Below are 72,089 nucleotides of genomic sequence, written 5' to 3'. Positions count from 1 at the left end.
CTTACCTCACAAAAATCTTCGTTACTCGAACTACTGCAATACAGCGAGCGCCACTACTGCCAGCTAAATAAAAGATTCAAACTAAGGAAGGCACTAACTAGTGATAGGCATAGTTAACAAATGAAAGATTTTAATAGAGAACAAACACTGTATTTAACTTAATAGTCATATTATATATAGCAGTTAATGACAGTCTTACAAATTTCAAAATTCTGCCATCTCTCTCCCCACATCCATCACTGCCGGCGGCTCACCTCCAACTGTGCAACGCTACGTGCTGTTAACATCCAGCTGCCGCTGCCCAACACCACAATGGCAGACAACAATGCAAACTAGCCACAGACTGCACACAGCACAGCCAGTGATTTTTCATATAGAGCGCTATGTGGCGTTACCAATAAGAAAACATAAACAGCCTACTTACATAGCCCCCATGCTCCCCACAAAAAAATTTACAAATTGTTTTGGGTAGTGGCCAATAATGATTTGATAAAATTTTTCATAACTACAATACCAAAGATATCAAATGCACAAACTTATTGATACACTGGTGGTCAAAAACTAAAATTTTCTCACAGTCCATAAAGACAGTCCTGATCGTTCATCACAGTAAAATAGCAGTGTTTTTCTCAAAGTCTGAGCAGTAAAAGAAAATGCACACAGAAGTAGTGGATTTCCATGCTGTCTTGAAGAAGTAGTGTTGTCCTTCCAACGGAAAGACAGTGCTGACTCTTGACATGCAGGCAAGTAATGGGCCACAACAGAGCAAACCCACAGCAGAGTCAATCGAAGTTCTGAAGAGTATTGGTAGGTCATCACAGAGCAGACCCACTGTAGTCCTGGTAGAGATTACGGTATTGGTGGGCCATCAGAGGTGCAGACCCACTGCAGTCCTTGTAGAAATAATGGTACTGGTGAGTCAGCAAAGACGCAGACCCACTGTAGTCCTTGTAGAGACGGACAGCAGCCATCTGTTGCAAATGTGCAGGTGCACAATCACCATCGAAGAGTCTTGCGGACAATATAGCAAGTCCATAAACCACCACTTGTGCACTCACAAAGTTTCTGGAATTGTCCTTAGAACCAGCAATGCTGTTATCCAGTCCCTTGCTGAATCATTGACACATGTGCAAACACTATCAGTCCCTACTTCTCACATATTGTCCATATACTATGACCAACAGAAACGTGTGCAGTGAAATGGAACTTACAAGTTAATAATATGATGAACTGTTGTCAATTACAATTTTATAACATAAGAATACAATTACAAAGGTACCAAATACATCATTAAAGAACATAACAATACAGATAACATTTGTAGTACAGGCTTTACAAAAGAATGAAAATAACATATACATCAGTGTTACAGGAATTATGACATGAGTACATATATAAAAGATCAGAATAATTATTGAAACATCGACTTCACACATGAGCATTAAAACAGAACAGAATTAATAATGTCTAACATCTTTACAAAGTAAATAACATATTATTAATGCAAATTATATTTGAGGATAACAGTATTCCTCATCATAGTTCATGTAGCTGAGTATTAGAAACATTCTACAACAAAAGTCTTATCAGATAAACATGTTAAGACAGGAAGAACATAAATACACAAGGGTCCACAAACACTTTCTTTACTTCTCGGAGATCTCCCTTCGTTCTTCATTATTCCCAAAAGGTCCTATCTATACCTGCTTTCTGTACTTTTTTCGTATAACTTCTCAATGCGTTTCTTCCAATTCATCGCAACTCATTCTCTTATATAGTCTACCCCCTCTTGTGCTAACTTAAATCTACTGAGCTCAGATGCTAAACTACGGGGCGAGGCAATGCACCAGCACAAAACAATTAACACAAACAGCAATGACAAAAAAATGCAGATTTGCAAAGGAAGCAGCATTACAGAAATTAGCAAAGCAATTGCAATATTACAACTAATATAAGGCAATGTGCAGCAAACAAGAAAAATAAATCTGGCTTATCAGAGTAACACAAATTAAAATTCAGTAGCACTATGCCTGGCAAACAGCAGCAGAAAATGAAATAACTTATACCTAAACATGACATAGCTCAAGCAGAAAAAATAGTACACTAAAGATAACATTGCAGATAAGGGAAATGTGTAATCACATCTTAATGTCTAAGTAATTAAAGTGGAGCACCACAAGAAGTTATTCTACCAAAAAAGTTACCAAGTACTTGAAAAGAAAATTATGAATGCAGTTCCTGTGAAGGTAAATGTCTTTTTGTGCTCCCTCATTTTTTTGAAAAAATTATTATTTACTCGATCAGTAGACAGAAAATATTTATATTAGTACATCTATAAAATTTTATTTTAACCAATGCTGCAGTGCCGCTAGAAACTAGATATTAAACAAAATGAGTAATGCAAGGCGTCAAACGTCATTCACTAGCCATATGGCATTTCATAATGCAGTAAACAATCTTTCAACTAGCAAGACAATAGACATAAAATGTTTCTCATCATTTCATTTCAGTAAATATCATAAATTAAGAACTCTACAGTGTAATCATGTTTTCAAGTTTGAGGGTGTCGTATTTACGATGCTTTCTACAAAGGAATGGCAATAGCGAGGATAATGGGCTCCCTTTTTTTTCTACCACATAATGGCTTTTTCTCAAGGCGGCTGGCACACCTGGTCGCTCACAACGAATTACGTCACGGTCACTTACCTTTCTTACCGAAATATTTATGACAGCAGTTTTCGCCACAGTGACAGTCTCATATAAAAATTTCACGGATGGAAAACTTGCGTAACAAATGTGTAGAAACAAAATCCTGTAAATATAACAGTGTCCAAAAAATTTTCGCCAGCATTGTGATACATTCACGCATTTACACACATTTCATAACTCTTAAAGTACGATTCTTGGTTCCCAACATCTTTTTTCACAAACCAGAGTCCCTAACCACTACTCATTATTCCTTACCTTATTCGTCGACACTTCTTCAATATTTCATCATTACAGATATGTAGCATAATCAAATAACTCATATAGCATCAGCTTACTGATCATAAACGTACCGCAACAGCATAATACACATAGTCATCGTAATAATAACATCATAACACCTCAGTCAACTCTCAAAATCGTCGTAGCTTCCTCCAATAATTTCAAAACCCAAAAAAAATTCTCTGCTCATGTCAAAAGTGTCATCTGCCTCAAACGCACTTCAAAAATCGTGATCCCATACGAAATACATCATTCAACGCTCTCATAGTATCAAAATGGTTCCGGAAAAATATGAGCATTTCACAAAGTACACACAAAATACAATTTCATAAGTGTGAAGTTATCCAACTGTGTAATTGCGTGAACATCTGTCACTGATGTAATAAAAAAATGTTTGTTTCTCTGTTAAATAATCAGATAGCTGTGTAATTTATGTGTTAGAGAAATATGGTACCGATGTGTAAAGTTGTATAAGCAAATACCATATTAGCTAGGGCTCCTTGTGCTTGCCAAACACATGGTACACAAAGTAAGCGTGTACCCCCCTGAGGATTAATGGAATTATACCCTCAGGTATTACACATTACAGCAATGGAATGAAATGTATCACGGAAAACCTTTGTATCATTGTACTTGAAATATCTTTAAAAATAAATGTTTTAAGTACAAAATTAATTACTCAAATACGTGTACTGTAGCGCTAAACTGTGTGTCTTGTTGTAAGATAATCTCTGTGGAAGTGTCATAGTTATCGTCCTCCGAAAGCTAAGTTCTGCAGAAGTCAATGTACTTACCTCATGATACACAAAAGTGAAATGCTTTGCGTATAGATATCTTAGATATTACGCCTATTGCCGTGATGAAGAAAGTACTATGCTGTAATGTAATGTTGTCCTACGGAAAAGGCTGTCTCCTTGTAGCTATACCACAAAAGTTACTACTAAAACATGTTTTACTTTACAGAAGAATTCAAAAAAACTGTGCAGATATAAAACAGATACACCGCAAACGCAACATTGTAAATTGTCACTCATTAGTAGCGTCGTGATAAAATCGTGTAGCTGTCACATAAACTAACCACTGTGTCATCTGGTATTTCACAGAATGTACTTTAAATCCAGAATGGATTTTCAAGTAAACCAAAATGATACATTAAAATCTCATTAGCAGTACTGTTAAATGTTCTAAGTATGTGAGCCAGATAGTTGTTACGTATTCGTGCAACTAACAAGCAAGAATGTGCAAATACAACACTGTGTCATCAGTTCACTATAACAATGCAATCGTAATTTCTGTTTAAAAATGTTCCCTAGGCTCTAGACTGGATATTTAACTTATTGCATGTTAACAGTTTCTTAAGTCTGACAAAGCATACTAGAAATGTGAAGTGAAAAGTTTTATGGCAAAGACAAAGTTAAAAAGCAGATTATCTTTCAATAAATGGTTTTACATGTGAAATGTGGCGTAAACCTTTACTCTTCCTAGTACGCAGAGTTTCAATTTCGACGCAATTATCATGTGGTATACGTCGGTAAAGAATACTGGAATTTTTCTCAAGGTAGCGTCTATGTTATTTTTTCTCTGAGCCAGCCGACGCACGCGGCTGCCTGAGGTGCGAGTCATTGTCTGTCTCTTTGTTGGCGCGCGCCGTTATTGGGATTAGGAGACCGAACTTCTACAAATTCACCTTGCCGAGAAGGCCCTGCCCTGTTTGAAGCTTGCCAGTTCTGATGCAGTTCAGCTCTGTCGTTACGATCACATAATCTGTCGTCATGTCGGTAGTTCCTGTAGTTTCTTTCTTGTCGGTTAAGTGGTGGAGAATTTCTCCCGGAATTATCACTGCACGGTGGACCGTTGCGTCTGAAGTTATTCTGTCTCCCGTGGTAATAATAGTTCTGGTTGCCATATTGTCTGTTTCTATGATTGTCTCTGTCATAGTCATTACCGCGGAGAGGTGATCTTTCCCTGTAATTATTACTATTCTGCCAACGGTTGTCATATGGGTGATGTCTGTTTTGGTCACGATATGTGTTGTGAGAATAGCCTTGTCGTGTACAGTTATTATTTCTTTCATCGCGGAATTGTGACAGATGTGACCTGTAATTGTTGTGTTCCTGTTTTCGCATTCCGCTATTGTCAGTGTCAATTTCCAGTTCTTGTAACAGTCCCTGAAAAGCTTCAGTGTCGTCTTTGCAACGTCCTGCTAAAATAATACGTCGTAAATGTTCAGGCAATTTGAGTAAGCAAATGCGGATGAGTTCTGAGGGGCTGTATGGGTTTGAAAGATACTGATTCTTATGCAACATGTCTTCAAAGTATTTGACAAGACTGGAAAATTCGGATTGTTCAATGTGTTTCATCATCATGATGCTACGTTTTCCTTGGTCTTGTGTAGCTTGAGACCAATATGCTGAGAGGAAGGGATGGTAAAATTCTCCTTCACGGTGACAATCTTGAATGACCGATCGCATTCTTACAGCTGGTTCATTCTCAAAGTAGCCACACATAAATTCTAATCTGTGTTCTAACGACCAGTTGGGAGGAAAACAATGAGAGAATTGATGGAGCCATGCTTGTGGATTAATGTCGTTGCCAGAATTCTTAAATGTTTTGAATTTACGTGTAGTAATGAACAGCTTATAGTCAAAATCATCATGTCGGCGAGTCGCATATCGGTCATTGTTAGGTCGTGTCGGCCGTTCCATCTCAAAATTCGGTGCACATTGCCAATTTCTTTCATAACTTCCGAAATGCCCTGTGTTATTATTTTGCGGCTTTTCCGTATTTCTAAGTTCCTCTTCCCGTGTTGGAGCGCGAGTGTCCTCTGAAATTTGTAATTTTTGTATTACTTGTGCCAACTGATCTTGTTCTTCCCGGATTTCTCTTTTGTACTGTATATTGATTGGATTTTAATTGAATTTCCTAATTTGTTCGCACTCTTCTGTGTCATTAAAGACTACCGGTTTTGTGTCATTCAGATTATCATCTACCTTCGTAGATAAATTAGTGAACTGATCCGAAAGTTCGGCTACTTTCTCCGATAGTGTACTTTTTTCCTCAGTGTGTTTTTCTGAACCAAGTTCCAGAGTATCTACTGTGTCCTTTAAGTTTTCCTGAGTTTTTGCAAGTTGCGTAACCGAATCGGTAGATGCAACTGAGTCAAATTTAGCTTGCAAGGTCTCATGATTTTCATGAACAATAGTTTGCAGTTCTTTTATGGCTGTTTCGTGATTCTGTAATGCATTTTCATGCCGCGAAAAAATAGGTTGAAAATGCTCACAAATTTGTGTTTTTATGTCATTACAGACTTTTTGACATTTCAATTCAATGTTATGTAACTCAGTAGTTAAATCTCCACGTGTTTGTTCAACAGTTTGTTCCAATGAGTCTAACTTTTGAAGCTGTTGCTGTGTTTGTCTCAGATTTTGTTCCATCGTGTCTAACTTTTGAAGCTTTCGCTGTGTTTGTCCCATTTGTTGTATTAATTGTAATAACAATGCATTGGTGTCTGAAACATGTTCCTCAGTGCTTTTCGGCAGCGAATTTGCACCGGCAACATTCACATTTTGACAAGCGGAAAATGTGTCTTGACTCATTTGAGAAAACGGTGAGAACCCAAAACCCGAGTCTACAGTATTTGCAATATTGTGTTCTGTCATTCCCGATTCCTGAGGCGAGCTGTTGCCGACCGATCGATCGATAATGCTTCCCTGTTCACTACCTGTTTCACTGTCTACACCATTATTTAACGCCCGCTCCATTTCCCTATGCACAGTTACCAAATTACTACTTTGAACATTAGTAAATTCATTACTCGGCGGTGCTCATAAGCTACGCTCGTCGTCACTATTATTTCTCAGTTTACTTTGGAGCCTAGTGTTACGTTTTTCACACGCCATTATTGTCACAATATGTCACACGATAACACAGAAAAGCACAATTTCAAGAGCAAAATAAGATAACACATTAACATAGAAATTGAAATAATGTCTACTTAAATACTTGGTGCAAATCTACATGCATGTCACAACTGTTTTACTGTACAACAATGAAAGACTGCAACTACAAAGGAGATTTTCTCTACAATTACGCGCTAGCAATAAACAAAATCAACGCTAATTACACAAACTACAAGGAAAAAATCAGAAGATTCCAGTGAGGTATCCTCGGCTAAGGGTCGACATATGAAACGTCCCCTTTTTGAAGAATTATACAAGACTGTGCTTTAACTGACAAACAATATTTTTTAGCGCAACGCAATCTGACTTTCAATAATTCCTACAAAAGAATGGCCCTGTCTAATATTAACCTATACGTTTCACAAATCACTTACCTCACAAAAATCTTCGTTACTCGAACTACTGCAATACAGCGAGCGCCACTACTGCCAGCTAAATAAAAGATTCAAACTAAGGAAGGCACTAACTAGTGATAGGCATAGTTAGCAAATGAAAGATTTTAATAGAGAACAAACACTGTATTTAACTTAATGGTCATATTATATATAGCAGTTAATGACAGTCTTACAAATTTCAAAATTCCACCATCTCTCTCCCCACATCCATCACTGCCGGCGGCTCACCTCCAACTGCGTAACGCTACGCGCTGTTAACATCCAGCTGCCGCTGCCCAACACTACAATGGCAGACAACAATGCAAACTAGCCACAGACTGCACACAGCACAGCCAGTGATTTTTCATATAGAGCGCTACGTGGCGTGATCAATAAGAAAACATAAACAGCCTACTTACACATTTACTTCATACAACTATTCATAGTATAGAGTTTCTTATTTATAGCATATTTCATCACTAAAACTAAGACGTGTAGTTCGGTCTGACATCCTGCATCAATCGCCTCGTATTCAGAAAGAATAATAATTAGTTAAGACTGCTATCATACCATGTGTATAGTATAATCTTGTTATGCTTGTTAATTCTGATCCATTTACTCTTGATGACATGGTATTGCATTTTCTTTCGTTCATTCCGAAGGTGAAATTCCCATTTCATAGTAAGCCACTGTGGTTTCTTTAATTTATATCTTTTAAACATCATTTCTGAAAATGATGAATAAGGGTTAATATCTTGGATTTAAATCATATACTCATTAAATAAAAACTTGTTTCTAGTGATATAATTAAGCATACAGCCTATCATGACAGAAAACGCATTGTCAAAAACATTGACAGTTTTCAAGTGCAAAAAAAAAAAAAAAGTACACAGAGTATCATAATGTAGTAGCAAAAAAAAAATTGTAAATTAGTCAAGATACTGAGATATCATAATGAAAAATGTCAAAGTCAACTGCTTTTGTTACATCTTAAATATTTCTTAGTGCATACAGACAAAACAGGAAAACAATCATACATACACGAAAAATGGAAAATGTTAACATTCTGATATATAACGACAAGAAAAGCGACCTGCTAACCTTACATTGCTGGGCACTTGGCAAGAAAAAATATGATAATCATCAGTAAGTAATCACATAGTTAGAATTGCATAATTGGTCACAAAATATGTAAGTTTATCTGGAAAAATGTGCAGTGTCTGATGTGTAACGACAAGAAAAGCGACCTGCTAACCTTACCTTGCTGGTCACTTGCCAAGAAAAAATTTGATAATCATCAGTAAGTGTTCATATAATTATAATTGCATAAGTGGTCATATAAAAATCAGGAAATGGCATTACAGTGTGATAAATCATAAAGTATGTTCATTCAGTGAAAGGGTTTAATATTGGAGACATGGTGATTGCCTGTGCTTTTTTCTGGTTCTCAAAGTTTCGACATGTACTACATTGGGGTGAGGAATGCTGCGAATTCGATATGGACCTGCGTGTAGAAGCTCAAATTATTACATCTACTCTTTCCTCTGTTGGATAAATAATGTGTGCATACTAATATCTTCTGTCCAATGTGAAAGTCACGGCGTGTACAAACCTGTTTTTGCTGTCTTCTTCGGCGCTCTGCAGCACGCTTGATGTTGTCGAGTGCAATGTCAATTATTTCATGCTGTCGCAGTCGACGAGAGGTAGGAAAGGATACTAATTCTTTAATTTTGTTAGGTGATTCAACATTTTTCAGTATAACAGTCGGAGATAGCATAGTAGATTCATTTGGTATGGAGTTAATTACATCCTGGAATGAGAGTGTATGTGCGTCCCAATCAATATGTTTTTTATGGCAGTATATTCTCCATAGTTTACCAATTTCTTTCATTAGACGTTCACAAGTGTTCGAAGAAGCGTGGTACCTGGGTATATAGATTGGAGAAATGTTTCTTGCACGTAACATGCATGTCCATATAGCAGATCGAAACTGTGGTCCATTGTCGGAAATTACTTTCAATACATGCCCTACATGAAATAAAAAATGTTTTACAAATACATTCGAAATCGATTTAGCAGTAGCTTTGCGTAACGGAGTGAAGGTTACAAATTTTGAAGTGAGTTCAACAGCGACAAAGATGTAGCAAAAAACCTCTATTAGTTCTGGGAATCGGACCAAAAATGTCTACAGCGGCCATGTGTCTCAATTAAACAGGTACAATGGGATGTAAGGAAGGAATATGTGAAGTCGTGTCTGACTTAGCTTTCTGGCAGATTTTACATGACGCTAAAACTCGTCGAATACGTTTCTCCATGTTGGCAAAATAACAGTTCTGTCTCAGTATAAGAAAACATTTTCTGGCTCCGTAATGTGCGTAACTTAAACGAGTATACCAAATTCATTTGTTAATAAGCTCGTCAGGAACACATAATAACCAGTTGTTGCTGTCGGGGTGAGAGAGGCGAATCAGAATATTATTGCGTACAGTGTAATGGTTTCTGATGGTAACATTATTCCTATCTTGCCAAAGGTGTTTAATTTCTTTCCACACGTTGTCTTTACTCTGCTCTTGTGCTATATCTCGTAATGATGCCGAAATAAAATTTTCGAATGCAACTTGATGAATATACATGACGCTAGAATTTGCTTGGCAGAAGTTGGTTGCGATGTCTTGCTGATTGTTGCTGAGAGAACGCGATAGTGCATCTGCTACAATATTTTGTGTACCGGGAATATGAACAATTGTAAAATTAAATTCCCGTAAATAAAGTTTCCATCTGCTTAACCTGTCATGTGTAAATTTTAATGAAAGTAAAAACTGTATCGCTCTATGATCTGTGTAAACGGTCGTATGTCTTCCATAAAGAAAGTTCCTAAATCTCGTAAATGCCCATACAACACATAATCTTTCAAGTTCTGTAACAGAATAACTGCGTTCAGCAGGTGACAGAATGCGACTCGCCAAGGGGATATTTTTAATTACTGTATTACTGTCTTCTTCAGTTTCCTGAAAAAACTGTGTTTGAACTGTCGGTGGCAATGGAAAAATTTCTAGTAAGATCTGGATGTGATAAAAGTGGTGCATTCAACAAAGCTTGTTTCAGATTGACAAATTAGGACTGTGTTTGGCTATCCCACGACCCAATAGTGTTTTTACCTGTCAATTGACATAACCTAGGCGTGTCTAAAGCAGAGTAATGAATAAATTTACGGAAAAAGTTAATTAATCCCAGAAAGCTGCGTAATTGTTTCTTCGTCGTAGGAACAGTAATGTCACGTCTGCTGCTGGTAATACCGACTGTTATCAAACGTACGCTGAAAATTGTGCTCATTACTTTTACGTCTGTCGTGATAGTCATTTCTATACGGCGCGTTGCAATAGGAATTGAAATGATGTGTTTTCTGTACGTAGTGATTTCCTTGTTGCTGTGCGATACTATTTGGCGGAGCCGACGCTATACGTGTAGGCGGCGAAACATTAAAGCTTGGTTGACCTTCCACATTACATTGTTGGTTAGGTATGCTAACCGGCTGGTTTTGTTGCTGTTGTTGGGAGAAACCTCTATTGTTACCAAAATGTGGTTGCTGATAATTTTGACGATTGCTCAAAATGTTGTACATACTGATGATTGCAATTTTGTCTGTTATTAAAATTACGCCAATAGTTGTCATTTCGAAAGTATCTAAAGAAAACTGTCACTTTCGGTAAAACTTGTCGTATCAGGTTTTCTTTACTCATCCTTAATCCTAGATAGATCGATAGTTGAAGAGCTGTTTTGATAGATATAAAGGATAGTAAAAGAGAGGGCAGCAGTGCAGAAAACTAAAGACGAAATAGCACTACTACGGCTCAGGGCCCTGTGCACGCTACGGCACATATTCATCGAAGTGTAATGAATCCCCTGAGGTCTCTTACGCGCTAAAAATAAATTTTAGTTTCTGCGTTGCAGGCAATGCCGGTGAAAATTCAAAAGCAAGTTATTGTATCCAATCCAATTCTAGTTTCAGCGTTACAGGCCAAGCTGATGAAAATACAAAAGCAAATTATCATATCCAGTCCAAAGCGTGAATCTGTGTTCCGTCATTATTAAGCACTTTAAATATCCTAACAGATAGAAAGTGTTTGTAATAAAAATTATCGACTCTGTATGTCTGAACAGGTTCAGGATTGTATGAGAATCTATTTGTCTGTGACTGTTTGGAATCTAACTCACGTACTCTCTGTAAATTACCTAAATTATATTGGCTGTGTGAGTCTGACAAATGTTCAGAAATTGGCGTATGCTGTGATGTGTTAATGGCTGAAATATTTTTCATCTCCGTCACTTCCTGCTGTAAAGATGACAATTTTCTACGTAATGTATCACTGGACGAACCTATCTCACTGATCGTCTGCTGTAAATTTTGGAATTCGGGTGTTTGATTAAACGAAACACGTGACGTATCGTCTGATTTGGTGTCATTATTACTTTCGATAACATCAATACGACAGGCCAATTCATCATATTTTTCAGTCAGTGCTTTTACGTGATCGTCGTTTTTAGTGTCACAAGCATTAATTTGTTTTTGTATTTTACGTGTGGTTTTGTTCAATTTCTTAAGATCAGCTTTGATGGCATCGGGATCCTGTATTAGTTCCAACTTTTCAAGTCTGTTGGTCATTCTCTGAAAGTCTAATGTATGTGTGTCTGTTTTTGTTTTAAGAACGGAGATTTCATAATGCAATTCGGTGTTCAACTGTTTGATTTCGTACGATACTGTATCAATATTGTTGTCTACGTATGTGTTTGCTTTCGTAAACAATTTACGCTTATCTTCCTGTCTTTGTGCAGTAATTGTTTCCATGACTTGTCGCTTTACTTTATTCTGTTCCTGTATAAATTTACGGTAAGGCGTTTCACTGCTTTGTAAGTGGGATTAAAACGTTCGCCAATTTGTCTGTTCTGTTGGTCAAATTTCGCGTCTACTTTCGCATCCAGCGTGTGTGAAAGTTCTGCTGACATTAATTTAAACTCGTCGTCTAACTGTGTTGCGTTTTCGGAACATTGTTTAGCGACTGCACTAATTTCGTCTCTATGTAATTTAGTTGTGTCTGAATGTGTATTACTTAATTCTTGTGCCACAGATCTAATTTCTTCACTGCTATTCCTAGCACAAGCCTTAATTTCCTCACGTAATTGTTCTTTAGTATCGTGACATTGCGTGGCAACGGCTGCAATCTGTTCACTAAGCTGTTTGTGCTGTTCATTAAGGTTGTTTTGTTTTTCATTAAGTTGTTTGAAATTGTCGTCTTGTTCTTTCTTAAACTGTTTGAGATTTTCATTGATTTGTTTGTAATTGTTGTCTTGTTTTTCATTATTTTCATTAATTTGTTGTTTGAGAATTTCATTAAGTTGTAGCATTAATGCTATAACTCGATCCATGCCAAAATTAGCTACTGTATTCTCTGTGCTGTGTGATGATGTATCTGTATGTGTCACGTTTTGTATAACCATTTGGTCATTCTGTGATTCTTGAAAAGGTTTGCCAATCGGATGTGCACTGTTGGCCACTACATCGGAATCAAACAAATCTGACGTACTTTGAGTACATTGTTCACCTTCGTTAGAAACAATTATCTGTTCACAATTCAAATTTTGCAAACCGGGTGTGTCAAACTGAGCAGCGTTCATTCTAACGGAACGTGCAGCGTCATCAATTGTATTTACTGTGGACATAATTGAATTTGTTTGCTCATCATTAGAATTAAAATCATTACTAGTGATCGGTACGCACTGATTATCAGTAATTAGAGGATTATCGCTATTACACTGAGTGTCGCAAGTATTATCGGTCAAATTATTCGAGTCGGCTATTCCACTCATTGCACATCGCGATGTACTGTTAACAGTTCTTCGCGGCATTTTTCACAAATCAAAATTAAGCACAAAAGACAAAGCAAAAATGGATCAACACAATTACAACAAAGAGCAATAAATTGCCGATGATCTGTGATAGAAAGAATAACAAATTAGTAAATGCGTTGCGCCAGATGCAAACTACAGTTACGTAAATAAGAGCAGATATATGACTACTTCTCAGAAATTCACAAAGAAATACGATCCTGGCCGGTTGTCGCCAAGTGTGACCTCCCCACAAAATAATTCGTCGCAACCTCTCAACAGAAGATATTAACATAAATAATATTCACGTTTAGTGGAACCTCAAAACAGAAAAATTCCTAAACCACTCAACAGTAGAAAATTATAATTATGCCGTTCACATTCAGTGAAACGTCCCAAAAAAAAAAAAAAAAAAAAAAATTCAGTAATCTGGTGATAATACAATGTAACTAACCTCTCAATTAAATTGTCACTCACTTACAACTTTTCAATAATTGACTGTGAATTTAACCTGATAAATTTTGGGCGTCAGCAGTGCTGCGTCATGGCCATGAAAGATCATTCTGAATAAAAAAGAGAAAACTTGTTACCTCAATGAAGTCGCTGGATAACGCATATATATATCTGCTCTTAAAATAATGTTTTCAGACACAGCGCTGTGCAATGCTGGCCGATAGATTTGCCATTTATGAAAGGAAGCAACTGATTTTTCTTTTACAACAATCGGGATGATTATGGATGGGATAAATTATTAAATTCTTTAAATTGATATGAATGGTTGTTAAAAGTTACTTTTTATGAGAAAGATTATTATTACGAGATTGTTAAAACATGTACATGGGACTTCAGATGACATTACTACATATGCACAAGGCTGCTTTTTACCTTATACAGTAATACTCAGGCTCCGGCATCGCTGTGCCGCGACCGGCCCAGCCAACACGATACACCAGACCAGACCAGAGCAGACTGCAGACTAGCAACAACTTACTGCTACAGCTGCACAGTTCGTACTGCAGTCAACACTGCTCTCTGGTCAGAGATTCTCTTATACCTTACATATCGCAGGCAGCGCATGAGCAATACATCGAAATTACATCTGCTCGGACCTCTTACAATATCAACAAAAGTAAAACGATGGTAACGGAATGTAGTCGATTAAATCAGGTGACTCTGACGAAATAAGATTAAGAAATGTGGCACTTAAAGTAATAGACGAGTTTTGTTACTCGGGCAGCAAAGTAGCGGATTACGGCCGAAATAGTTGGCACCAATTATAGACTTAGGTGTTAGGAACTTTTCTGAAGGTATTTGTATGGAGTGTAACCGTATATGGAAGTGAAAAGGTTTAGACAAGAAGAGAACGGAAGCTACAGATGATTGCCAAAGATCGGGTAGGCGGATCACAGACGAGGAAGTACTGAACAGAATTTGGGAAACAAGAAATTTGTGGCGTAACTTGACGAAAGGAAGAGATCGCTTGACAGGACACAATCTGAGACATCAAGGAATCAGCAGTTTAGCATTGGAGGGAAATGTGCAAGGTAAAATTGTAGAGGGGGAACAAGAAATCAGTGCAGTAAACAAATCTGGAAGGATGTTGTTTGCAGTAGTCATTCGGAAATGAAGTAGCTTGTACAGCTTGGAATAGCATGGATAGCTGCAACAAACCAGTCTTCGTACTGAAGACCACAACAACAACAACTCCCATATGAAGGTTCAGATACCGTAGAAGCTTCGCTAGAATGGAAAATCAGGAACTAATTTTTAAACAAACATCATATTGATGGACCCCTTACTGATATTTTGGTTTCCCCCTGTCTTAAGTGTACTGCATGTTGGAACAGTTATTCATTACACACATTTCGCTTTCACTGACAAAGGAATGTCATCGATTGTATTGTAATCACTAAAAGTATGTGATACCATTCGGTACTTTGATTACTGCGCACATAATGGCTGTTTCTTATAATGAAGACGTATTTCAGACAATACAGAAAATACTGTCAGCGTTTAATCTTCCTTTTTTTACTTGTACCAACGGCAGCTGCTTCTCTCTTCATGTTAGCAGAATCTCCAGTCGGATTTGCTCTGCACACACTCACCAGATCCATTCCCTTTCGAGTTATTTTAGTTTACTTCATATCCTTAATTTGAAACCTTTTATCACACCTATGAAAGCGTTCGTATGAAGCTACTGTTTATAAATTCATAGTGGTCAAAAGAATAGACAAATGTCAACTTCTCGTGGTGATTACAGAATAACCGATGGTGACGCTGTAAAATAACAAGAAGGGAATGTTGTCTGAAAAATAAGTTTCTCAGTTTTACGAGAAAAAGCAGTATCATAGTTATTGAAGGGTGTTTGGCTGCCATTGATGAAGATTTTTTTTTCCTTCTTACATAAGAAGTCACCCTCATACAGCCAACGGCCTTGTCAAAATAGTCGTGGGAGCGGACAGACACTCGCTTACCGTTAGGGTGGGAAACTGTCCATAAAGGCGAAAGAATATGCAATGATCAACGGTATGAAGATTCAGATGGCAATGTAAACTACTGCAATAAAGACATATAGTTTGTACCCACAGGACATGTGAGCTATAATTGAAAAAGTGACATGATGATCTCTCCATTGGCAAAAGATTCCTCACTAGTCCTCCATTCGGATCTCCGGGAGGGGACTGCCAAGTGGGAGGTAACCATTGAAACACGATTGAATGTCCAACGAAAGGATAACGTTGTACGTGTCGGGGCGAGGAACGTCAAAAGTTTTAAAGTGATAGGGAAGTTAGAAAGGGAAATTCTAAGTATCTATCTATACATAGGTCGGGTTTATGAAGTGAAACAGAAAGAGGAGAAGAATTTATGGTCAGATGACTGTAAAATAATATCAGCAGCAGTAGAGAATTTGAAAGTGGGAGTTGGATTCCTTATGAATAGGAAGGCAAGGCAGAGAATGTGTTACTGTAGATGGTCCAGTGACAGGGTTTTTCTCATCGCAATCGACAGCAAACCAACACGGATAATGATAGTTTAGGTATACCAGCCTGTGTCGCAAGCCGAAGATGAAGAGACAGAGAAAGTATAAGAGGATATTGAACGGGTAATTCAGTACCTAAAGGGAGATGAAAACCAAATAGTCGTGGGGAATTGGAATGCCGTTGTAGCGGAAGGAGTAGAAGAATATAGGCTTGGAACTAGGAATGAGAGAGGAGAAAGACTGCCTGATTTCTGTAATAAAATTCAGCTACTAATGGCGAATACTCTGTTCAAGAATCACAAGAAGAGGAGGTACAATCGGAAAGTGCCGAGAGATACAAATGGATTTCAGTTAGATTACGTCATGGTCAGGCAGAGACTCCGAAATCAGATACTGGGTAGTACGACGTTCGCAGGAGCTGATATAGACTCAGACCACAGTTTAATTTGGATGAAGAGTAGGCTGAAGATTAAGAGACTAGTCACTAAGAATCAATGCGCAAAGCAGTGCGATACGGAAGTACTAAGGAATGAAGAGAAAAGTTAGAATTTCTCTTAAGGCCATAGTTAATGCGATAATAAATATCTCAGTACAAAGTTCAGTTGACGAGGAATGGACAATTGTAAAAAGGGCAGTCGCAGAAGTTGGTAAGAAAAACATAGGTTCAAAAGAGGTAACTGCGAAGAAACCACGGGTAACAGGAGAATATTTCACTTGATCGATAATGGAAGGAAGTACAAAAACGTTCAGAGAAATTCAGGACTACAGAAGTACGCGTCAACTAAGAATGAAATAAATCGGAATTCCCGGCCGTTGGTGGCTGAGCGGTTCTAGGCGCTTCAGTCTGGAACCGCGCGACCGCTACGGTCGCAGGTTCGAATCCTGCCTCGGCCATGGATGTGTGTGATGACCTTAGGTTAGTTAGATTTAAGTAGTTCTAAGTTCTAGGGGACTGATGACCTGAGATGTTAAATCCCATACTGCTCAGAGACATTAGAACCATTTTTTTAAAATCGGAATTCGAAGGAAGCTAAGTTGAAACTACTGAATAAAAAATGTAAAGAAATCGAAAACGGCTTTTGGGGGAGACACTCAGCAAACAGAAAACTGAAAACGACCTTCGGCGAAATTAAAATCACTGTTGGTAAAGTTCACAGTGCAATGAAAATTCAACTGTTGAAGTCAGAGGAGAAAGCGGATAGGTTGAAAGAGTATACTGAAGACCTGTTTAACGGCAGGACATATCAGACGAAGTGGTATAAGATGAAACAGGTGTCGGAATAGATAAGATAGGGGATCCAGTATTAGAATCAGAATTTGAAAAAGCTCTGGTACACTAAAAATCAGATAAGGCAGGAGAGATAGGTAATATTCCACCAGAATTTCTAAAATCATTGAAGGAAGTTTCAACAAAGCAACTACTCACTTTGGTGAGTAGATTGTATGAGTCTGGCGATATACCATCGCCCTTTCGGAATAAGGTCACCCACACAATTCCGAAGAGTGTAAGAGCCGATAGGTGCGAGAATTATCGCAGAATCAGCTCAACGGCACCTGGGTCCAAGTTAGTAGCAGGTTTAATAAACAAAATAATGGGAAAGAGAACTGAGGTTGTGTTAGATGACGATCAGATTGGCTTTAGGAAAGGTAGAAGCAAAAGAGAGGCACTTCTGACGTTGTGGTTAATAATGGAAGCAAGACGAAAGAAAAATCGAGATACGCTAATAGGATTTGTCGACCTGGAAAAAGCGTTCGACAATGTAAAATCTCTCAAGATGTTCGCAATTCTAAGAAAAATAAGGGTAAGCTATAAGGAAAGACGGGCAATAACAATATATACAAGAACCAAGAGGGAAAAATAAGAGCGTAAACCCAAGATCGAAGTGCTCGGATTAAAAAGGACGCAACACCGAGATGTAATCTTTAGCCCGTATTACTCAGTTTATAAATTGAAGACGCAATGATGGAAAGAAAAGAAAGGTTCTGGAGTGGGATCAGTGATAAGAATTGCTGAGGACTTTCCTATCCTCAGTGACAGTGAAGGAGAAACGCAGGATATGTTGAAAGGAGTGGACAGTCTAATGAGTACAGAATATGGACTGAGAGTAAACAGATGAAGAACGAAAGGAATGAGAAGGAGCAGAAAAGAGAACAGCGAGAAATTTAACACCAGGATCAGGGATCACGAAGCAGATAAGAGAAGGAACGCTGCTACCTAGGGAGCAAAATAATACAAAATGGACGGAGCAAGGAGGACTAGAAAAGCAGACCATCTCTGACAAAAAGAACTTTCCTGGTCAAGAGAAGTCTGCTAGTACTAAATGTAGACCTTACTTTGAGGAAGAAGTTTCTGAGAATGTATGTATTGTGCACAGCGTCGCATGGTTATGAAACATTGATTTTGGGAAAATCGGAACAGAAGAGGATCTAAGTATCTGACATACGGTACTATATAAGACTGAAAGAAATTAGGAGATTTTCTGAAGAATTGGCGAGGAAAGGAACGTATGGAAAACACTGACAAGGAGAAGGAACAGGATGGTAGGGCATCTGTTAAGACGTGAGGGAATAACTTCCATAGTCCTAGAGGAAGCTATAGAGGTTAAGAAATGTAGAGGAAGACAGAGATTGAAAGACATCCAGCAAACGATGGAAGACGAAGATTGCAGGTGCTAATCTGAGCTGAAGAAGTTGGCACAGGAGAGGAATTCGTGACGTACAACATCAAACAAATCAGAAGACTGATGACCTCCCCTTCCTGAAAAAGTAAAAAAAATTGGAAGATTAGGGAAGTCTAAATAATTCTCAAGTTCTTTATTGATGATGTCTGATTTACAATGGGTGAGTCTGGATAGTATTCATAATTATGCTGGAGATCAAAATCGTTGGTCTATACTTATTAGACTGCGGCTGCCAGTGAAAGCAGAAGCAGACGGCGCTTCTCCCAAAGGCGAACATCCCAGCTGCTAGCCAGCTCAGCATGTCACGTGAGTGAACGCCTTCCTCCAGTTACGAGTATAATGGAGATCTGACAACATCGTATAATATGTTTCCCAACTACGTGACCATCAATTTGCGTCCTGGTATGGTTCAGTATTATCCTACGAAACTGACGTGATATATTCTTGCCAGTTCTAATAAATAATCTGATTGTTTCTCATTTAGGTTGCAACGGTAGGTTGTGAAATGTATTTTTTGATTCCAGGCCGGTCATATCATACCGAATCTATAACTAATCACATATTTAACATTAATAATTATCTCTGTCAATAATCCAAGCAGTACCGGCTCGCTGGCTAGGTGGTAAAGTGGCCATTTTGTGCAGAGAACGCAGCATTGGCTCTAGGCTCTAGAGTCGCTAGAACACTAAAATTTTGTATGCTTTATATGGGTTCTCGTACAGAGCTGTAAGTTGCCATATGGAAAATCACTTAGGAAATCAAAATTTTTCACCATCGTATTATCGTAATTTCGATTTAGTATCCTCCACATCTAAGGATGATATATTTGAGAAAATGTGACCTTCTTCACTTGTTACAACGAAAATTTGTTTTCTTACACTGACTAACATCTTAGTATTTTATGAATACACAATTCAATTGAGTGTATGTTAACTCATTTTCTTTTTGGGTCTGTTCTCCTTTAAAGATTTACATATTTGCGTTGTAATACCAAAATGCTTCTTGGGTAGGATAAAGGTCTTCACTAGGCACAGACTATATCGGCCTCAAAAGTGAGTAATGTCTTGTATATGGGCGAAGAGTTGCATAAGCTCGTGTTCAGATGATGTTTGCTTTGTTAGATTACAATTTTGTTGTAAGGGAATTACGGTAAATGATTTGTATTACAACAGTGCATTTTTTTTACAGCGTTTCTTTTCGGTTTGTTGAATATGACTGAAAAACATAAGAGACAAAATAATCATCATCGATATATTCTATCTTCCCCCTCCCTCCTCCCCCTTTGCATTAATTACAAGTCTGCGATGGTCAGGCAGTTTTTAGTTTTCAGGCCTGTAGGTAAGGATGTCATAAATCGATAAAAAAATTTTATTAATGGTGATTTGATAGCAAGATTAACATCTGAGAGCACTAGATTACAAAAAATGTGATATGCTGATTGATTTACAATCAAGCTCATGGAAAGTTTCTTTCGAGAAATCAGCTGAGTGTGGACGAGCGTTCACGTATAGCAGCAACACTAGCTACAGTTTATTTGCTCGCTTTTCGTATGTTGTGACCACAAAGCGCACTGGTTATTGCCGCCAATGCCAACTGTAATAGACTCATTCCTAGGACGCAGTTCTTATCTTCTTTGTGCTACTAGATCCATAGCGCTACGTTTTGAGCACTCACACTGGCCGGTGAACTTCTTCCAAATAATAAAAAAGATCAAAGCAGAATCAACCATTATTTTCTGTTTATGGATTTTCCAAGAATTGGTGGAGGCGTTAGGTTGTGATTTGTGACAAATTCTATGATCTATGGTCCCTTCGCGACGTAAATAATTTAAGTTTCTAAGTCAATGCAGCCAAAGGTATGGCCAAGTATGTCACATATTTTGATACTCGGAAATTCACTTATCAAATGCTATAAATGAACAATCTGTATGCATGCAGGTCTCAGCGCTCTAGCCGCGCCAACACGGTAGCACATTCCCTTTGGTCAGAGGGCTGCCCTCTCTAATAGGAAAAAACTGAGTGAAGAATTGAACGATCAGCTTGGAGGGATGTGATGTGACGTCCGGACGGCCCAAATGTCGAGAATAACGACGGACAAAATGAAGAGAAAAAAGGCGTCCAGGTGCGTGCATGGCAATCGAGAAGCAGCGGAATTCGTTTCACCGACTTTTCAGCCTTCGTTTTAACCCAGCCTTCATCTCTAAACAATCTGAGGAGTTGCCAGAAACATCACGTGTTTCGGATTCATTGTTAAACCGTAGGTCCCCTTCTCCCTCACCTGGAGTGGGTTAGGGACACAAGTTTTCGAAGTAGCGTCCAACTGAAAGACTTTTACCGGGCCATTCAGCCACACGAAATTGTTATAATTGTCATTATTATTATTTTTGTTGTGGCTATTACTTTAAATAAAAACGTTCGCTTGTTCAAAATCTTGTATATCCGTGAGTTCTTCATCGACTGCCTTGATAGTTTGACACAACGTTGCATTACGTGACAGACGTGTGTTTAGATAACTTTTTTCTTTCATACAATATGTATGTTGCAATAACGTTTGCCTATTATTTAACTTACATCAATTTATGTATTATATACGAGGGCCGTTCAGAAAGTAACCTCCGGTTGATTCGAAAAAATACACCAAGTAAAATAAAAATATTTTAATATATACATCTTACAACTACATCTTTGCACTACTTTTCTACATAGTCTCCATAGCGATTGAGGCACTTATCGTATCTTTTCACAAGCTTTCAAATTCCTTCTGCATAAAAATCACCCGCTTGTGCCTGGAGCCAGCCTGTGACCGCATCTTTGAGCTCTTCGTCGTCATCAAACCGCTGTGACCCGAGCCATTTGGCTCTGAGCACTATGGGACTTAACATCTATGGTCATCAGTCCCCTAGAACTTAGAACTACTTAAACCTAACTAACCTAAGGACAGCACACAACACCCAGCCATCACGAGGCAGAGAAAATCCCTGACCCCGCCGGGAATCGAACCCGGGAACCCGGGCGTGGGAAGCGAGAACGCTACCGCACGACCACGAGATGCGGGCGCCCGAGCCATTTCTTCAGATGCATGAAGAGGTGATAATCACTTGGCGCCAGGTCTGGGCTGTAAGGTGGATGGTTGATAACGTCCCACTTGGAGGACTCAAGAAGGGCCGTTGTTCTGCGAGCAGAGTGAGGACGGGCGTTATCGTGCAAAAAAACGATACCGGAAGTCAGCATACCACGGCGTTTGTTCTGTATAGCCCGTCGTAACTTTTTTATTGTTTCACAGTACACGTCTTGATTAATGGTCGTACCACGTTCCATGAATTCAACCAACAACACCCCTTTGGAATCCCAAAACACCGTTGCCATTAGTTTTCTGGCAGAAAAATCTTGCGAGGCTTTTCTTGGTTTGGTAGGCGAATTTGAATGTGCCCACATCTTTGATTGTTCTTTTGTCTCAGGGTTCACGTACTTAATCCAGGTTTCGTCACTGGTCACGATTCTGTTTAACAATGGTTCTCCTTCGTCCTCATAACGTGACAGAAAGTCTAATGCAGAGGCCATTCTTTGAGTTTTGTGGTGGTCGGTAAGAATTTTGGGCACCCATCGTGCACAGAACTTACGGTAACCCAATCTTGCTGTCACTATCTCGTACAAGAGAGTCTTAGAAATCTGTGGAAAACCAGTAGACAACTCCGACATTGAGAAACGTCGATTTTCACGAACTTTTGCATCAACTGTCTGAACGAGTTCGTCAGTCACCAATGATGGTCTACCACTCCTCTCTTAATCATGAACGTTTTCTCGTCCACTTTTAAATAAACGTACCCATTCACGGACAACTCCTTCACTCATAACTCTTGGTCCGTACACGGCACAAAGCTCACGATGAATAGCTGCTGCAGAATATCCTTTGGCTGTAAAAAAACCTTATGACAGCACGCACTTCACATTTGGCGGGGTTTTCTATTGCAGCACACATTTCAAACTGCCACAAAAACTAAACTAGGTACGACGTTCGCTCGACCACGGCTTGATGCCGACTGACCTGTTGAGTGCGTGAACGCACAGATGGCGTCGCTACTCCCCCCACAACCCGCACTGTGACCAATCGGAGGTTACTTTCTGAACCGCCCTCGTAGATTTAAAAAGTAGTCAAATAAAAACAGATGTGTATACGAGTTGAAAACTGTGTCAAAATCTCTGAGCAGTAGGTCGGAGACTTTCGACGATTTGCGATTAGGAACATCTGCATTTTCTGTGTAAGTACAACGTAGACATTCCTTTCTTCGAAATCTCACATCTGCGAAAGTTATATGATGGTTGGTTTGAAATTTTGACGCTACTTTCCTTTCGAATACACAGGTATTTTGATACGCACCATCTTGTGCTTTTGTAATAAAAGAGGCGACATTATAAAAATGTAAATGTTGGTTTGTTCAAAAGCGTTAATCTCCGAATGTTCTTGAATGACAGCTTAGAAAATTTGGACACAACGTTGAACTGTTGAACTGCAATACGACCGTGTTTTTAGGTACCTAATCCTGTAATCTGTAATATATGTGTATTTTAACACACACACACACACACACACACACACACACACACACACACACACATATATATATATATATATATATATATATATATATATATATATATATATACTACAATACCTTACTACCTTACTACAATAAACATTTGGACACATATAGGATGTATACTTTTTATTATATAAATATGTATATACAATGGTAGAGAAATGTTATAGATCAACAGCGATGTTGTATTTATGGTTTATTGGTTTGTGATTCGAACTTTGCTACCGAATGTGAATGAGCAATAAAAATATACATCGCTCTAGATCAGTGTGGGATGGGGTAGGGGGGGAGGTGAACTGGACAGAGGGCCGGGAGCAAATTGACTTTGAAAACGGGAAAGAGGAGATGGATAGAAAGAGTGGGCAGGAGGAGATGGAGAGAGAGAGATTTGTGAGGAGACAATAGACACAGAAAGGGGTGAGAAAGTGATGGACTGAGTGAAGCGGAAATAGAGGGTCAGGAGGAGATGCTGAGAGAGAGAGAGAGAGAGCGAGGAGACGATGGACGGATAAGGGGAGGAGATGATAGTGTGGGAAGGAGGAGGAGGTGGAATTGGAGAGGGGGAGATGGACAGAAAATGGGGAGGAAATGAGATTATGACGTATACAATATTACTGTACGCATGAGAAACGTGTGCTTCCTCTTTCCTACCTCTTCCATTTAAGCAGACTGAACCACGGCAAAGCGTATCCGGTTACAGCTAGATAAGTATGAAGAAGTTTGTGCGGAATCCTCAGAGCGCGGGTCCTGCTCGCGTATGTCCGTCTTTTTGAGTAAATTTTACTAAGGAGGATTACAAACGTCTCTCGTTTTCGCAAAATATTCTCCATGAGAAAAGAAGGTCACTACGCCATTACCTACGTAGTTATTTGAAACGAAATGCGGTTTAAAAACGTAATAATGGGAGTGTGCTCCACATCTGGCGTTAGCGTTTATAATGCGCCATATTTATGAGTAGAGCATATATACATACATCAGCAAGTGGAAAGCGGCATTTTCAACGGAATTTTCACATTGTTCCATATGTCCAGTCGTGCAGCTAGCTGTTATGTGACTTTTTTTTAGTGATTACAACATCAAGTCAAAAACTTACATTTTGCAGCCAAGGCAGCTAATGAATAGCGATGTGGACGAATAAGGATATGATTGTTTCTGACTGGTTGTAACCAACCCCAGTGAATCATAATTCTATTTCATTGTGAAGCATACTTCTTTACGACATAATCAAGAACCTGTGCAATGTGTAGGTTGATGGCCCGTTTTATTGATTCTAGCTATGTAGACATAAAGTCTGCGTTCAATTCACGGACTAGGTAACCACTTTCAACAAGCACACAAAGACCCTATACACCTCTGGTAATGCCGGATGAACAATATAGCACTGCACCGTGGGTACACACCCACATTAAAGATGATGTCCCTTCAGTACCATGTTTAGCAGAGTCTCTGTAGGGCCATGGGCCATTACAGAGACGGAATTCAGACAGGCCAGGAAGAAACTCGGTTACCAACAATTTGATTTCTTATTCGAGAATATTCTTATATTAAGGAGCCAGTCATCATGTAACGTCACAGGGCACTCATTTTTTCTTGTATCTGATCTTGATGCACTGAAATTATTTATGCTACACTCGGATTCGAACTCATATCTGTGCTCTCGCCGGGTTTTCCCGTTTGAGACCATGGAGATCCATCGTTTCATAGTTTCGCCAAAATTCTAAACGCCTCAAGATCTTCGCGAAAGGGATATGTCTTGGTTCGAAACCTGGTCTGACACAAACAATTTTCTGTCACTTAATTTTAAGTTGCAGCATGCGCACACCGAACTACAGGTGGAATACGGTTATGATTTTCAACGTCTCTCCGTGCTTTCCAACAGTAACTTTTAGTGCCAGTTTCGACTCCCAGTCAGATACAGAACATTTCTTAAAACTATATCAGGTTCAAAAATAATACTTTTAGTTACTCGTGAAAAAGAAGTCGATAATCAGCTTCTTTTCATGTCTAATCAATAAAAATAATATGAGCACAGTTCAACTCCCAACTAACACAAGATTTTTTATCAGGATATTTCATGTTTAGTCATGTGCACACTTCGCTACTGGTGAAATAAACCGATTGTTAACGTCTGTTCGTAGCAAGAAAACAACGACGACAGTAGCTGTGTTGAAACCTTGGTAAGGCAAAACTTATCGTCTGGGCCTTTTACTTTCAGTCATATCGCTACACATGAAAATTACGGGTAGCTAACATCTGATTGCGTTAGGTTAACAGTCGGATTACGGGCCACATTCGTTCTCTCCTCCAACAGCAAACTTTATTACATGTCATTTCAGATAGTTCAAAAATGGTTCAAATGGCTCTTAGCACTATGGGACTTAACATCTTAGGTCATCAGTCCCCTAGATCTTAGAACTGATTAAACCTAACTAACCTAAGGACATCACACACATCCAGGCCGAAGGCAGGATTCGAACCTGCGACCGTAGCGGTCGTTTAGGTTCCAGACTGTAGCGCCTAGAACCGCTCGGCCACACTGGCCGGCCATGTCATTTAAACCAGCACACTTTGTTATTTCTGACTGAAACAATATTTAAGATATTTCGTGGTTATTTCACAAGAACCATAGACGCTGGACTGGAGTCCCGGATCCCAGTCCAGCACAAAATTATTCGTAATGTAATTTCAAGTTGAAATTTGCTTTATGATATGTCATTTACAGAAATAAATTACAGTTTACAGCTGTAATGGCTGATTCACCTCTAATAACGTGCTTTCGGATATTAATTTGTGTCTGGGTTTATAGCCATGTAGGGTATTTACTTCTTGTGACCTCTTGCAGTAACTTTTTGTATAGTCAAAACACTGCACCGAAAAGAGAGCGGAGGAGCTGTGAGTCACTTCGTTCAGATACTTTTGAGCGGTATAGTACCTCGTTATTTAACACCAAATGCGCCATTAACCAACTATGACTATTTTGACCTGATTTTAATTTTAATTCAAGATAGTAAATCAAATGAACTTTCTTTCATTCTAACTGAAAAGTAAGCAATAATAACAATGATTTCAGTTATAAATGTGAATAACGCCACCTTCCCTTTTCTTACTGCCTTTGACATAGATCCCTTTGTTTGACAGTTTGATAGAGATTAACAGAAAACAGAAACAGCTCATATAAAAAGGAAACACTTCAAATGATTACCATTCTTCAGAACTTAAATTTAATTATGTTGAGTTTCCTGTCCTAGTAAATTTTGTTGTCACATAATTGCGAGTTTTTTCTTCTTTTCGTTGATCATATATGTACACAATCAGACAGCCTGATGTGGACAAAAGGAAGTAAATAAACAAAAAGTAATAAAAATCCAGGAACCAAAAAGAATTAATAAAATTCTCAGAAAAAATTTTCAGACAGATTTTTTCCCGATAACCTAAAATATGGTGCCATATGTAAGGTAACGACATCGTGGTTTATTCTTCTGTCTAAACATGTTGTAAGATTTTTCCAGTCAGATAGATAGTTCATGGGATACAATCTGTCACAAACAAATTGCTCAAATTTGTTAATTACTGCTGTTATTCAGGAACATTTCATCACCAAATTCTTGACTTCGTGCACAGTGTGAAGGCCATGGAATATCACTACTATACTGCTTCTTCAGGTCGGTAATTTCTTGTTGACAGTTCATGCTTTGAGCCAGTATTACCTGTGTTCTGCTGTTTAAAATGGATATACAAAATTTATTAAAAGATTTTCAGTCATTTGTGGCACGGTAAAAATGTCTAAGAATATGATTACGGAATTTCTAAAAGACAGTGATCAGGAATCACTTATCGATGGTAGCGAATTTGGTAATCTAGAAAATGTTTATATAGAACCTTCATCTGGAGACATGCAAATCCAAGCTGAAGATGAGGAGTTAATTTTCTAACTAGCCACACTGTAGACCGTTTAGTTTCATTGTATAAAATAATATCAGCATTGGTGTGTAAAAGTTTTGAGCTTGTGTCGTCCACAAAGGAATCAGAAAGGAACCTTCAAGTCAGCAATCAATGATGAAGACAAATTTCGTTTGTATTTCAATCAAACAGCAGAGTTTTGAAACCAAAATGATGCTTTCAATCCGGTCACAATGTACTAATATCCTCAATTTTGAAATTACGTGGTGCATACCAGTGAATTCCTGATGGTAAGAAATTAACAAACGAAGGAAATTCAGTACAATTACAGCAGTGCAATCTAAAAGGAAGTATTCAGCAGCTAACAAAAGAATAAATAACTTACCTGATGAACAGAATGCTAAATTAAAAGAATAATTTGATGTACATAGCCAGAGGTTTTCTCATGAGGACGATACCTCAGAAAGACGCAGAGATTAAAGGCAAGTTGGACTATGAATTAAGACTTTACTAAGGCATAGACAGTTAGTTTGAAGTCTTATCGTTTGTTAAAAAGAGTACATAAGCTGTTGTTTTTGTAAAATGGTTTAAATGAGTTTTTAGTAAGACATGGACTAATTAAAAAAAATACTCTGCACTTCAGGACCTGTCGAGGATGAGGCAGAACTTCTTTTAATTATTCTACAGAACCAGTAACAAAAATGACAAGCTTACAATGAAATGACATAAAAGATGGCAGCTAATTTCAGTCATAAATTACAGGATTCATAGAACGAGGAATGATATTCAGTCTCTAACAGTACCACACATTTAGCATCTTCACTGTCACGTTCAACTCGTGGCAGTTCAACACGCACATTTTTTTCTTCTCTATCCTGAGGTTCCTCTTCATCAATCCCAGACCCAACTTAATCACTCTGAGAATCCTTGACGTAAGCTCCAGGGTAAATTATGTGGACAAAACAGCAGTCGTGGACAGCAAAATCGCAAAGTTCTTCACTGCCTTGTTATTTTTGTCAGTTTCAGCCCTCTAACTGCATCCTTAGCGAGTTCACGGTTTTCCTTTGTACCAGATGTTTGTCGTCAAATTATTGTAACTGCTGTACTACTGATTTATTTTTCATGTGTGACTTGTGGGGGAGATTACGGTCGAGAACTCGCAGCAGTAGTAGCGGGGCCTCTCCGAGTATGTTCATTACTCCTAGTATTGTTAAAAGTGGAGATTGTATATTTGCCCATTAACCAGATGACTTCGTTGTTTTCCGCCTGAGTGTAATAACTTCCTTCTGGGCTGAAGAAAATAGCAGTTGGTACATTGTTTGCTGAAGTTCTTGTTATTTGAGCAATTTTGTCCCTGGCCGACCTCCAGGTGATATTCCGATACCCACATGTGTACCGACGAGGCACAGTATCAACAAGGTTGGATTTACTGCAGAGGTTAGTGTCAGTTAAACCGAGTTCATTAGTGCTGATGATGTTATTGACTACCTTGTAACTCGCTGATCTCACGTCAGACGAAAGAACATCACTACTGATGTTTCTTCATACTATATTCCACGCTGTTCCACCACATTTAGATGGTATGTCATTTTTACTTTCATGTTTCCTTCTTTCTGCTAAATCCAAATATATAACACGTTGAGATTTGATCCCTGCTAGTCCCGTTCCGCCATTGTTTGGAGCCAACACTGCTGTCTTCACCGGCACTCGAAACAATTTCCCTATCCATAAGAACTTTGCTATGGTGGACATGATCGTCTTCACCACCAATGATGGAATGAGAAGAACCTTGGATAAAATATACATGTTGAAAAGATGTATTCTCTGGAACTGGTCTACGCTACGTTTACTGTTTTCTATCAAAGCTCCCTTATTTTTCCATGCCACCTCCCGCCAATTTATTGCTATCATTTTTAAAAAGGAGATTGTTAATGCTATCTCAAGAATCTCGTCTTCACTAATATGGTTCCCCCACACAGTGCTCAAGTTAGCAAGCCTCTTTATATTCAGAACTTTACTTTTTTTCATTTACCTTCACACCTGAATCGCAGAAATATTTGGCAAGTACCGTCTCTAGTTGTAACACAACTGCGTGGTTTCCGATGATTAAGCATGCATCGTCCGTGTAGGCACCAACCACGGTCTTTGCTCATTGTAATGCCTATTAGTCTAAGCTGTAGCTGTCTCAGGAAATGTTCCAGAGATATAACGAACAAAATTATTGATGAGGGGCATCCTTGAGGAGCTGCCCTTCTTTCAATTTGTTTTGTCAATTGACAATTAACGAAGGTTTGTGTAGAAACACCCATTGCTATGTTATTGAGCCGGCCGCGGTGGTCTAGCGGTTCTCGGCGCTCAGTCCGGAACCGCGCGACTGCTACGATCGCAGGTTCGAATCCTGCCTCGGGCATGGATGTGTGTGATGTCCTTAGGTTGGTTAGGTCTAAGTAGTTCTAAGTTCTAGGGGACTGATGACCACAGATGTTAAGTCCCATAGTGCTCAGAGCCATTTTTTTGCAATATTATTGATGATGTCGATGGTTTTTGGCAGGAGTCCATTCGGCGCATTGTCTCTATCGGGCATTCGTGATTAACTTTATCAAATGCTGTACGGAAGTCTATCAAAACAGTCCACATTTTATGTTACTTGTCTGTGTTAGCGCAATGACACCGGGGTACGAGGCCACAGTTTGTAAAAGACATATGGCTGCTGTTGGCCTGTGATGTCAGGGGTGCACGGTAGAAAGCGCTTGTTAATTACACGAGCTGTAATATTATAATCCGAATTTAAAAGAGAGATGAACTTTAGGTTATTTATTTTTTGCAGCCCCTGTTCTTCGGGATCAACAGAATTTTGTATGTGTGATCTCTGTAGCACTGGCTTTCCCCGTAAGACTTCCTTGACAATTTTGGTGAACTTTTCTCCTATTAGGGTCCAAAATCGTTTATAGAATTCAATGGACAGTCTATCAGCTCCTAGATATATCCTAGCGGGAGAGCTATGCAAGATTTACAATACATCTTCCTTGGTCATATCCGAAGAAATGTTCTTATCGTTTAATGAAATAAAAAAAAGGAAATATTTATTTATTTATTATGTAAAAAAATGAAAATAAAATGAATCGAAAATGGATTTGCAAATGTGGGGATGGAAATGTTGCTTTATATAGTTTTTTTATTTTTTCTTTCAGTACGAACTTTGTTGTAGAGCCCCTTATTTACGTGTGGTAATAAAAATTCATTTAGACAGAATTAAGCACATTTAAAATTACGTGAACCTTCAACCCTCCCATGCTGATAAATTCATACAAACTGATTAAGAACATTTAGTTGAAAATTGTATAAATTAAATTTTTTTTACGTATTTCGGCCTTGGCACACATTTTCTAAATGCAGTGGTCTTTTTTTTTTTTTTATATTTACTGAATTCTTTCCCGGCATCAGCTATGGAACACAGGACCGTCTCTGTTAGCATAAAATGGTTAAATATTGCCAAGCCGACCTGAACGTTTAATTATCATTGACAAAACACACTTCACTATACGTTTAAGTTATTTGCTTTAGAAATTGAAAGAACCAACAGATTGTTAAACTTCAACGTTAACTATCCGCCTATGAATCCACAAATGTGAAACCAGTTATAAATTCCGTCAGTCTCAGGATTGCTATAAAAGAAAAATATTTTCGTAATTCACTGCTAATTTTATCTGCTCCCGATTTACGGGTTTGATTAATTTTTCTTAGCGGAACAATTTTTTAAATGTGCCGCCGCTGCAAATCGTTCGGTCGCGGCACAGCCCAGCAACACCAACGATAATTGCTAAAAATGCTGAAAATTCTTTAAAGAAATATTATAGATGACATGGGCAAGCTAATTTACATTAGTAATACACAATTTTGATAAATTATAATGTATTTAGACCACCACAATAATTCAACTTACATTGCTTTGTAATTTCTCCTCTAAGGGCGGCTAAAGATAGATACAGACAAAAGAAGTCTACTCATTCATAAAATGCTACGTCACAGGTTCCTCTCACTCTCAGCTCTCGAGGAAGACGACAAGGAATGCACATTACGTATTCCTATTTATACCACTGCCGACCGTTAATGTCTCTTTGCAATCTTACAACATTACTCCCCTCTGTGGCTGTATTTTACAATTTTCTTATCGCAGATATTAACATATTTCATAATAGCATTATGAGTATAGAAATATTACAATCATAAATACATCGGGAATATTATTACAGAAAATATTACAATAATAACGAATGTCCTTTATACAAAATTAAATAATATTTTTTTAAAACAATTACAGTACATAGGAATTGCTTCATAGCGTACATAGTACAATTAAATGTCATTTCCTTTGTTTAATAGTGTGTGTGCTTCCAGGAAACGCTACAATCGTCATCTACTGATATTCATGAAAGATATGTACCAAAGAGCTCGTTATATTCTTCTTAGTTTTCACGGATGCATAATGCGATCATAGTACGTTGACATTTCTTTAATTATTCCCTTCTGGGTAGTGATTATTGTACCCTCATCGATTTGAAGTTCATCTATGAAAATTCTTCTATTCTCGGCGTGTCTGACAAGATGGTACAATGCAGCAGTCTATTCCTCAATGACTATCTTTTGCTTTAGATTTTACCTTAAGTCCCTCCAGTTTCTTGCCTCTCAAACTTATTAACTTTACTTTTATTTTCTGCATGTCTTTCAATCTTGTATAAATTGCATGTGGCTCATCGTAGAGGTCCCTTAGCACACTACATTAGAATTCTAAAGCCTGTTTCCTTTCTCTTTGGCTATACTAAAAACTATTAAACATTCATTACCTTCGGTTTCACCCTTCGAGTCAACCATTCTAGCGCACTTGGAAAGTTGCTCAGTGCACGGTGACACATTTCTAAACCTCTGTGAGCCGCAGGGGAGTCGCTGACGCCAGTGATTCTCTTTTATAGTTGGTGCAGTAATCCCGTTCGTTCTGTCACGCGCGTTTTCTCTTTGGCTTTCCTCTTCTGGACGCTATATAAGCGTGGCGCTTCCGGCTATGGTTCTCTTGGTGTTCCGCTCCAGGGCTTTAGCGCCTGCCAGATGCTTGGGCATTGTTGTGTTGGCGAGTCTTGGAGTGTCCGTTACGGAGGAGGGTTGGTTGCTAGCGACGTGTTATGATTTGAAGAGTGTGTCGGCGGCGGGCTGGTGGTGATGGCCTCCAGTGCCCAAGCAAGTGTGTGTATTGCATTACCTGATGCTGGCTGCCTATGTATGCTATGGGGATTCTCGTCGTTTGCTGCTACAAACGGTGGGCATCAGCTATTTCTTTGAGGTTGTGTTTTGTGATTAGTCTGATATTAATTTGTGTTCTCAGCCTGAAACAGTGTTTTGTATGTGATTATCCCCGCCTTGCCAGGAATAAGGAATTCACCCTTGGTTCCGGCACATGTTGAGTAGTGGTTTTGAGAGTGTAAAACACTGTTCAACGTAGGGAGCACTAAGCGTGAATTGTGTGAAGTCTGCATCAGTCATTCTAGGATAGTGCGCAGGCCACGTTTAGAGTTAAGACAGTGTGCTTGTAATGTTACTTGAGTATATTATGGTTTATTCTGTGGTCTCAGTTTGAAGGGGCCGTGACTTTGGTATCTACACTACTGGCCATTAAAATTGCTACACAAGGAAGATGACGTGTTACAGACGTGAAATTTAACCGACAGGAAGAAGATGCTGTAATATGCAAATTATTAGCTTTTCAGGTCATTCACACAAGGTTAGCGCCGGTGACAACACCTACAACGTGCTGACATGAGGAAAGTTTCCAACCGATTTCTCATACACAAACAGCGGTTGACCGGCGTTGCCTGGTGAAACGTTGTTGTGATGCCTCGTGTAAGGAGGAGAAATAAGTGTAATAAGTCACATAATTGATGGAATATCGTTGTTTTATGATCTGTCTATGGTCTAAGGTTTCCGTTGGGGAATTTGCTCTTTTACTTAAAATTTGTTGTTTAATAGCCTGTACTGTTGCTTGCTTCACCAGTGGGGATTTAGTTCCGGTAAATTTCTGCCAAATTTATGGGCAATTATGCATCTGGGGCTATTTGTTATTTAATTAAAAGAAATGATATTTACTTAACGTGTTTCATTCCATATACTCTTGTAAAGACTGTATACGGTTTTTAATTATATTTGTTATTGGTGGCCATTGGAAGGCCAGTTTTGTAAAAGATTTTGTAAAACTGTTTTTGAGGATATGTGTAATAAATCTTTGTGAACTAAAAGCCTGTGTTTGCGTTTCCTTGTGATTGCCCTTTGTGACTGGCTTGAGGATTGTAAATTTCGCGTCGCACTTTGGCTAGGTCATCTTCTAAGTCTTCTTCTCATAATAACTATATATTTGTATTCCACTGTCTTCTTACTGTTCGGGTAGGTTGTGGTGTTAAATTTACGCAGGTTACCAAGGAACTGTGGTCCGAAAAACTAACTGGAATAGTTTCTGTTTTCAACACTTCGTTTGCTACATTTTTCGATACGTAAATCATGTCAGTTCTAGTACAGGAATTCGCCACAATATGAAAGAAGTTCACCAATCTTAGATATTTTATTTCCCACACATCTTTTAGTTTTAAATCAACAAAAAGACCTCTCAAGTCAGTTGAGTAATTGATGTTGGGAACTGACCCTTACGACACAATGCAAAATTAAAATCTCCCACGATTAAAAGTTGCCGGGGGATCTTTCCTCAGTAAATAAATTAAGCTTTGTTTACAGAATGCGGCTTTTGCAGCTCTATTACTGGTGCCGGAAGTCTCATATAAACTGTCAGTAATAACTCGTGCAATATTTATTGAAATACAGCGCCCCAATTTTAATTTATCAACGTTACGTACGGAAATCCCATCTGTAACTAAAATGGCTGTGTTAACACTCGTGTCAATGGATATATTGTAGAAACCAAAGTAATTGGGTAAAATTTAATTGTGCTGGCGCCACCTCCTGTAAGAGAGCAATGTCCGTCACTGACTCGTATAGAAATTGTTTTCAGAGCAGCTATTTTTACATACGATTGTATCGTATTACTGTTCAAAATGATAATCGTATATGAATGTAACACTAGAGTGTGACTTTTCTTTCCTAGTCTGTCATTTCATGCTATTCCATGCCGGATCCTTCCTGAGTATGTGACGGGAGGCTACCGTCCCGATTTGCATTTGAACCTTTCTTTTTTACTTTTCTTACGGTTTGCATTGACACTGGCCTTCACAGAATGTCTGCTCCACCCTCTCCCTGACTAGCATTTCATCGAGGGCGGCGTTGGTGAATCTGAGGGGGAATCGTGTGCCATCATCTCGTGTACCAAGCGCGACGCATACGCAGTTTGCAACCGTTCTCCCACTGTGCGGTCACCTCAGTGATCGCTTTCGTTTGCTCTTTGTTTGTTATTGCTGTCAAACCCCGCTTGCTCGATGTAGGATTTGGGCGGTGGCGTCACCTGTCGTTCACAATCACTGCTACCGCCCTATGTTTGCTTTCAGTTGCTACCACGGCTGAGATTGTTTGCAATGGCAGGCATACCGGTACTGCCGCGCAGGACTGTGGCATCAACCCTGGCCGCGCATTGGCAGCTACTCTCGGGTCCTGGACTACAGAATGGTGCTGTGACGTCACCTCGACCCCTTCCGTTAACAGTGGAGTACTCGATTTTTCTACGGGTACACTTGACTAAGAGTTTGAAACTATGCTAACAGTATTGTCTGAAATTGCAGTTTCCAATATTGTTTTCTGAATGTCATCCACAGAATTCAGCGATGGGTTGATTCCCTCTTCATCTGTGCTATTGCAGTCACAAGTTTGACAACCCTTGTTAGTGACTGTACTACTTTTCTCAAACGGCTTGTTTACAGTGTCTTTACCAAGTAAAGGTGGAGTCCTTCAAGAGTATATTGTGACCTCTCCCCCACAGTTCCTGTAATGCTGGAGCCATCACCCCCAGTCGTCTGATTTTCAGTCACAAGATCAGCTTACGTTAACCATTTACGCTGTTGTGAATCGTTCTCCAACATAATTACCTATCCTGGACAGTTTTGCTGGAGATGCCCACTTTCACTACAAATGCGACAAGACAAAATCCGTCCACTGTAAATAACGTGCGCCTCATAACCACAAACCAAGACATGAGATGGGATACTTTGTTTGACATGCATCTTGACAGAACGAAAACCACTAAATCATTGCCATCTATGTTGGCTTGGCAATCGTTCATTATGAATTTGCTTGCTGTCTCCATACTTAGATTACACGTCTTTTATGTAGCAATTTTCTACCTCAGGGGCAAATAAAATACTCTGACTTGTTTATAATCATCGTCAGCATCTGAAATGGTAACTATACTAACCGAATTGTGACGATGGCGGAATTCAGCTCTCCCTTCATGTCTGATTAATTTATTACGAAGTAATTACTTTTGGCTGAACGTTAACTACAAATATGGTTAAACGTCACCAAGTGCCTCATTAACCAACAACGACCATTTGGGACTTATGTTCATTTTTATTCGATCCAGTTTTAATTCAAATTCTAAGATAATCTTTTTGTCGAGGTGGAATCGCACAGCTTTAATGAAGGTTAAAAACTGCTTTATGAAACACACATCCGTCACAGTATTCTATATTATAGACGACAGATATCGGTCTATGCTGAGAATGCCATCAGATCCAAATCACTTCAGCTATGTATTCACAGAACTGGAGTACGAGTTATAAGTTGTAGACTGTTACATTACTGTTATTCCCTGTATGGATGTCACATACATATTCTGTCAATCGGAGAGACGCTTATCAGTGTTATCAGAGGAAGCACTACCGAATTACACTGTAAGACCTTCCACCCAATCCCTCACCGTTCCCATTAGCTTCAAGCAACGATATTCTACAGACGGACATATCTGCCAACCTCACAGAGAACGAGTGCATCATGGTCGGATGTATCTGTCATACCCACTTAAAGGGTTGATACGTCAACCCGCCTACTGAACTGTCTTTGTGAAGGGGAAGTCGAATGATTTATATATTGGGTGAGGAATTCGAGGTTGCAGGCACTATCAGGTGTTTTAGGAGGCTAGTATGTGCTCATTTCCAAGCGAGTCTGCCAAGAACGTCGTTTCATCTTTTCACGATCAGAAGGCAATAGAGATCAGAAAATAGTTGTGTATAGTGGCTCTAAGTACGCCAGCGGTCCTGTGATTTCATCTCCAAACTTGCCTGTATATTTGTAGAGACTCAACTCGGCAGTCCTCGCCGCAACACACGTACCTCAAAACTCGTCGCTTGAGTCTGTTTCCGGTACAAGCGGACTAAAGGAATGTCGAAAGTAGAGCATATACACTAGTCCACAAGTATTACCGAGGACTCACAGATGGTCCACTACGTACAAAAGTGTGGCATATGACCGACCGGTTAGCAATGTGTGTGTGTTTGTGTGTGTGTGTGTGTGTGTGTGTGTGTGTGTGTGCATGTACAACATCTGTCTTCGAAATTATAAAATTTTTGAATACAACTGTAAAGTTATTAAATAACAATACTGGATTAACTTTATAGATTTTCTGCATGAATTGTGGCGTAAAGTACCGAAAGTTTTCAACACATGACAGAGCAAATTTGCGACGAAATGCAGTGCATTACTTAATTTTCGACTTACACATTTCACAGTCCCATAAAGCACACATTTGTTATATGACATTAAATCCTGACACTCGGTCATTTTCCGCCAACACTGCAACAGCAAGATAGTGCACCATCTAAATCCCGTGCTACGTTACGGCTTTTTAGCTCCTGAAGGCTTCAGTTAGAAGAAACCAGTCGACGAGTCTGAGGCGAAAGCACAAACTCGTCATGCACGAGTAACTGCAGTTTGTGGACGTGGTGAGGAGGCGGGGGGGGGGGGGGGGGGCGGGGGGAGGAGGTGTTGGGAAGGAAGGCAAAATACGGGGCTCCCGAGAAATACAGGCACCGCAACGAACTTATGACGTCACACTAGTCCTCCACACTTCGCGAACCCTCGGCTTCGGACAGCACCAACGAGAAATATGTCACTGAAAAGGTTGTTTCGTGCGCTATCGACAGGTTGCGTGGATTTGAACTCGCAGTTAAGGATTATGAAACTCGTCTCCAATAGTTACTCGCCCTCCGCCGGAGACGTTGCTAGCACTCGTAAGACCTGTTGTAATATTTCTCGCTTAGTCAGCCATCATATTAGGCTCCAAGAAGCTGGTCCCAGAGCAGTGGAGCTGCAAGAAGTATATAGATGACGAAATGTGGCGTGATGTACCTGTGACAGATGTTAGATTCGGTACCATTCCCGTGAGAAAGACCGACCGCATAATGCTGATGCTCTGTGATTGGCTGCTGTGTTCGGAGCAAGGGCGCCAAAACGTTAAAGTATAGTTATTATTATTAGCTAAACTACTCATTGGAACGACTTCACTTTTTAATATAAACATCTCTCAACAGCTGACTATCAATCAGTCATTTTAGAATTATTAAAAACAATTTAAATCAAAAACAAAAGACTGACGAAATTGCTGACGAAGCACTTCGGAAGCGTTCGGGTCACGCCATTTCTGGTATGGTACGCAAAGTATTTTGGGCTGTTCGTCACTCTGGAGTATGCAGTCGAGAAGAACAGACATGTTGTCTGTCTCAGGACGTGTTTGCCAGTATTCAGTATTAAAAGATTCACTCCGGTAGGCATGAGGCACAGACACGTGCCACAAATAGTTTAAAGATACAGATTCGTAAACATTGTGTTTGATCATGTACTCTGTTGTATCAGAGGGTGTTCTTAATACAACACCCTCTGATACAGCAGAGTGGCGATATTAAAATACGCAAGTGGCATCCCAAAGAAGTGATGCATTATTTCAGAGCAGAACCCCGCTAAAAGTCAGTTTCAGCCTCAAGATACAGAACCTACGACCTGCATGCTGTTTTCTGTGCTGGGGACATCAATTTGGAGACAGCAGGTTAGTGCTGAACCTTCGTATTCCACATAGTGCAGTGGAAACAACTGGGCACCTCACGTGTACTGCACGCACAGAACAAATGTTCTCAGTGACACGTCATCTGCAGTAATGCACAGGAGGTAAAGGAGGATGATCGTTACTAACACCAACAATCAATTCATTCTTCCTTTCTTGCCGTGCTGTGTACCACTTACTGTGACATACGCGCTGTGGCGTAGCTCCGTGGCGGGCTACGTACAATATGACGCCGACTAAAATAGAGCGTGTTGATTTCTGATGTGTCCAACCTGCAACACTGTTTTCGCACTAACTCCGTTTCTGATCCTTAGAATGTACATGCAGGCTTTCATCACACATCTCGCACACGAGGATACGATGTGATAAAAACATATCACGTCGGTCGCGGTATTGTGGCACACAGGTCGCAGCAGCAGAGCGGACGGACACATCAGCACCGTGGCCAAGAGCGCCTGCAGGTTGCCAGTCGGCTGTCTCGCCGGCTCATCCGCCACCGCGGGCTGCCCCAGCGCCCGCACATCCGCGTGCAAACACGGCCGCGCGCGATCCCACGATGTGGCCGCTGATCCCTCGGCGACAGTCGCTAATCCTCAATCCCTCCCCCCTCCCCCCCACCTTCGCTCCCCACACCCAGCCGCTGCCCACTTGCTCTTCACCCCAACTCGCTCCTCTGCCCGCCCTCGCCCTGCGACGACTCTGGACTCAAACTTTGGCCGGCTGCCGCCTCGCGCCCGGCCGGGCCGACCCCTTTTTCTTGTGCGGAGGCGGAGGCTGCGCCGTGGGGGCTCCTCAAAAGACTCCGCTGCCGCCTCCCTGCACTCCGGCAAGAACTTAGCGCCGGAAAGAGGCGGCGCAGCAGCGGCCGACTAACTCTTGGGCGCCGTTTAAATCTGCTAACGGGCTCATCTCGATTCCGAGGCCCGCCTCCGCTGTTCCCGCATTAGTTTCGCTTCTTTTCCTCTATGGCTGCTTCGCACTTCTCCACTTCTCGGCATAATTTCTGCGACGGAATCGCAGTGTTCCGGCTACATTAGAAACGAAATTCACTCTTTCAGATAAAACTTTTACTAAGTCCACCCTAGTGGTCCTTTATGTAATATTTTACATCCTCTTTCGTTCAGAGAGCCCCGGAGACTATTAATTCTCAATATGCAAGTACAGTGACAGATTTATGCACTGTGAGGCTGACTGTTAAACAGCGTACACTCACATTTTTATCATGTACTTATTATTCGTATTGATTTGCATAAAACTTCGCATATCTATTGGCATGCGCAAGTAGAGGGGGAAAGAGAGAGAGAGAGATAGATTTTCACTTCTCGCACCTAGTTTTTCGTTACTAGCACGTATTCTTTCTATCCTGCCGGTCAAAGCTACCACGTTAACTGTGGCTCACAAATAAAAGTGAATGTCGAGCTGAGCAGGATCTGCGACTATGTGGTTGACATACTCAGGTACATGATTACGTAAACTGAAGGTGGATGGGAAAGAAAGGAAAGGAAATGGAAGAAACAAGCCTCCCGTCTAACCAGGTGCGGTTAATGATACGCAAATCTGTGCGGATTATACGTTACAGTGACTCTGTCTCATATTGCGTAGGAATTTCTTGTTGTTTCACTCGATGTCGATATACTTCTATTTCTTTAACTTTGGGAAAGTGAAATCCTTGTGTTTCACATGTCTGTAGAATGTGACACAGTGACTGGACCGAGCGTGGTGGCGCAGTGGTTAGCACACTGGACTCGCATTCGGGAGGACGACGGTTCACGTGTCCGAGCAACCTGATTTAGGTTTTCCGTGATTTCCCTAAATCGCTCTAGGCAAATGCCGGGATGGTTCCTTTGAAAGGGCACGGCCGACTTCTTTCCCCATCCTTCCCTAATCTGATGAGATCGATGACCGCACAGTTCGGTCTCCTCCCCCCAAATAATCCCCGACAAAGTGTTCAAATGGCTCAAATGGCTCTAAGCACTACACGACTTAACATCTGCGATCATCATTCCCCTAGACTTAGAACTACTTAAACCTGACTAACCTAAGGATATCACACACATCAATGCCCGAGACAGGATTCGAACCTGCGACCGTAGCAGCAGCGCGGTTCCGCACGAAAGCGCCTAGAACCACTCGGTCACAGCGGCTGGGCAACAAATTGTCTGGAGGCTCATTTTGTACAGTTGTTTGTTAGTTACATGCTACGTCATTTCTTCTGTAATCCACACAATTTCCGCGTATGAAAGGAAAAATAAATCTCGTGGGTTGCCCTTAAAGCTTCGGAATTCCCTTGTCACTGAATACTGCTGCCCTACCGTGCACTAGATGTGAAGTGTGGTGGACATGAGTATATTTAGTTAAACAGACTTCAAGTCTACATATGGCACGTGAGAATAATAATGGGTTCATGTTTTCCCTTTCTGAATTTATTATTCTTTATTGAAATCGACATAGTTTGCACTTGGTTTCTCACATGCCATCTATTCTGTAGCTTCGATCCTCTTTGTTAAAACGGACGTTCTGTCTTCAGATTAAATTAATGTTTTTGGTAAACGGATCAGAAATGGAATATTTAGATTAAGGGATTCGAAGTCTAAGAAACCACTTGTTCAGGAGTAAGCTAGCGAAATAAACTGACACCTGTTATCAGATATAGCACTGTTTCGAAGTTCTGTGAACCTCTGTTCCAGTGTGGTGCAGTCTATGAACGAGATTATAGGCCGGTGGCAAATTGTCTCTTCAACCCGTTGGGCTGCTAGGATGTTCCGGATGTGAAGAGATACAAAATGCTAGAACAGACAGTGCTGGTTGCTCTTTACGCGGTCACAAACGTTATATGTGAAATACTTAGTGATCTAGTTGCTTCCAGATTCGTAGAGCTAGGCCGTACATCATGCGCACAATAACAAATTTATTATAACAAACCCGCACGGCACTCATTAAGTAACGAAATACAACGGTTGTCCAAAAGCTCACAGCGTTATTATAAACGCCAACAAGTGTCCAGTTAGCTTAATTTTATAATCAATTGAGTGTGGACAGGACTGAAACCAGGCACATGTTCAAATTACTGGACATTCCGCTCTACAGGACGCTGACCAGATAGTGCAGTCATTAATACTTCTAAAACATATAAACAGAGGACCTTTAGCAAACGCACAATTACGAGTTTACAATAGACGGTGGCTGTTCTAAATTTCACTCGACTACCAATCCACTGCCCGAGCCCAGAAACATTTCCAAGGTAACCTTTCACAGTACTAATAAATAATGTAACCCCATAATAAGAATAATAAAAAGTTAAACCTGTAGTGCTTGTATCCTAGTGCCTCTTCTATAATAAACCAACAACGAATAGTTCTCGAAAAGCTGTTTGAAACTTGGAGGCAATAGGGCTGATGACGGAAGCCGAATCCAATAGTAATAGGCAAAAGGTACAGTGTCAACAAGGACAAATTAAAATATTCACGTATATAAATCTTAAAACCAGGGGCACTCACTAAGCAAGTTCCTACCAAATGTATCACGAAATGTATTTCCGTCGTACCGCCTAGAACACAAACGAATAGATGGCTAATTTTAACCTAGGGCAAGTAACATTTAGTTCCGAGCTACTGCAGGAAGAACAAATTAACAGATAGAAACAATTTGATACTAAACAATAAACAATCAACTCTATTCAAGTCTGTCGGCACCAGTAACAAACATCAAATAAGAAAACGGATGCAAAACAATAGGGAGGGAATTTCCAGCAAATAGCAAAAAGTTAGACTGGACTGTATGTTAAAGTCAGCTTAATTATGCAAGTGCACAGAAACAGGAGATGTTCTGAAATCGACTCACCAAGTTCAGTTGTTTTTGGTTGAAATGGGCCGTTCCCAGTGACAATAGACCACCAATCTTCCCTCGAGCCACATAAATCGAAGATTCTTTAGCCTGATGTATAGCCACCCACTTCGTACAGTCCTGGGAAGGAGTGGACGTCGCCGCGTATGCTCTGTCGGAAGACGCATACTAAGTCACTGTGGGTAAAAGCCAAAGAGCGTAATTATACATAATATCAACAAGAGCCAGCTAGACTCAATTCCACGCCCCCCCCCACCCCCCCTCTCGTTAAACTAAAATTTTAAGCATCATGACCATAATTAATGTGGCTTAGGTGCACTTCGTGTATCTTACTTGGGAATGGTGGTGGTGGTGGTTAGTGTTTAACGTCCCGTCGACAACGAGGTCATTAGAGACGGAGCGCAAGCTCGGGTTAGGGAAGGATTGGGAAGGAAATCGGCCGTGCCCTTTCAAAGGAACCATCCCGGCATTTGCCTGAAACGATTTAGGGAAATCACGGAAAACCTAAATCAGGATGGCCGGAGACGGGATTGAACCGTCGTCCTCCCGAATGTGAGTCCAGTGTGCTAACCACTGCGCCACCTCGCTCGGTTGGGAATGGTTGTCAACAGCGAGAATAACCGGGTGATCAGTGTTACAATACTGCAGCGTCCCACAAGATAGGGTAGCAACTTATCTGAGATATTCTTATCGGCTTTGAGGTGGGCACCGTTATTATTCACGAAAACTACGTCTCTGGTAATCAATTTAGTAGCACGCCCTCCCCGGTTGTACCGCTTCATCTCCGTACGATATGCATGGATAATATTACATTTTGCTCACCTTCATTATCGTGCGTGACTCCAGGGCTCATCTGCTTTGGGAGGAAGGCTTTCACTGACAACATATTTGACAAGAGAGAACATTGAAGTTGCTGTGGTGGTCTTAAGGGCCTCATGAATGTCAATGCTAAACGCAACATTAAAACAAGGAGATAACCTGTCCCATTTTGTCTTAATTCGAGAAAGGTAAAGTGTTATAGCAGACTTTACATAACAAGTTAGCTTCTCATAAAAAGAAATCTGAAGGTGACATGGAATGATGTTACATGAGATATACCCACTTGACAGCAAATTCTGTCAAATTCCTCATACAGACGTAGAAGGCCCAAGTATAGAAAGTAATTAGGTAGAATGTGTACTCGTTAGTCCAGTTGTTAATCTTATACCTGTGATCACCAACAAGAAACGCGAAAAGGCATCAATGACGGTAAGTGTATGTGTATTACTCTCCTCTGTACGAGGTAGCAGCCTACATAATCAACAAAGACCTTGCCCATCGGTTTCCTAGCCAGTGTGGCGTGGAGAAAACAATTGTGTTTGGTGAAATTCGGTTCGGTAAACTTGCAAACTTCACACTTTTTCAATCACTCCTTACCTCGTGGTAAACTGAGACATTCGTTAATTATCTGAAACGTCTTACATATTCCTAGGAGCCTACCGGTCACAGACGCAAAAAATTTGAACATTTCTGCCACCGACTCTCACACACGGCAGATTTTCAATCGGTTACCCACTTCAGTAAGATTGCTGAGCAAGCGAATTTGTAGGTGTAACCATGCACTTTCTCCCTACTTTGCAATTATTAATATTGTTCTTATATCATGCACACATCAAAAAAGTTCTGCGTCATCCCGGTTCCCAGAACTCCTGAAGGTAGACGTTGACTGTGGATATTGTATCACAGACAGATTCCCTTTGTTGTTCAGAGATGTCACTAAATCCGGCCAAAGATGTAAACGACCATGCATTAGCAACGCCTATTACACAGAGGGGGTCCGAAAGCCGATCAGATCCAGTCATTCGACCAGGAAGGAGGTACACGGCTCGTGTTGTCTGTAGTTCAACCATGCCTAGATGGTCAATACCACGGTTCGATCGTATCCGCATTGTAAATTTGTGCCAGGAAGGGCTCTCAACAAAGGAAGTATCCATGCGTCTTGGAGTCAACCAAAGCGATGTTGTTGGGACATGGGGGAGAAACAGAGAGACAGGAACTGTCGATGACATGTCTTGCTGAGGCCGCCCAAGGGCTACTACTGCAGCGACTGACCGCTACCTACAGATTATGGCTTGAAGGAAACCTGACAGCAACGCTACCGTGTTGAATAATGCTTTTCGTTCAGGCACAGGACATCGTGTTACGACTCAAACTGTGGGCAATAGGCTGCATGATGAGCAACTTCACTCCCGACGTCCTTGGCGAGGTCCATCTTTGCAACCACGACACCATGCAGCGCGGTGCAGATGGGCCCAACAATATTTTGAATGGACCGCTCAGGATGGCATAACGTTTTCTTCACTGATGAGTGTCGCATACTCCTCCAACCAGACACATGGGAGACGTGTTTGGAGACAACCTGGTTAGGCTGAACGCCATAGACACATTGTCCAGCGAGTGCATCAAGGTGGAGATTCCCTACTGTTTTGGGGTGGCATTATGTGGGGCCGGCGTACGCCACTGGTGGTCATGGAAGACGCCATAAAGGATGTAAGTTACGTGAATGCCATTCTCCGACCGATAGTGCAACCATATCGGCAACATACTGGCGAGGCATTAGTCTTTATGGACGACAATCTGTGCCCCAATCATCCACATCTTGTGAAATACTTTCTTCAGGATAACGACATCTCTCGACTAGAGTGGCCAGCATGTTCTCCATACATAGGACAAGCCTGGGACAAGCCTGGGATAGATTGAAAAGGACTGTTTATGGACGACGTGACCCATCTACCACTCTGAGAGATCTACGCCAAATCGCCGTTGAGGAGTTGGTCAATCTGGACCAACAGTGCCTTGATGAACTTGTGGAGAGTATGCCACAACGAATACAGGCATGCATCGGTACAAGAAGACGTACTGTCCAGACCACAATTTTTGTTCCACGGCGTGGTGTAAGCAAAAAGGCCTGAAGAGCAAGGAACCAATCACCACTTACGAAATAAAATTGCGAGATGTTTAGAACAAAATGCGTAAGATCCTGAAGTGTTAAAACAATGTCAGACAGCTAGATGAGAAGCAAATTAATACTTCAAAAATTTTCTTCATTATCGACTTCCAAAAGTGGTTTAGTTGACAACTAGAAAGTCAGTGTGAGATTGCATAATGATGTCACTACAATAAATTACTGAAATCAAGCTTCAACAAAAAAATGTGCTACATCTAGGAGGAGAGGTAGACTTGAATGTGGAAGCACTTACCGTAAAGTACAAATCACTCATTTCTTATAGATAACCAAATAGTCCTTTGTAAAATCGACGGACTACTTGTCTTAATCGAAACTGGCAGTAATGTCAAATTCTTCTCGTAAGAACTAATGATAATACAACAAAGTAAGTGTCTGCAAGCTACTAGCTACACCTATATAAATCTGGCAGCTTTGACAAACAGCTAATAGCGAGAGCAGAGGTACAAACACAGTCGTTGAGTAAGTATGTCTGAAGGGGGGAATACAAGATGTAATTATCACAGAAGACATATATCATATTGGCCAACGTCTTTGCTTATGGTAAGATCGGTTCCCGTGGGATCACTGAAGTTAGGCCCTGTCGAGCTAGGCTAGCGCCTCGATGGGTGGGCGCCCGTCCGTCTGCCGAGCGTCGTTGGCTAGTGGGGTGCCCTGAACCCTTGTAAAACCAACTGAGGAGCTACTTGAGTGGGAAGTAGCGGCTCCAGTCACGAAAACTGACGACGGTCGGGAGAGTGGTGAGCTGACTACATGCCCCTCAATATCCGCATCCATTGACGCCTGTGGACTGAGCATTACACGATGGTCTGTCGGTACCTCTGGAAGTTCAGGACCTGTTCGAATGGAGATTAGTTACATATAATACTGTCAAGCGTAATTAATTTATTCTTTCTAGTTTTTATTTTTTTTATTTTTCAGTTGCTCTTTCTGGAAAACTATATTTTTGAGGTAAATTAATCGTTTTCCAGATAACAGTTCGAGAGGGATATTTCAAACTTTACCATACTCCTGCAACATAAATATAACAGTATTGAACTACATGAGTTAATGTATTTTTTGTAATTCTCTTGTAAGTAACCAAAACGCCCCAGAATGTAGGGAAGGCTTACAACTTTGCATTCAGATATATTGTCTTAACAAACGCTAAAAAGTGAAAATAAGAAACTTATTATGTAACTTGTAAAATATCCACCTAATTGGTTGGTTGGTTGTTTCGGGGAAGGAGACCAGACAGCGAGGTCATCGGTCTCATCGGATTAGGGAAGGACGGGGAAGGAAGTCGGCCGTGCCCTTTGAAAGGAACCACCCCGGCATTTGCCTGGGGCGATTTAGGGAAATCACGGAAAACCTAAATCAGGATGGCCGGACGCGGGAGTGAACCGTCGTCCTCCCGAATGCGAGTCCAGTGTCTAACCACTGCGCCACCTCGCTCGGTATTCCACCTAATTAACATGAAATAACTGGTCAGTAGTATTATCTTTATTAACATTGTAAACAGAACCACACCAAACTCCACCCAAACAGGCCATGAAGGCCCAACGGTATCGAACGGCCGCCATGTCATCCTCGGCCCATAGGCGTCACTAAATTCATATTTGGAGGGGCATGTGGTCAGCACGCCGCTCTCCCGGCCGTATGTAACTTTACGAGAGAGGAGCCTCTACTTCTCAGTCAAGTAGCTCCTCAGTTTGCCTCACAAGGACTGAGTGCACCCCCCCTTACCAACAGCGCTCGCAAGACCGGATGATCACCCATCCGAGTGCTAGCCCAAAAAAAAAAAAAAAAAAAAAAAAAAAAAAACTAATCTCCTCCCGAACAGGCCATGTAGGCTTAACGGTACTGACCGACCTCCGTGACATTCTCAGCCCATAGGCATCACTGGATGCGGATATGGAGCGGCATGCAGTCAACACACCACTCTCCCGGCCTTATGTCAGTTTCCGAGACCGGAGACGCTACTTCTCAATCAATCAGCACCTCAGTATGCCTCACAAGGGCTGAGTGCACCCCGCTTACTAACAGCGCTCCGCAGACCCATCCAAGTGCTAGCCCAGCTGACAGCTCTTAACTTCGGTGATCTGAAGGGAACCGGTATTACCACTGCGGACAGGCTGTTGGCCTTAAATAATTGCTTAGGGCTGTATAATTCTTGGACAATCCTTACGTGAAATAATAGGAAACTGGGATCAATCATGCCGCTAGAGTAAGGAATCAAAGAAGTGAAGTGTAATTATCTCCAGAGCACATGTAGCGCTGGAAATGCAGTTGGAATCACATTGGCTGTTGCTGTATTAGGGAACACTCCGGAAATCTCTCTTAGCTCGAATCAGAAAAGGAAAGGACTCTATAAATAACTAATGAACTTCTCGAGATTTGATGACATATGCTTCACCATTAGTTCTAATACCTAAACTGTATCTCTTTTTCAGCAGACCGTGATGTTACAGCGTGGTAGCTGCTGTGAAATACAATTACGTAAATGTAGAATGTCGTACATGCACTATCATATTCTCTTGCTACCACACTCAAGTCCAAATTCTTGATAATTTAACATCTGCATTTTGATGCTGTTACAGGTAAGCTGATACATTTCAGACGTATTATAGATAATATGACATGTGGTATAGATTAAGTCACCCTCAAAACACTGCTTTTCACCTTCATTGTGTCTCAGATGCTTTTACCCTATTGTATTCAGATTAGCAATAATCTTTAATTAGAAATAAGCGTTACACAAACAGAAGTTAGTGACGAACCGTTATTTAACCATGTGAGACATTCCAGTATGCGTCTCAGACAATAAAAGACGCTGGTTATTTGGCGCGGAACGCAGCTGAAGCCAATCAGAACTGAAATTGGAGCGTAATATTTCCATTCGTGCCAATGACAGCCTTTTATACGGTTTTTCGTAGCAAATTGTGTGGACGCCGGTCGCATCCTTCCTTTTTTTCAGCGCACACGTGCGTACACAGCCATGGTTACAGCTGCCAATAAATCAGAGCCGGCTTACTCCGCGACAGGTGTTCTGCGAATTATCCTGCGCTACGCGGCACACACAACGGCACAGCGACAGATGGACAACGCACTGCAGTGCGCCGCAGAGACAGCGCCGCCGGTTACAGTCTTCCGGATGGAAATTTCCGGGGGGGTGTCGGCTGTGTCGGCTGCCCTCTTTCTGACACCCGAATTGTACCTTTGGCACTAAAAATATGTCGTACTTAGTCCAGCGATCATATGTCTTCATCTATGTCAATTATTTGGTACTAAATTTCACAAATGGTCAGGACAATGTCTTATTTCCAAATGAAACGTGTGTGTTTGTGAAAGACGTGGAATGCTTTGCTAATTAGGAAATGCGATACTGAACAATAACAGCCCGTGATATGCATGGAATAGATTGGAACTTAACTGCAACATATCATTGTGCCTTTGCTTGACAGACAAATACAATGAACAGTCAAAGCATCTCGTGCACCTGCCTAATATCGTGTAGGGCCAGCGCGAGCATGAAGAAGTGCCGCAACACGACGTAGCATGTCTAATGTCTGAAGTAGTGCAGGATAGAAGTGACACGATGAATCCCGCAGGGCCGTCCATAAATCTCTAAGGGTAACAGAGGGGTGGAGATCTCTTCTGAACGGAACATTACAACGCATCCCAGATATGCTCAATAACGTTCATGCCTGGAGAGTTTGGTGGCCAACGGATGTGTTTTTCAAACTCAGAAGTGTGTTCCTGTAGCCATTCTGTAGCAATTCTGGACGTTTGAGGTGCGGCATTGTCCTGCTGGAATTTCCCAAGTCTGCCAGAATGCACAATGGACATAAATGGATGCAGGTGATCAAACAGGATGCCCGGCCGCTGTGGCCGAGAGGTTCTATTCGCTTCAGCTTGGAACCGCGCTGCTGCTACGGTCGCAGTTTCGAATCCTGCTTCGGGCATGGATGTGTGTGATGTCCAGGTCAGTCAGGTTTAAGTAGTTCTTAAGTCCAGGGGCTGATGACCTCAGATGTTAAGTGATATTGTGCTTAGAGCCATTTGAACCATTTGAAACAGGATCCTTAAGTACGATGTCACCAGTCAGAGTCGTATCTAAGCGCACCAGGTTCCCATATCGCTCTAACTGCACACGCCCCACACCATCACAGAACCACCACCAGCTTGAACAGTTCTCTGTGACATGCAGGGTCCGTGGATCCATGAGCTTGCCTCCATATCCATACAAGTTCGTCCGCTCGATACAATTTGAAACGAGAGTCGTCCGACCAAGCACCATGTTTCAAGTAATGAACAGTCCAGTGTCGGTGTTGACGGGCCCTGGCGAGGCGCAAAGCCTTGTGTCCTGCAGTCATTGGGCGTTCGGCTCCGAAAGCCCACATCAAAGATGTTTCCTGGAATGCACGCTGACACTTGTTGACGGCTCATAAATGAAATCTACAGCAATTTGGGGAATGGCTACACATATGTCAGGTTAAACGATTCTCTTCAGTCGTCGTTGGTCCTGTCCTCACAGAATCTTTTTCCAGCCGCAGTGAAGTCGGAGATTTGATGTTTTACCGTATTACTGATATTCACGGTACACTCGTGAAATGGTCGTAAGAGAAAGCCCCCACTTCATCGCTGCCTCGGAGATGCTGTGTCCCATCTCTCCTGCATCGACTATAACATGTTCAAACTCAATTAAATCTTGATAACCTGCCATTGTAGCAGCATCAGTCGATCTAACAACTGCGGCAGACACTTGTGTTATATTGGCGTTGCCGACCGCAGCGCTGTATTCTGCCTGTTTACATAACTATTTGAATAGGCATGCTTATACCAGTTTCTTTGGCACTTCAGCGTAGAAATAAAGCGGTCCCATTTCACTTCCTTGGGGTACTCCTGTCATTTCCCTTGCCTCAGACGCACACTTGCTGTCGAGGGCACTTACATATGCGGGAACCGATTCCCTATGTTCGTACTGCTTACTTTCCGGAAAGTCAGCGTTCTACAGTTTTTCCTTAGCCGAGATTATTTCCCCTGGTGTTTTGCCTTCCCTCACATTTCCGTGGTTTCTGCCAATTCCATCTATGGTCTCCTGAACCGTGTCAGACTTGTTATTGCCAGCGGGTATTGTCATCCTGGGGATGGGTGCGCTTCCATGACTGGAATGTTCTCCACAGTCCTTCACACCAAAAATCAATAGATGCAACGATGGCAGGCAATGGAAACCTCGTGACTCTATTTTGCTAAATTATGCAGGTGAAACAAAAACGATTTCTTAAAACAATAATATAAAGTGACACAGAAAGTTCCTACCTGTGTAACAGTGTAGTAGAAGCGTAGTTACCGATTAAAGAAATCCACGCACTTTCAAATCTGTCTTTGATTATGAAGTTACTGGTTACGGGAATTAGGAGTTTTCACAGACTTGCAGTTAGGAGTATTCATTGCCTCCCATCCATAAAGATGTTTGAGGAAGGTGATTAGTGGGTACTATGACCCACCTCACTTCGATCTCTCAGACACCACATCCATTTGAACCTGCTTACTGTAATCAAGCGTCTCCTGCTAGAATGTTTGTCCCTATTCACCCTCTTCACAGCCCACCATTAGTAAACAGGGTGATTGCTTGATGCACCAAGATGTGTTTCATAAACTGTTTCGTTATTTTAATTAATCTGTGCCATGAATTAATTTCTTACCAATTAGACTGAGTAAGTCTTCATATCCTGTCTACCCACCTAATATTCCGCATTCTTCTGGAACCGCAAATTTAAAAACTTTGTTTTTGTTTGAAATGTTTGAAAGCTCAGGTTTCATTTCCGTAAAAGGCTATGTTGAAGACAAATACCTTCAGAAAAGACTTCCTAACACCAGTTTTGTATACGATTCAGACTGATTTATATTTTTCACGAACGCCCTTCTTGCTGCTGAAAGTCTTCAGTTTATATCCTCTTTCTTCTCACAACATCAGTAATTTTGGTGCCTAAATTCGAAAACCTATTTACCATTTTCAGTGACCTGTTCGTTAACCTAATTTCTTCAGCACCGCTAGATTTAATTCGACTACATTCGCCACCCTTATTTTAGTTTGAGCACCAGAGACTTTGGGAAAAAAATGAGTCCTAAGATAATAGACGAACAGTGTAGACTGTAAGGAAGAGAAGGGTTGTAAAGGGACAAAGAAAGGCTGAGTGAGTCAGGAAAGGACGACTTAAGTATTCATTTTAGGGTTTCGCATTCTCTTCATACAACAACATCATCTGTGACCAGCCTTACGGAGAATCAGACGCTAATGGAGCATTTGAAGCCATCCACTACTTCATTTATATATATCATTAACAGTAACAGCAACGGTTCTATAATATTCGCTTCTGGCGCCTTCGGATTTGCTTCTACGTCTGGAGATTGATCTGTGTTTAGAGTGACGTGGTGTGTTGTAATTGCTACTAACTCTTCCATGTAGTCACAAAGCTTGTTTGATATCCCGTGTGACCGTATTTTGTTCCCTAGGGAAGTGTAGGAGGGTCTCGAACGTCTTCCGAAAAACAATGAAGATCAGATAGCGCAGAAAACGTAAAAATAAAAGTGTGGGGAATAAACTCGGCACCGTTGGAAGTCATATAAAATTATTGAGGTTTAGTTAAAGGGTATTATAGGTATGACGATGGCAACTTTGTCGCTGTAGAGCCGTATTCAGAAAAAGCTAAGTAACAGCCTAAGGCATATGGACAGACTGCCAACAGTAAATATGCCACGGACGTGGAATGGGTTCGACAGCTACCCTACCAGTATGTGCTGGTGGCGAAAAATGATGAGGACCTGTACCACAGAGTGCACTCAAAACCGGCACACACTGACTGATACACGCAGACACTTCCGAATCACCACTCGAACCAGAAAAGTATACTATTAATATACTCTAAACGCGCGCAAGACGAAAATGTCAGCCGCTGCATGAATTCGTTCTCAGGTACTTCAGGATTTATATAAGAAGTGTCTTAAAACACCCAGAGAAGTGCCACTTCGAAGAAGAAAAGTCGTTCGTGGCCTTTCCGTCATACATATACATCCTGGCGGGCAGAATCTGATGTATTTGCGCAAATACGGCATACAGGGATACAAACTGTCCAAATAGACCAGAGTGTGTCTCAGATAGGCCATGGACAAAGTGGAATTATTAGCAATGTCGTGAGTATACTGCAGACCGTGTACGTGAGGAGAAGTCTCTGTTGAAATGACCGAGGAGCGGTAAAAATGAGGAATATCGAGAATAATCGGCATTACGGGTTGAGAGAGGTGGAGAAATAGGCCTTCGTAGAATACTCGCTGTGGGGAAGAGCTATCCCGAAAACGACGAACGTAGTAATAGTTTTAACTAGGAAGAATAAAGTCTCAAAGTAAACGTATTGTGCATTCCCGTGCAAACGGGCGTCCCATGTAACAAGGGGAGAACAGCAGTCGTAATTACCAGATGAAGAACATTATATGTTGGCTTGACAGATATATACGACCTCCGACTACGGGTTCGCCTCCAGCACGCCACCAGCAACTGAGGCTGAACCACTGACAATACCGGCCACTCGTGCCGGCCAAGTGTCAGAAAAGTCCTGAAACAAACTACACCCGAAGATCCAGAGACGACAGTCAACAGGCAAAACGTCGACAGTGCTTGTACTGTTAACTGCGGAGAACCTAGTCTGCAGAGGAGCCCTGAAGCTAATCCGCGTCGGTGCCTGACGCCGCCCCCGCCGCGGTCGTCCGCCCTTGTATCGGTGTCAGGTGGCGGCACCGCCATTTGTCTCGGGCAGGTGATGAACTGCGCGCCGACAACGGGTCGCCGGCAAACACGGCCGCCGCCACATTCCGATCCCTCGCACTCGTTTGTCATCCCTGCGCCCTGCGGGGAGCCGTACTCTGAGCGAGCTCTTAGTTCTGAATGTATTCAGTAACTTCCCGCCATTCCTACGACAGTGACAAAGAGCCGATGAGAGCACCGAAGACTCCCCTTCTCAACGGTACAGTGGGTGGGGGGTGGCCAGAAGGGGAGGGAGATTTTACGCTGAAGGCTGTTTTCTAGGATGATTTTGCGTTGGCAGAAGAACCAAAAAGTTCATTTTATCTTATCGTTTCTTTATATTTCTGTGTTCGGTATGTAAATATTTGAGGCAATGGTCACTAATTTCAACATATTTGTTCATTTGCAAACCATTACATACGTTAGAAATATCATAGGGGTCAGGTCCACAGTATCCTGTAGTCGTCAGGATTGTGCCCAGCAGAATTCGTTCACGAGGGACTGTATACGCTCCAGAGCGCCAAGAAAACATATATTACAGTGACGTATTTCTTGTTCATGAACACAGAATTGTCTTCCTGGGGCGCTGGTTGCTAGGTGTGCGGACCCCGTTAGCAGTAGCAGGAACGCTTCTTGATGACATCAGTGCACATTAGTGGACGGCTCTGTGACAGCCGTTACGTCACGGCCGGTCGGTTCCCCCTGGTGCCGTAGCCTGTGTGGCCCACTCTGGAGCTCTGCGAGTGGATCTCCGAAGTAACCTCGCTCAAGTCTTTACACATGCCCTCGGGAGACTCGCCCTCCAGCCCAGTCTGAAGAACTTGTTTCCGTGCTGAGCTCGACCTGCGGCCTCCATTTAGAAGACAAAGGCCGGCAGTATCAGTGTTCGCTCTATGAATGTGGTGGACAGCTGCAAGAGACGTTCTCCTTCATGATGACAGGTGGTGAACAACTACTTGGCCCTTCTGGTCAAGCCTTCAGTAAGCCAGCACGTTGATGGCGGACTACACAGCTGATCAGCGATGACCTGTTAAGTTGCCAATGCAGTGTGTAGTGACAGTCTCTCCAGGGTGATTTGCGGCTCCAGACATAGTTGTTCGTGATTAGACGTACTCACATACCCATACCAACATACCCAATCCCCTCAACAGAACACCTGTAACTGACATCGTTGGAAAAAAAATGGGTAATATTTATGATGACATTTCCGTGCTTCCTGCTGTGGTTGTACTAGCAATGACGTCGTGTGTACTGGTTTTCCAATTTGGCCAGCACTCCTGGTGGCTTCCACTTTCGTAAATTCATTTTTCAAGCGATCTTTTATGCTGTCTCAGTGGCTGAAGAGATACTACACCGTTGCAACTGGGCCTTTGTGTGACATTCTCCTTTGTCATCTACATGACAGAATCTTTCTGTTGCTATGATATCATCGCGTTTCATTCCCAGGCACGGCCGGCCGATGTGGCCGAGCGGTTCTAGGCACTTCCGTCTGGAAACGCGTGACCGCTACAGTCACAGGTTCGAATCCCGCCTCGGACATGGATGTGTGTGATGTCCTTAGCGTAGTTAGGTTTAAGTAGTTCTAAGCTCTAGGGGACTGATGACCTCAGATGTTAAGTCCTATAGTGCTCAGAGCCATTTGAACCATTTTTTTCGCAGACATGGATGCTCGGTCAGTAAAGTTCCCCGTGACACTTTCGTTTTATCGTTTCCACGTTCACCTCGACCTGTTCAGCCATCGCCCCCTCCCCCCCCCCCCCCTCCCCCAATACCACTCTGGGAGTGTCTGAGGCTGCCGGTCGTTCACTCAGGCAAGTTCGCTTCTGGCATCGCCAGTGAAGTAGTGAAGAACTTCAAAGAGTTTTTTTGCTTTCACCTCGGAAACCTTTCTGGGGTGCAGCAGTACATCATCATTTAAAAAGTAAACTACAAATATTACATGCTATCCAAAAAAATGTCACATATTTCCACAGGAGGTAAAATTGGTCAAAAGAAGAAAAAAAGTTCCCACAATATTACGTCTGGAAAGCAGTACTGTAAAATGGGGTGAACAGAAACGAAACTTATAAGAATGTTCTATTCTGTCACGTCAGAAGATAAATGGCAATGTCATTCAAAGATTTGTTTGTCTAGGTTGGTAGTAAACCAACCTAACAAAAATTATGAATATCGAAATTGGTGACACTGAGAATTCACGTTTTGTTCGCTCTATGACAAACATTAGATGTGGTGTTGAATGTGCTTACTGCAAATTTTATTTGTAGGTACTAACCCAAACTGTGTTTTAATTTTCAATTTTAAGTACGTAGCAAGCAAATGTGCAATCCCTTTTCATCAATATTAAGCTCAGTTTTAAAGTGCATTTTATTATGACTCATATTTCTGCTAATTCAAAGTGTACGGTTACGTTTCTGAATTTCAGGGGTGGATAGAAGCTGTAACCGCCCATGTTTCTTCAGGAGAAGACAAAAAAGACTTGACAGAAATGAAGAACCACCTGATGGTCTTCGCAGGCCACGAGATTGTGCCAAGTTGGTAGTACAAGGCATAAGTAAACATTCATTTAGATTGTATACACGTAAGATTTGTGGTTTAGAAGGTAAATTTTACGTTGAGCTTTTTCTTAATAAAACAAGAACTATTATAAACACGTACATTTCAAGACATGAGGAGCAATTTTTTGGTCATGGGGGTGTTTTGAAACGGTTTATTGCTTCTGGGATTACGACTTGTAAGTGCAACGATATAATTTTTAAACATGATGTCAGTGACTTAGTGTATTAACAAACAAACCATGTTCTTCAATTTAATGTTATCCTAAAGTAATTAGAAACATAACAAATTATAGTTTGAAAACAAAATAAGAAACCACATTTCATGTATTATTTTTGGTTTTTGTTCCTCTCCTCTCTGTGGCGTGAATAAAATATCAAGTTTTATTTTCTTTATGTTATAGAAGTACGATCTATGTCCGAAATGAAATTCTAAGTTTAAAGTTAGGTACTAGTTCTAGACTCATACGTAACCTTAATTTTGGTAGTTCTGTTTGAAATTATACATTTCTTTGTCTTAAAGTTTGTTCCTTATACCGCACGACTGGAAGACTGGATTCGTAAGTGTTGAGGCTGGAATGGAATACAACTTTTAAATTTCCTTAAGTGAGTTTCAAGAATGAAGGAACAATGACAGGAAACAAACGCTGTCTTGGTCCTGAGGGAACTCTGGATCTTGGCGGTCCACTCCAGGAAGACCTCCCGTAAGATCAGATGCTGAGACTTGAACCTTGGTCAAAGACGCAACAAGCTGCGTCAGAATGAGACTAAGACTACAATCACCACCTTCCTCTTGGAAGTAACACAGCGTAAACTTAGCATCGTTCCTAAAACCTTAAGTCTGTAGAGAAAAACTACATATCAGAGATCAACTACTTAGCCCCATGTTAAGTGTAAACATCACAGAACAAGAAAGCAGCTGTAGTGCTATGGTAAGGCTTTAACCATTAAACACATAAGTGGCAGGCAAAATAGAGTCAAGCTTTAGCAACAAGGTTCTTACAACTTAAACTTAGTAATGGCCAAGCGCACGGTTATTAATTTAAGCTAATAGGGCTCAGCTTTGGCAACAAGACTTTAGAAACTTTCAAGGCTGAAAAAAATCTGAATGACCGCTACATCCAAACAATACGCTGTTGTTACCAAGACGCGGTGCACGCTCACAGGGCCACAACCGCAGTGCGATAGCATAACGTCAAAGGGGTCGTAGCCACGCGAGCGAGGCCGAATACTGGCCAGGCCGTAGCCGTAAGGAGACTAAGGCGCTGCACAAAACAAATAAGCCCGTGTGACCGTACTCAGCTCGTCAGTTGTGGTCAAGCCCTCTGGCTTCGTTTACCATTTTACAATACTACAGAAGCGAAACACTCTACTTCAGGAACGCACTCTGCGGCACAGCCGCCCCAAAGGGCAACATACAAACTTTATAATAAAAGCTTTAGAGCCAGCTCGAAGGAACAACACGATAACGCCCTGCACAGCCAGGGACGTCCAACGCTTCATAGTCGAAGCTTCAGTTTACCGTCCGCAGCTCGTGGTCGGGTTCCCGGCGGGGTCAGGGATTTTCTCTGCCTCGTGATGAGTGGGTGTTGTGTGCTGTCCTTAGGTTAGTTAGGTTTACGTAGTTCTAAGTTCTAGAGGACTGATGACCATAGATGTTAAGTCCCATAGTGCTCAGAGCCATTTGAGTCATTTTTTAGTTTACTTTTCATAAATACGACATACACAAGCGGCAAATGACCAGTACATCCCCCTTGGGATTACATCACTAACAACACCCTGATACGTACAATCCAGAATCGCCAGCCGACCGTGGTGGCCGTGCGGTTCTAGGCGCTCCGTCCGGAGCCCCGCTGCTGCTACGGTCGCAGATTCGAATCCTGCCTCGGGCATGGGTGTGTGTGTGATGTCCTTAGGTTAGTTAGGTTTAAGTAGTTCTACGTTCTACGGGACTGATGACCACAGCATTTAAGTCCCATAGTGCTCAGAGCCATTTGAACCAGAATCGCCAGAGCCAAGAATGGTGTGACTGATGATTAGCGATCCATACCCTCTGTCAACTACGACGTGTCCGCGTGCTAACACTCCGCTGCAACTAATCAATCTTTTGCCACCAACGCTGCCTCTGGAGGCAACCCTTACAACATTTCACACCGGCCTCACCACGCCACAACAGCATCTCCACAATGGTAACAGCTACTCCGTAACGATCGTTTCCATCACATAACTACGGTGGCGTGTTTTTGTATTTCTCCTTAGCAACGAGAAGATTATTATGCACAGCTGTTGCCGGATCAAGTACTCAAAAAAACTCACAACAATCCCACCACAAAACAAGAAAAGGAAATCTCACGTCGCATACAGTTAAGGAAAAGCGCTAACAGTTTCCAGTCGTTACCGGCACTTCAAAACGATGGAAGCTAAGGAATCAACGCGGTTGTCTTATAGAATTGTCATAGTTAACCACCGTGGTAGCAACACACAGCTTCTTATCGTCAGCGTGGTCTATCAGCGTTATCTTCGTAAGGTAGAAATAAACGTTGCAAAGACGCTATTTACCACTTAACCGAATCAGGCCGTTGACGTTGAAGAAAGGCAACGGGTACGTTCAGCCAAACGTAACCACAAAGTTTGACTATGAATTACTCTCTGCAGTATCATGAATAAATCCAATTAACAACCATAACTATGAAGAATAAACCACCACAGACGTACTTCACTACTTTCGCAGAGCTTAACGCCAACGGACACACCTGCTATCGGTAGACACGACGCTGACCAACACAATTCTGCCTCGACGCTGCGGTACCTCTACGCAACGCTGCGGCAGTAAACACCTGCAGAGAAGAACTTAGCCCCCAGCCTAGCTTACGCTAATCCAAGATGTAACTGTGACGACGCCAGCGCCACCCACCGTCATTTGCGCAGCCAAGCTCAACCAGCACTCCGTAGAATGCAGAGAAACTGTGGCAGAACTGCAACAGCGTTAAATGAAAATTGCCGAGGATGGAAACAAACCGGCACAAGCTACTACAAGGTACTATTGAAGAAATAGCGGACACATACAGGTATTGTGCTATCATGAAAGCAACAGAACACATAATGAAAGCAGGCGGTACCGGTCTAGTATTACTAACCACGTTTTTCTAAAATATAGGGTAGTGTACAGTTGGCACTAGCATAAGGAACGCAAATGTCAAAATATGTACAGCCCCAAAAATATGGTTCTTACACTATGAAATAATTTCATTAATCACATTATGGCATGTAATTATCGACCTAAATTTTAACATACAGAATGCAAGAAACATGTTTATAAAGGCCTACATTAAAATTTGGGCATCCAATTTTGACTAATAATGTACTTTTACGGTAAATGAGTTTTGCTATTTTGGGAGCAAAAAACTGATGATGGCCAAAGTAGAGAGGATATAAAATGTAAACTGGCAATGACAAGGAAAGCGTTTCAGAAGAAGAGAAAATTGTTAACATCGAGTATAGATTAAAATGTCAGGAGGTCATTTCTGAAAGTATTTGTGTTGAGTGTGGCCATGTAGGGAAGTGAAACATGGACGATAAATGGTTTAGACAAGAACAGAATAGAAGCTTTCGAAATGTGGTCTACAGAACAATGCTGGAGATCAGATGGGCACACCACATGACTAATGAGGAGGTATCGAATAGAATTGGGGAGAAGAGAAATTTGTGGAACAAATTGCCTAGAAGAAGGGATCGGATGGTAGGACATGTTCTGAGGAATCAAGGGGTCACCAATTTAGAATTGGAGGGCAGCGTGGAGGGTAGAAATCGTGGAGGGAGACCAAGAGATGAATAATACACTAAGCAGATTCAAAAGGATGTAGGTTGCAGTAGGTACTGGGAGATGAAGAAGCTTGCACAGGATAGAGTAGCATGGAGAGCTGCATCAAACTTGATTCTGGACTGAGGATAACAACAACAACAACGGTAATGACTTGAAAATATACAAATAATTTGGAAACTAGGCGCCATCAACTCCACAGTGAACGCTGTTAAGAGATAAGAACATAGAAACAAGCTCAGAACATCATTATGATGATCAGTTAAACAGTTCTCGGTTTCCCTTAGGAAAAGTCTCAGCATAAATGCTATTCATTTTTTGTTATTTTGGTTCATGTCATGCAATGACGTAAGTAACATAACTATTTAACAGGGGAATGTTATAAGACTTTTTTTTAATAGTTATTTGCGTTCCATTTGAATGGATTAACTTAAATACAAGGTTATCGTAATTTTCATTGATTCAGATGACTTACAAGCTACACAAGTTAATATTATGTTAGTGACTTTCCTGTCGTTAAAGTGTTGAGATTAAAACTTGATAATGAATTCAACTGGGAGGAGCGTGCAACAGAACTATTGAAACACCAAAACAAATTTTCGTTAGCACTTCGAATAATGTCACGGGCAAAGGTGCTTTATCAACAATAATGCTGACATAATATCATTCCTCACCATCGAATAATACATCTTACCGTAACACAAGAAATGAAGCTAATGTGTTCTGAGTCATAGATATGCAGGGTGGTCCATTGATCGTGACCGGTCCAAATATCTCATTAAATAAGTGTCAAACGAAAAATCTACCAAGAACGAAACTTGTCTAGCTTGAAGGGGGAAACCAGATGGGGTTATGGTTGGCCTGCTAGATGGCGCTGCTATTGGTCAAAAGGATATGAACTGCGTTTTTTAAAAATAGGAATCCCTATTTTTTATTACATATTCGTGCAGTACGTAAAGAAATATGAATGTTTTATTTGGACCACTTTTTTCGCTTTGTGATATATGGCGCTGTAATAGTCACAAACACATGGCTCACAATTTTAGAAGAACTGTTGGAAACAGCGAGGTTTTATAAATTAAAATACAGAACGAAGGTACGTTTGAACATTTTATTTCGGTTGCTCCAATGTGATACATGTACCTTTGTGAAATTATCATTTCTGAGAACGCATGCTGTTAGAGCGTGATTACCTGTAAATACCACATTAATGCAATAAACGCTCAAAATGATGTCCGTCTACCTCAATGCATTTGGCAATACGTGTAACGACATTCCTCTCAACAGCGAGTAGTTCGCCTTCCGTAATGTTCGCACATGCAATGACAATGCGCTGACTGCAGTCTGGAACCGCAAGACCGCTACGGTCGCAGGTTCGAATCCTGCCTCGGGCATGGATGTTTGTGATGTCCTTAGGTTAGTTAGGTTTAACTAGTTCTAAGTTCTAGGGGACTAATGACCTCAGCAGTTGAGTCCCATAGTGCTCAGAGCCATTTGAACCAACAATGCGCTGACGCATGTTGTCAGGCGTTGTCGGGGGATCACGGTGGCAAATATCCTTCAACTTTCTCCAGAAAAAGAAATGCGGGGACGTCAGATTCGATGAACGTGCGAGCCATGGTATGGTGCTTCGACGACCAATCCACCACTCATGAAATATGCTATTCAATACCGTCTCAACCACACGCCAGCTATGTTGGAAGTACATTGCCTTTCTGTCATGCAGTGAAACATCTTGTAGTAACATCGGTAGAACATTACGTTGGAAATCAGCATACATTGCACCATTTAGAATGCCATCGATAAAATGGGAGCCAGTTATCCTTCCTCTCATAATGCCGCACCATACCTTAACCCGCCTTGGTCTCTGATGTTCCACTTGTCGCAGCCATCGTGGATTTTCCGTTGCCCAATAGTGCATATTATGCCGGTTTACGTTACTGCTGTTGGTGAATGACGCTTCGTCGCAAAATAGAACGCGTGCAAAAAATCTGTCATCGTCCCGTAATTTCTCTGCCCAGTGGCAGAACTGTACACGACGTTGAGAGTCGTCGCCATGCAATTCCTGGTGCATGGAAATGTGGTACGGGTGCAATCGATGTTGATGTAATATTCTCAACACTTATGTTTTTGAGATTCATGATTCTCGCTTATTTTGTCCGCTACTGATGTGCGGATTAGCTGTGACAGCAGCTAATACACCTACTAGGGCATCATCATTTGTGGCAGGTCGTGATTGGCGTTTCACATGTGGCTGAACACTTCCTGTTTCCTTAAATAACGCAACTATCCGACGAACGGTCCAGACACTTGTATGATGTCGTCCAGGATACCGAGCAGCATACATAGCACACGCCCGTTGGCCATTTTGATCTCAATAGCCACACATCAACGCGATATGGACCTTTTCCGCAATTGGTAAACGGTCCATTTTAACACGGGTAATGTATCACGAAGCAAATACCGTCCGCACTGGCAGAATGTTACGTGATACCACGTACTTATACGTTTGTGACTATTACAGCGCCATCTATCACAAAGTGAAAAAAGTGGTCCAACTAAAACATTCATATTTCTTTACGTACTACACGAAAATGTAATAAAAACTGGGGGTTCCTATTTAAAAAACAAAAAACAAAAACAAAAAACGCCGTTTGTATCCGTTTCACCTATGGCAGCGCCATCTAGCAGGCCAACCCTAGCCCCATCTGGTTTCCCCCTTCAAGCTAGACGAGTTTCGTTCTTTGTAGTTTTTCCGTTTGACGCTTATTTCGTGAGATATTTGGTCCGGTCGCTATCAATGGACCACCCTGTATAATACAAATTATTTGTGGAATGAATTCGAGAACATCCTGCAGGAACTTAGTCTAGTAACACAGTATTGTATCTACTGCTTCTCAAAATTATGCACTCACATATATTTTAAAACCATGCTACCATCCACAAAATACTTATCTACTAATAAAGTGTAATATAAGAAAAATTATTTATTCGTACTATTGCCTTCAACTCAATGCATTCTTCGGCGGGAGCTTTTATGTATATTTAAGTATACTACGTCGCGTTAATGCTTTGTAATGCCTGTCTTTGGCAGGGGTTCAGTGCTGTAATGATAAATGAGTAGGTAGGATTCGTAAACTGTGCTTTTGTTGATTATTTTTGATGGCAGCACCTTAGGAGTTACGTATTTTACTACTGATCCACCTACTGATAGAGTTTTTAACTGATATGTATCAGGATAGAAAAACTTGTAACATGTTTTAGTTTTCCCATTCCTTTAAGAACATCTTACTTAGCAGCTGAGAAAGAATTTTTTTTATATCAGTATATCAATTCTTTCATAAATTTTTGTTATGCACTTTTTTTATCCCCCATGATTTACATTCTCGAGGAGATTCTCACTGTGGGTCTGCTGATCAAACGATATATCTAATGGAATAAAATCTTATGTAAAATAAACTGGTTGCCTATAGTAAATGCGCTAAACGGCCCAAGAAAGCCATCAACATTAAGAAAGTACACAATTTCTTTCTGTACTATATGTAGCTAAACGAGAGAGTACTCACAATTAAAAAAATGTTCCGGGCTATTATGCCTCGGTAAAACCGATTTTACCTCAAAACCCAACCTTTCACCCCCATCTGCGAAGAACATTTTTAAGGGGGTCGCAGCTTCTTTGAATGTCCAATTCACACCCTGGTTCGCTACAACAAAACTTCGTTTCCGCATACTTTCGAGCACTGGCGTGATATCGCATGTTTTGAACACGCGAGCGCAATTAGCTGTTGTTGACTGCCGCCGTCCGCTGATGATATCGCCACACGATGGAAGACTGGTACACCTCTTCTTCAGCAGCGGAATCCACATCTCAATCAGTTTCAAGTCTCCCTCCTTCCGATTGAAATTCCTGGTGTCTTCTCTCCGAGTACTTGCGTCCTATCAAAATGAATGTGGCTGTAAAATATGTTCCGCGACGCTTGATATGTCAGTCTCCCCTCTTCCTCAATCGCCCTTGTGGTCTTGTGGTCATTCCTTGATCCTTTTTCCCGTGTACACCTCCCCACAACTGCAAAGGAATCCTATAAATTCCGGCGTTTTACAGTGGTTCGTTAGCATCGGATAAGGGGAATGCTGCTGGCCAGCCATGGTGGCCGAGCGGTTCTAGGCGCTTCAGCCTGGAACCGAGCGACCGCTACGGTCGCAGGTTCGAATCCTGCCTCGGGCATGGATGTGTGTGTCATGTCCTTAGGTTACTTAGGTTTAAGTCGTTCTAAGTTCTAGGGGACTGATGACTTCAGATGTTAAGTCCCATAGTGCTCAGAGCCATTTGAACCATTTTTGAATGCTGCTGTTGTTTTGGATGCTGTGGATTATCACAAGACAATAGAACAACTACTAGCTGATCCTGTGTGTCGCAAGTTAAAAACCGATCCGACGAACAGAATCGTTCAGAAAGTGAAAAACCTGATATCAGACTCCAGACGGGACAGCTCTTTTACAAAGAATCTCACCCAGAGTTTATGGACTACCCAAAATACATAAAGAATCGGTTCCTTTGAGGCCTTTCGTCAGTTGTATTAACTCACCGACTTCTTTTTTAGCACATCATTTGTCTGGTAACCTGAAAATCGAGTTGGTAAAACAAATACTTTTATATAAGACTGGAAACTTTTTTTAGAAATTATACGTACGCTGAAGATATCTGCAGGTGACATGCTTGTTAGCTTCGATATGACACAGTTATTTGCTAACGTCCCAGTATCAGATACAATGGAGGTCATAAGGGAGAACGTGGCTCCAGATGTTTGTGACTTAACTGAATTATGTCTTCGTTCGAGCTATTTTAAATACAATGGTGAACACTATGCTATGGGCTCACCCATTTCGCCAGTTGCAGCTTACGTTTTTATGGAACATTCTGAGCAACAGACATTAAGTACTGCTCCTTTGAAGCCTTCTTGCTGGCTGCACTATGTGGACGATACATTTGTTTTATGGCCACACATCGAAGAAGGACTTCATGGGTTCCACAATTTCTTAAATGGAATTCATCCCAAAATCAAATTTACCTTGGAGGTTCAGAGTGAGGTCGGTCTTCCGTTCCTAGATGTGTTGGTATACAGAAGATCTGATAACTCTCTAGGTCACAGAGTGTACAGAAAGCCGACTAACACAAACAGGTATTTAGATGCCACATCGCACCACCACCCAGCTCAGAAGCACGCAGCACACAATATCCTATCTTCACGTGTCTTTCGTGTCAACGGTGACGACAACTTGGAATCGGATTTCAATTTTTTAAAGGGGACATTGAAGGCAAAAGGGTATGGTAGTTATTCAATTGACAGGGCTTTTAGGCGGAAAATTTATAACGCTAATAATGACGAGGAACCGCCTTCTCACTCCGTTAGGCTACCGTTAATTTCTGGGGTCACTAACAGTCTATCAAGTGATATGTGGTTGTGGCAAAGTGTATATAGGAGAAACGGGAAGAACTGTTACGGAATGCATTAAGGAAAGCGAATGGCACATACGGCTAAAACAAAATGTCAAATCGGCAGTAGCGGAACATCATGAAAACTGTAGCTCTGACATCGATTTTAATAACGTACGTGTACTGACTAAGGAAACAAACATTTATAGAAGAAAGGTCCGAGAAGCGGTTGAAATTTCCAAGAATGCATCTAATTTCAATAGAGAGGACGGCTATAGACTTCCTGCATCGTGGCTCCCCGCCATCAAGGAAGTGAATACGCGGCCGCGGTATGCGAGCGACATAAAGTCACCTGGACGAAAAATAATATTTTGGGTAAATATTCCCCTTCTCTTACTCTGTCCGTTTCGAAACTATTCAATGATGACGACCAACGAATAGCAGGAATTTCAACAAATAATACTTCTCCAGCGTAAGTGTGCAATAGTACCTTTCTATCCAGTGACGATGGGCTGCCAATGGTATCCACAGCAGGTTAGCCAACAACGCCCCTCCTTCTACATCAGAGCGAGAATATTACCCTGTGACTGTTGCCGACCAACGGTAGCCATATGAATTTTAGCCAATACTATCACCTCTCCAGCACGAACGCGGGAAAACTCCCCTTTATAAGAGGACGCGACACTCGTCTCTGACAGTGGACAGTGTTCTAGCAATAGTGGACACCAGAAGATCCTGAGGAAGATCCTAGCAGAGGGGTCGAAACGTCGAACATTTTGTAAGAAATATAACGCGGCCTAATAACCCAGAAGTTAACTTCAGTGACAACGCCCACTAAAAGCCTGCAGACTTACATAACTAACTCTAAGTTCCCGTATCATCATGAGGCAGGACAACGTGATCACAGCACGCACCAGGAGATGTCAGCTGGCGTTGAACAGATGAGCGCGTTGATACTAGAACCAATGGAAATGTGCAAGGAGGACCAGAGTTTGATTACAAACACTTTTTATCGGTCCTCAAATTCCAAAATTTCCAGGAAAATGGAGGCTCACTTCACCCAAAAATTTAGCTGTCACAATTTTCTAACACGCTACCTAATCTTGGCCACTGAGTGCAAATTAGAATTTAGCTGCAGGCTCACCGATCGCCCGGCAGCTGAGAAAATGCTCGATGTTGTGGGTAGATACGGTACGTACTAAGAATTCACAGACGCGTTTCTCGGAACGTATTGGCCAAGCGAAATGCAAGACCGAATAAAACTGGAGGTCATGTTGTGTCCAGATATGGAGGTGTCAGGATAGAAGAGCCCTACAAAGCTCTTTGAGGCTTTAATTAGAAAGAATCAGTTTCATGGTGTGCCACATAGTGATGGTGAAATAATGAAGGTCTGTTTCGCGAAACTGGCAAGCAATTACCAGCAAGTGCTTGTAGGAAAGTACTTATCGAATAATGAAACATTCAAAATTCTTCTGCGCGAGTTGGAGTTAATTTTTGCGAAAGAAGCAGCGCATGATCGAAGGAAAGGACAATATAATCATTACAATGGCGAGTTTTGTGGAGCACCGTGCATTAACAACAACAATGGTGGGAGGAATGAGCGTGATGGAATATCCAGGTGGCAGGACTGTGGGATACAAAATTCAAGACGGCAGAGTAACTTGCAGAGACAAAACGATTCCCACCAGTACGACACGAACTGGAGGCGCAGAGATTCAGATGAACAGTCGGTGAGCCACTAGAAATATATGGTCCTAACCCGAGTTCCGATCACCGAAACAAAAATGGAAGGCGAGATTGACGCCAGCACTGAGCAGATTCGGCTCGCTGAAAATCCGCAAAAATATTCTGACAGAGCCGTGTACATATTTTGAAATATAAGAAGGGCGAGAACGTAGTTTTTATGTAGAGGAGAAAGTGCTGGTGAAATCTCTTCGGATATCGAATAAACAAAAACAGAAATGCCAAAAGTTTTTCCTCGGTGTTCAATGGGCATTATAGCCTTCGAGCCCAGGGATTGAAACAGAGCTGCTGCTCAGTAGACGTCGCCGCCTACATCATCAGAACGCTGCCTACCGACGACGTGCTGCAGGTTTCAGGACTGGTAAAGTATTTTGCGGCTCCGGCACTGTAGTACTTATCAGTCTTATACTTCAGTCCTCAGCAGCACGCGCGCTCGCTTTGCTACAAGTCCACATTGCTTGTTTCTCCATGTGATCCCATTTGAGCTCTCACTACTAATCGCAATACTGCATTATAGTCGGGGGAGTAATATTTGATTCATTAGGACCTCCAGTCGTTATCGTCAGTCTATTGCATCACAGAGAGTAGCACCCCGTTCTTCTCGAGCCTACTCTTATTCTCACCATAGTTCAGTATAAGCTACCCTCTAGCCTACTGTTTGTATTGACAATCAAGTACCTTCGTGTTCTGATTTATAATAGATCGCATTGTAATGTTTAATCCGCATATCATCTCATAGATAGATGCAGAATCCAATTATTATGATTAAATTCTCGTTTTCTTGACTGAGTTGATAATGATTTTTATTAAATTATTGTGAGTGTGTAATCCTTATTTTACCAACTAGCAGCGCCCACCATCTATTCCTTTCGTTACCGTTGTGAAAATAACCAATAAAGTCGTAAGTAAGGAGGGGTCGAGAGCATGTCCAATTATCATGCAGAATTAGCGAGAATTAAAGAGGTACTAACTCTTCTCCACCCTGGCACCTCGGAAGCTAGGTAGTTAAGAGAAACCTAAAAAGAGTGTGGAAAGAATATTTAAATATTTTACGAACAGATGATGCTAGGTACGTAAACAGTGTGTCAAAAAGCTCATCTCCCCTAAATATTTGTACCACATAAGAGAATATTAACTATGAAAAAGGCTCCCTTCGAAAAAAGTATTACATTTTGGCTATTTGGAGCAGACGCTAGGAAGGCCAGTGAGGTCTCAAACAGTTTATTTCTTTATCTGCGATTGTTTTGCGCATAAATGGTTCTTTTTGTATGATATTTAACAACTACAATGGCTTCCTTCGATTCAAGTACTAAATCCAGGACATTACTAGAGCAGTAGACGTTGGAAAAGGACATCATGATTTCTGGACAAAACTAGAAAATTAAAAAAAAGTATTTTGAAAAAAAAAAAAAAAGCAAATGATATGTTCTGTGAAATGGTTTTCGTTCAAGCAAGAAGTGACGTAGACCCACAATAGACTCGCCTTTGAATGCTGCTCTAAACCATGTGCAGCAAATGAGGCGTATATTGGGAATTTAAATTTCAATACTTAACTTAGCATCTTGAAATTTTAAAAACTATTAAAGAATATTTATGTAGAGGATTATGTAGATCATGCAGCCTGCTGATGTGTGGCCTTCACATACTTCTGTCATCAATGGCCGAAGCAGTAGGGAAGTGCCAATAATGTTTCTATGCGAAGCCTTCCAATGTCAAGAAAGATTCTTTGTTTCCTGTAAGCGATACGAGCCTCACTCAAAGGTCCATCAAATGAATCTCTAATCTTTTTTATAAGTTACGATTAGACAAATTATTTCACAACCTATCTGACCTTTCTCTTTCCAAGTTTTCCTTGTTTCATAGTGGAGATTCTTCCCCTTTCTGTCTTGCTGTCCTCAGCATCCTGTGTTTTGTCGGTTCCAAGCGTGGATTTATCAACAGTGTCGGATTAGGTTACTTACCGCAGGTACAATCACCCCTTGAGTTGGTGCCCTACCAAGGTACAACGTTTGCTCATCAGCTTTCCGGCGCCCAAAGTTAAGAATCTTAAATGTATATTGTGCTGTAAACTGATTCCATTTTTGTAGATTTGCTACCTACTTTCGATACCCTTGGTTTTCATGGCACTTTATGTTCCGGAATGTAGCAGCGAAATTTGGAAATTGTATCAATGTTATTCAGCTTGTTCACTGAGAAAATTTTAGAGAAGGAATTAAAGTTCACAAAGAGTAAACAAAAATGTTGAGATTTGCCGATGACATTGCAATTCTGTCAGAGATAGTAAAGGACTTGGAAGAGCAGTCCAACGGAAAGGGTATTGTATTGAGAGGAGGATATAAGATGAAATTCAACAAAAGCAATTACATCAAGTAATGCTAAGGAAATTACATCAGCAAATGAGACATTAAGAGTAGCAGGTAAGTGTTGCTGGACGGGCTCTAAAATAACTAATGATGGTTGAAGAAGAGGGAACAGACACTACTGGTCTTTAAAATTGCTACACCAAGAAGAAATGCAGATGATTAACGGGTATTCATTGGACAAATATATTATACTAGAACTAAAATGTGATTACATTTTCACGCAATTTGGATGCTTAGGTCCTGAGAAATCTGTACCCAGAACAACCGCCTCTGGCCGTAATAACAGCCTTCATGCGCCTGGGCATTGAGTCAAACAGAGCTAGGATGCGTGTACAGGTACAGCTGCCCATGCAGCTTCAACACGAAAAAACATTTCATCGCGAGTAGTGACTGGCGTATTGTGACGAGCCAGTTGCTCGGTCACATTGACCAGACGTTTTCAATTGGTGAGAGATCTGGAGAATGTGCTGGCTAGGGCAGCAGTCGAACATTTTCTGTATCCTGAAGGTCCCGTACAGGACCAGCAACATGCGGTCGAGCATTATCCTGCTGAAATGTAGACTTTCGAAGGAATCGAATGAAGGGTAAAGCCACGGGTCGTAACACATCTGTAATGTGACGTCCACTGTTCAATCTGCCGTCAATGCGAACAAGAGGTGACCGAGACCTGTAACCAATGGCACCCCATACCATCACGACGGGTGATACGCCAGTATGGCGATGACGAATACGCGCTTCCAATGTGCGCTCACTGCGATGTCGCCAAACACGGATGCGACCATCATGATGCTGTAAACAGGACCTGGACCATCCGAAAAAATGACGTTTTGCCAATCGTGCATCCAGGTTCGTCGTTGAGTACACCATCGCAGGCGCTCCTGTCTGTGATGCAGCGTTAAGGGTATCGGCAGCCATGGACTCCGACCTGATAGTCCATGCTGATGCAAATGTCGTCGATTTGTTCGTGGAGATCGTTGTTGTCTTGCAATCGTCCCAATCTGTTGACTCAAAGATCGAGACGTGGCTGCACGATCTGTTACAGTCATGCGGACAAGATGCCTGTCATCTCGGCTGGTAGTGATACGAGGCCGTTGGGATCTAGCACGGCGTTCCGTATTTCCCTCCTGAACCCACCGATACCATACTCTGCTAACAGTCATTGGAACTCGACCAACGTGAGCAGCAATGTCGCGATACGATAAACCGCAATCGTGATAGGCTACAGTCCGACCTATATCAAAGTCGGCTATGTGATGGTACGCATTTCTCCTCCTTGCACGAGGCATCACAACAACGTTTCACCAGGCAACGTCGGTCAACTGCTGTTGGTGTATGAGAAATCGGTAGGAAACTTTCCTCATGTCAGTACGTTATAGGTGTCGCCACCGGCGCCAACCTTGTGTGAATGCTCTGAAAATCTAATCATTTGCATATCACAGCATCTTCTCCCTGTCGGTTGAATTTCGCGTCTGTAGCACGTCTTCTTTGTGGTGTAACAATTTTAAAGGCCAGTAGTGTAAAATGACAAGGAGTGTCTGAAGAAGAGAAATTTGTCACCATCGAATATACATTTCGTTACAGAGTTGAAAGCTCACTTTTTCGAAACTTCGTAACTATCTCCCATTCCAATCAATAACTTAAAAACGCCACCGGTCAGAAGTTCATGTGACGTGTAAAGTGGTATAATGAAGTTACATTTGCCACCAACTTCACCTACGCCATCGTAGCCGTGTCACGTGGTAGGATGGTCGTTATAGCCTCTGTTTCCGAACTTTCGCCCCTTTTTTGACTCTTCCGCGTTGGATGTCAGATCCGCTACACTTAGCGGTGAAATCATGCAGTTTTCTAATGAGTGGAAGAGGAAAAAGTTGCTGACTCAGCGACGCTCAGAATCGAAACTAACAGGCATCAGGGGCGGCTTAAAGGGCATCAATAAAATCACCCGTTTCCTTGCGACATTGATCGCCACACATTTCGCGGTCGTAAACGACAGTTCGCAGTGTGATGAGCAGAAAGACGACGTTCTTGGCAACCTGTGGCACTGTTGACACGTTCTGTACGATTCTCAGAGGACATCACGGTGCTGTAACCCAAGCGAACGTGATCTGACTCCTCTAGAGTGAAAAGCGACCAGAAGTTTTGCTCTAGTGTACAGGGTGGAACCACTACTGATCCTTCAAAAATATTTGACGAAACGTGAACGAGATCCAAAGCAGTAAAGAGTCCTTATGCTTTTTCAGAGGTCTATTTGATGCCCTCCTGTGGCGTCAGCACGGAGGGGTGTGACAACGCAGCGTGAAAGAAACGCAAAAGATCTCCCTAAGAACCCTCAGTCCGGCAAAAGCCTCGGTAGCACACATTTGTTTTCTTATAAAATATTCCTTTACAGGCAATATCAGCGAAATATTTTTACATGCCTGCAGGCAGGGAACTGGCATCAGATAGTTGTGAAATGGTTGCCTAACTGCAGGCACCTTGGGCTACTTTGCTAGTTTCGTCTGTATAGCATATTTTTATAATTTCAGTAAATATGGGCAGGTGCCACCGAGAGTATCCCCAGTATAGGGGATGTAGCAATATAACACACCTCTGTGATCCCACCACATGAGGGCGTGAAACAGGAGCACTGAAAAGCCTACGGACCCTTTTCGGTTTCAGAACAAGTTCAATTTTCATTGAACAGTTCGTAGTAGTTTCAACCTATACACCTGAGCGAAAATTGCGGTCGCTTCAATGGGGTTGCAGCTCCATGATGCCCGTCGACAAGGGTTGAATGGCCCAGGAGGTGTCATCAGTGAGCCGGCCGATGTGGGCGTGCAGTTCTAGGCGCTTCAGTCTGGAACCACGTGAGCGCTACGGTCTCAGGTTCGAATCCTGCCTCGGGCATGGATGTGTGTGATGTCCTTAGGTTAGTTTGGTTTAAGTAGTTCTAAGTTCTAGAGGACTGATGACCGCAGATGTTAAGTCCCATAGTGCTCAGAGTCATTTGAACCATTTTGGCATCGGTGCGAAAAGTTGTCACGAACGCCATCCTTTTCCTCATTTCACTGCAAACTATCGTTTTCGATCGCGAAATGTGTGGGAATTAACGCCCCAAGCAAAGGAATGATTCCATTGACGCCAGTTATGCCTCTCTCAAAAAACCTT

Source organism: Schistocerca serialis, chromosome 6 (genome assembly GCF_023864345.2).
Source record: "Schistocerca serialis cubense isolate TAMUIC-IGC-003099 chromosome 6, iqSchSeri2.2, whole genome shotgun sequence".
NCBI lineage: Eukaryota > Metazoa > Arthropoda > Insecta > Orthoptera > Acrididae > Schistocerca > Schistocerca serialis.
This window is presented reverse-complemented; position numbering follows the sequence as displayed.